Source organism: Malus sylvestris, chromosome 3, assembly GCF_916048215.2.
Source record: "Malus sylvestris chromosome 3, drMalSylv7.2, whole genome shotgun sequence".
NCBI classification, from domain to species: Eukaryota; Viridiplantae; Streptophyta; class Magnoliopsida; order Rosales; family Rosaceae; genus Malus; species Malus sylvestris.
Window position 1 is genome coordinate 21537318 of NC_062262.1, and position 72089 is coordinate 21609406.

A 72089-nucleotide genomic window follows, 5' to 3' on the forward strand; every position below is an offset into this window, starting at 1 on the left:
CAAAGCGTGACACGGTCAATTTTGAAGTATAGACTTGAAATTGGACTTAATGATATAGCAAGGCTATCTCAAGGATGTTATATGGGGAAATTAAATCTCAAATATTGAAGATTTGAGAAAGTATTTTCTTATATGATAGAAAATCACTTTTGTGACCCTTATAATGAATATGTCACAAAATCACAAAAGGGACACATGTATGGACTTGTGAGATGATATCCAAAGGTGAAAAACCATTGGGGTTGTCACTTTAAGATATTACTATAGCCCAGGATCAGAACCATAGCAATTGATAGAGTATTATTGCCTTTAAGAAAGGAACATCAGAGTCGGACTATGGAAGCGTGCATTCACTTAGGTTATAAACCAAAGTGAAAATAACCCATTTTAACAAATGGAACTTCATAATGGATGAAGTACTAATCATATGAATGTATTGTTAGTATAGTACTACAATGGTCTCAAGGTTGGAGCAAATTATGTATAAAGTATACAAACGAAATATATGTCGATATATAGTTTTAGAAACTGCTTCAAAAGGTGTTTTGAATAGAAAGGGGTTCTTATAGAACCAATGATTGAATCCAAACCATAAGGTCATTAGTAGGACACTACGACGTAATGGGGCGATAGCTCAAGCCATGGAATCAAGGTCGCATCAAAGTATTTGAACACAAAGAAGAGACAACATTAAATGTTTTGGAAACATTTAATAAATAAATCCTTTTAAGTTAAAAGGATTAATGCATAACTTAGTTAACCTACGAGCTCAAGTTCACTTGACTAGCATCTATAAGATGCAAAACTGATTGACTTTAGTGCAAGTGGGAGATTGTTGGAGATATGCCCTGAAAATCAATCTTTGGAAGAAACCTTTCAAGACAATGTCTATATGTATGAAAAAACTCTAATACATCAAAAGGGCAAAGTCACTATTAAGACTATCTCAATAAACGATATACGTCCTAAAGAGTGAATCCATGGACAATGGATCGATGGAAGAAGTAATCTAATGATGTTAGACTGCAGAGACCTTCTTCACATAACCATGATGTCCAAAAAGGTTCCTGGTCATAGGATTGTCGGAGGGACACTGACAATACATAGACCAGTACATACTATGTTCCCTTCTAATAGGAAGGATGGAAAGTCTCATGCCATTCGTGTAGTAACACTAAGACAAGTATGTAGGTGCTCATTATGGGAATGAGTTCACTGAACACAATCAAACGAGAGTACTTGCATGGAGGTCTACTCACATGTCAAGCAAGTGACTCTACTGGTTGGAAAAATGTAAGTAATCCTTTGACCTGAGACATCATAGTTGTCTTGGGGATACGTTGCTGATCATTTTGATAATGAGATGTGACCACACCTCATCTTGGGTGTGTTTTATGCATTGTTAGGGTCAGTGATTTATTCTCAGAGGCATGTGAATAATCAACAAGGGATCTCTAATCCTCGTTATGAGAGGATGAATACTCTAAGGTATGATTCGGGAATCTTCGGCCGAAGTATTGAGCGTAATAAAGGAAAGCGTTCCTATACGACTCAATTGAATCATATAACATGGAATAATCACATTAGGGGTTTGACATAATATATCCATACCCTAGTAATATGATTGTGAGTATTGTTTTAGAGAATGATCGAATTACATTGTAATTCCAACTGAATAGGTTCTCCGAACAAATTCTACATTAGCTTGGGTAGCCATGATATATGGTTAGATGTCACTCATGGCTTGTGAGTTCTTCTAGATGATTAAATAAGTAGTCGTCAAAGAAGAAGGAGAATTAAAAGTAAGTTTTAATTCACTAAGTGATTGGATTAAATATAATCAATTGGATTGGTGCCAATCACCTCACTGCCTTCCTAATTAGAACCTAAAATGATTGTACATCGATACACTCTTGTAGTGAGACAACTAAAGGATGATGGAATAAATTAATTGGATTAATTAAGTGTTATGATTAATTAGAAAGTCTAAAGAAATCATAGAAGCGATGAAAGATCATTTTTGGACTTCAAGAAAAGTTCAGGTTAATATGGGCCCATTAAGCCCAAACCCATTGGGCTTTTATTTAAGCATAGGATGACTTGAAATGATAAAAGCCCAAAGCCCAAACAACACAAAAGGGGTCGGCCATTGAAGAGAGAGAGAGAGAGAGAGTCAAGTTGTTGATTCATTTCTTAGACATTTATAAAGGACTTTTAGTGAAAAGTTTCATTAGGGTTTTGTGTGTTCCTTTTACAAAAGAAGAAAAATATCTCTCTCTCTACACACACACAAAAAGCCGGCCACTAAAGGGAGTTTCATCTTCTCTCCCTTTGGTCATTCCATTATCCATCTCACTACACTAGTGGGTGTGGATCTTTAGAGGTCTTCAACCTTGGAGACTAAAGAAGAACCAAGGAGCACTCATTCTAGCAAGGTGGAGGAAGCAAGGAGGGAGGCTAGGCTCAAGGAGTTCCAAGAACAAAGAGCTTGGAGGTGGTCAATCCTTGGTCTCAAGTCTAGATCAAGAGGTATAAAACTATACCTTCACTTTGTTCTTCAATAATTTCTTAGATGCATCAAATATGGACCTATGCTTCTTGAAGGGGATTTGCATGACTATAACTTTGATATTATGTGATAACATGCTTCCGTTGCTTATGTATATGAATTTTGAATTGTATATGCATGCTAGTCACTAGAAATCCCACATAAATCTCATTATTTCCCTTCAGATATGGTGGAAAAATTAAAATAATTTGGCACGATTACACAATACATCATATAACAAATCTTACATAATAACAGCTTGAGTTTACTACATATAATTTATTGAGTACGCAGCAGAAATAAAATATTAGTATACAAAATTAATTCATAACAAAAGTACCAACTAAATTGAAATGAGTGGCCCTTGCAAATACATAAAATCTATGCATTGAGATGCATGAATGTACTCACTCCATTCTAATCCCATCAACACATACCTAAGGCACCCAAGCCTGCACGTCCCATACCATGCTTGTACCACTTGACTCCGAATACCTTAGAATATGGGTTAACTCCCGTTCATCCCTTAACCCCAATTTTTGGAATTAAATTCTCAATTTCCACTTTATAATACAACCACTTCCCTTGACATCCAATTGTATATTCATGCCCTTCCCCCGACGCTTGACATATGCAAGATTTCATTATTTTTATAATCAACCAATTTGTATACTTAAGCACTGCACCCTACGCCTGACATATACAAGGTTCATTATTTTATATTCAAGGAAAACTTCAGCCCTTGAATATCATCACAACTTAAACACTTTACACAAGTGAGCACTTGACATAGCACAACTATTTTTCTTTTTTTGCATGAATGTTTATGTATATGTCATGTTCATATAGATATCAATACTCACATGTTATCTAACAAACCTGCAAGCTTCAACATAAATCAAATTGATTAGTAACAAGAGTAATATAATCATAATATTAACAAAATAATAATCTTTAATGTAAATGATAAGCAATATGTTACCATTTCCTCAGTTTTTTTTATTGTTTCAATTTCATTTCCTCCCTCTTGTTTTCTTTCTTCCTTCACCACTTCCCCTTTCTCTTCTTTAATATAGCTAAAATTCTACATATGTAATAGGAGTCGAATTGCAGAAAAAACTTCCATGAAGGTGAGCGAAAGAAACTAGAGATGTTCACCAGGCAAAGTGGTTGGAAGAGAAGGCTAGCTCAACCGAACCACAGCTGTTGAACTGGGGTACAAATCAGCACATAGATGGGATTGTCATGTTTTTTTTGATATGTTATAGAGGAGATGATAAGGAACAACTTTTGTGAAGGAAGTGTTTCGATCGGAGCTACGAAAAATGGGGTTTTGGTACTCATAACCTGGCTGTCCAGTTTTCTGCGGGATTAGAGACTGAGTTGGTATTTCAAACATATTGGACGATCGCACCGTTGGATTTTCCTGAAATTTGGATATACCATATATGTAAAATAGTTTCAATGTAAAATCCTTTTTGCTACAAATTATTTCAAAAACTAGCTAGTATTTATTTCATGTTCATATGTAATTAGAGATATTTTTAGTTTAAGTTAGAGAAGAGGATTATGATGACTTTGGCTGTACTTTTCTCACAAAGGCCAAGTGGCGTTTGACAACCATTAGAGAATAAGGAGGAGGAGTTAGTCACTACTCTAGATAGGTTGAGGTGGAAGTTGGTAATTAATAGGATCTAATAATTAGGGTGAAGAGGTGGAGTCTATACCATGTGTATGTTAGTCTATTTGCATGTAGGTGTCAACATTTTGAGGAATTAGAAGTGCTTACCCATCAATCTATAGGAATCTTAATCATTAGGATGATATTCACCGCTCTAACTAGAGAAAGATGACAACTTATTGTGGTTAGGACACTTCACGTCGCCTTTGATGCAAGGAAGATCTTGCATGGTATTCATTAGTTCATGATTAGGTTAACATTTGGTGTGCTTCTATTGGAACACATAATAGGGCTAGTGATTAGCTTAGCATTTGTTGTTTTTCTATTGGACCACATTTCATTCTTAATGAGTAGGACAACACTTGTTGCCTTGGTATTGGAACACATTTTATGTCTAATGATTGGCACCACACTTGGTTTCTTTCTATTGGCACACTTGGGAGATATTTTGGAGATGAAGATGTCATGCAATCTTTATAAAGGAAGGATCAAATAACCAACGGAGGACATGGAGAAAAAGAGAGAGGAAGAAGAAGAAAAAAAGAAGAAAGAATTACTCCAACAAGAAAGCAATTCTCCCTTTTATATTACCTTCTTATATTTCTTTAAAATGTTCTTAGGGCTTTAAGCCATCTTTCATTGTATTTGTAAGTCCCTCATATATATAGTGAAATACAATGAAAGAAAACCCCAGTGGATGTAGTCGATTTGGCGAACCACTTAAATCTTGTGTTGTTTATGCATTTACATTTGGAGATCATTGCCATGAGAAGAACTTCCACAAAACCATTGAAAATCTCCATTTATATCCCTTGAGAATGATGTAAAAAAAGTGAGACAAATCCCAGAAAAATACATGAGACCTTACCCAACAAATCTCCACCAAACTCACCGTCATTTTCATCTATCAAAGGAAAGATATAAAAAAACTAGAAATTCGTCCAGCCTATTTAACGGACAAAAACACCATCATTACGTAAAAATAATTACCCACACACACACACACATATATAACCATTTTTTTAATACGGAGTATTACATAAACTTCCAAACACGAGGCTGGATTGTCAAGGAGGATGAGAGGTGTAGACCATTAGAGTGATTCATCCTAAAGTGCTTCCAGTACTATCTCGATTTCACAGAGTATATTCTTTTATCCTCTGGCCATACTAGTCGGTCATTCCTCGATGGGTCTCCAATGCCAATATCCAAGATTGCTTTGAAATCAACACCAGAGATAAAAGGTTTAAGGAAATCAATATCCAACTGACCACTTTCCTCACAAATCAGCGACCCCACCCTTGTGTTCCTGCTAACCATGGCAAGGCTTTATGAGGTAGGATGTCCAAAAGGGAGAGATGGGATCCACCGATCAAGCCAAAGCCTTACATTGTTCCTGTTCATAATTTGCCAGTGAGCCCAAACCAAATAGTCTCCACCTATGGGCACAATAGTAAACTGTGATCTACATATTGCTCTTGGACACTATAAATAGGGTAGATTGGTGAGGGTGGGGACTTTTTCTTGTATAGCTCATCCAAAGCAACAAACTTTTGGAAAAATCTCCATTTTCCTAATAAATTTCCAAACATGAGGCAGGATTGTTAAGGAGGATGAGGGCCGTAGATTACTAAAGTGATTCATCCTAAAGTGCTTCCAGTGGTATCCTGATTTCACAAAATATATTCCTCTATGATCCTCTGGCCATACTAGTCGGTCATTCCTTGATGGGTCTCTAATGCCAATATCCAAGATTGCATTGAAATCAACATCAGAGATAAAAGGTTTAAGGAAATCAATATCTTACTTACCACTTTCCTCATAAATTAGTGACCCCACCCTTGTGTTCCTGCTAACAATGGCAAGGCTTTACGAAGTAGGATGTCTGGAAGGGAGAGATGGGATCCACCGATCAAGCCATAGCCTTACATCATTCTCATTCATAATTTGACAGTCATCATGCTTTCGCAACACCATAGTGACAAATTAGGTTTCGACCTGATTCATCATTTTTATGTAATTGATAAATTGTTTTGGTATTTAGGGTCTAATTCTTCAATATGGGACCATGATTTTTCAGGGTCCGAATAAGTCTAATCTGAATACTGTTACCTAAAAAGTTCAGTCATGGATTCACCACCTCCAAGCCAAGCTATATTAGACGAAGCAGGGTGCTACCATCACTCTACTTTGAGGTACAAAGTGAAGTTCTAGCGACTCTGCTGGATGACCATACTTGTTCCACAAGACACGCGATCTGATACGGATATGGACACAATCAGATCCTATAAGTCTTAGAGTCCCCACAATCTAGGGATAAACGTGCGCCATAAGTAATCACAACTCCTAAGAGGATGCAATATCTACTTACTAGGTATCCTCTAGGATTCTCTCGGCTTAAAACGAGGATTTGATCCTAAATATTTCTCTTCCACGGTATAAATATACCCACCTAGGGTTCATCTATGGTAACGCAATCTATACATTTCAATTCTCTTGCCCACTACTTGAGTCTCAGATCATTCACTAACTTAACCGTCGGAGAGCCTTTGGCTAGCACCCCCCCTCCAAGTTTCAAGGCTTGCTCACGATTGTTTTACAGTTTTGCATGTTACTCAAGTTTACTCGAATTTGTGATCAAGCCTCACTCACGGAGGTGTGCGAATTTGGTTCCAACAATTAGTGTTTTCATTTAAAGAGAACCCATATTCCTTTCAACCAAGGCACTTTACCCCATCAAAGAAATGCCTAGAACATCACTTTGTGGTCAACCCACGAACCCAAATAGAGAAGAAGCCTCCTTCATTGATCAAGTCTAGGACGACATACTGAAGATACGCACATCGGTAATTCTCTTCCCAGTGATATATAGGCAATCCTCTCCGGACAAGTCCATGAAGAACTCATCTCCCAACGCCCTACCATAGAATTATCGTCAAAAGTGATCCTAATGTACTTTTTGCATCATATCATCTTTTTCTTAGAACTACACTAGTGATTTGATTCTCCACTTCAAAGATATGTACACAATCCTTTTCGGATTCAATCATGCTTCATTGTTAATCAATTTTATTTTAATCATGAATAAAGAGCATTTATTTATACTAAATATATGTTCTTTCTTTAATTTTTTAGTGATGCAGGGGGTACCTACTCATTCAAAACAGGGCCCAAACTTTGAAAACTTCGCACAAACACAAGTCTAAAAATGTTCAAAGTTACACTGCTAGAGGAGCCTCCTTTAGCCCAATCCGTCTGGAACGGTTAACAGTTTGGGAGACTTGAACCGTAATAAGCGTAGTAACGATTGGCGAGCTACGAATAGAGGCACATGGTACCTTGACCTAGAAGTTTAATGCATCATCTGGTTTAGAAAGTTTATACAATCAGCAAGGTTGTGGGTTATGACATTCAATCTCGGGCTGTACGCCATTCAAGTGAATAGTCAAAAAGGCGATCTGGAACTCATCTAAGGGTGGTTCTAAAATTCAACCCCGAGTACAACTACTTTTACCCTGAACCAGCACGCTAAGTTAACTGTGTTATGCGACATCTTATGTTGGCAAGTTCGAATAAGGGTATCCAGACTAGGTATACCCCAAAATGAATTTTATTTCAACGAAGCTCTGATACTCAAAAATGACTTGGCCAAGCCAGCTAGAGTAGTTCTATTAAAAACGCTTAGGTCCAATGTATAGAGTCTAACAAAAGGACTCAAAAAGTGTTTCTGACCCATATGCTAACAACCATGTTTCCAAAGAACTTTTGCTTACGATTCATTGGAAATGAACATGCAATTCGGACAAAGGGAAACTCCTCTTGGCACTATGTTGTACTTATTGAAATCATTACCCCAATAACCGAGGCAAGGCGCAAAGAAATCAACCTCCGCTTGTACGATGTTATCAGGTATGATTTTGAACTCTTATATCCGATGAAAGTATTTCAATAAGTGCATGAGCAAAAGTTTTCACATGCATTTAATGTCTAATTCCTTGTACCAAAGTAAGGTGGTATTCCCGGTATCAGGATAAGAATACTTTATGAATACTAAGTTTAGGAGGCAACGTTTTTCCCGAATCAATGTTGCTAAGTGAAGCTGATGAGCTTTGTCTCTAGCCTACAAACTTACTTGTATTCCACTCCACCACTTATTTCTTAGATAAAGTTCATCTACTTTAGAGAAATTTATCGAGATTAAAACTATCCCCCACTAAGCAAAGAAAAGAATGAAGGAAAAAGCCTAGTATTACAACAAAAGGTTTGGGAAAGGGATAAGCTCCCTACCTAGCCAAGAGCAAGTGCAAATTAATCCTCTTCAGGGCATCTTTTCCCTTGAATGAATCAAAGGATTCATAAGGGGCATCAGGTGCTAGAATGCCTTCAAGATTGTGTTCCTCTTACTTCGCTTCCAAGTTCGAAATCTCATCCAACAAATGATGCATCGAAGGAACTCCATATGTTTGATCTCCTCATAAATTCTAAAAACACTCTAACCCCTAGGGTAGTCTCACGGGGTGTAACCAATGAGGAATCCGATGTCGAACTCCTCATCGAGTAGCTTCTCGTGGTTTTCCCGAAGTGTAGATATCTCAAAGTAATGCCTATCAATAAGCTTCTGAAGGTCCGCGATACGCTTATTATCTTTATGATCGACAGTTGAGGTTGGGGAGTCTCATTCTCTTCTTTGAGGCCTTCAGAATGGATATCCTTAATCAACAGTTGAGGCTGAGGAATCGCAACAAATGAATGCGAAGAAGCACTGTCAGGATGTTTCTCTTTCTTTCGAATAGGTGACAAGGTCATTATTGATTTGAAAGAACGAGTCATTCTATGGGCATTATGAGCGTTAACCCACTCCGGCTCCTTTATAGAGAATCTTGAATAGTGGAAAGTGTCTATGTCTTTCCCATAGTGGTTGAAGCGCTCAGTGGAAAATAGCCATTTCCAATTGCGATAAACGGCCGAAATCTACATTGCCCGTCAAATCAAGTCTGTACAACATACACCAATGTCACACATATCATCTTTGAAATCCAGATCAGTTAGAGGATGAGACCGGATTCAGAGTCTGCTTATGTCTCCCTTCTAGGCTTCGTCAACAACTAGTATTTCTTTTTACCAATCCTTGTCATGGTAGAGGAAGTCCTGAATGTATGTCTCCTAAGCGAGACTAGCTCTGGCCAAAAAATAATAATGGCCATCCAAACTCTATCTGATCATGTGCAACACTATAAACTCAGGTATATCTAACTCAACCCAGAACCATTGATTTAGCAACTCGAAACAAGTAAGAAGCTTGAAGACACAGGAGAAAGTTGCTGATAGCTATGTCATAGCACAACAAAATGCCTTTCATAAAAGTAGAAATAGGAAAACAAAGACCCAGGTCCAAGACAAAAAGTAGATTATAGTACAAAAACGATAGGGGTCAGACAACGACAGTAGATTGGCATAGATATCGTGACCAAGTTCCTACCAAACGTTGCAATCATTTAAAAATATCACGATGCTCTTCAACAAAAGATTCACCTTCTTTTAGACTACGAACTCTCATCAGAGGAAGATTATAGGGGAGATCTTAATCGATTTGGACTTCTTGCTTGAAGACGCCATGAGGAAAGATTCAAAAGGAAGAAAAGATATTGAAATAGGTACGGATACAAAAATTGGAGCCTTTTTTCGACAATGAACAACTTTGAAGTTTGTGGTAGAAGTGAAAAAGTGAGATCTGAGGATATATAGGAGTCATTTTATGGAACCATGTAACTGTTGAATTCAGATCGACTTGTCTTAGAATCAATAGATATGATGCCTCATCATTACAAACTTTATGGCATGATACACGAAGGTACACTTTTGAATATGAAAATGCCACATCAGTATTAGAGGTCACCTCCCATTCATGAAGATTAAACGGTATGTATTCCAGCTTAATCTGAAAAGCATGGTCTTTGGATAACAATCCATCCCCAACGGGGAACGGGTTGCCTCTCAAACGGATAGTTAGGGGTAATTTTGGGACCATGATTTTTCAAACCTGGATTAAGTCTAATCCGAATATTATTACCTCAGAAGTCCAGGATGAGTTGTGCGAGACGGAGCAGGGTGCCACCATCACTCTACTTTGGGGCACTAGGCAGAGTCCTAGCGATTCCGTTGGATGACCATGTGTGTTCCGCAAGACACGAGATCTGATCCAGATATGGACACAGTCAGATCCTATAAGTCTTGGAGTCCCTACAATCTAGGGATAGGCATGTACTGCAAGTAATCACAACTCCCAAGAGGATACAATAATTACATCCTCTAGGATTCTCCAAACTTAGAACGAGGATTTTATCCTAAAAATGTCTCTCTCCCACAGTATAAATACACACACCTAGGGTTCATCTATGACAATGCAATCTATACACTTCAATTCTCTTGCCCCACTGCTCGAGTCTAAGATCGTTCACTAACTTGACCGTCGAAAAGCCTTTGGCCAGCACACCCCCTCCTCCCGAGTCGAAAGCTTGCTCACGGTTATTTTACTGTATTGCAGGTTGCTCAGATTTACTCAGATATGGACTCAACCCCACTCACAGAGGGGCCCGAATTTGGTTCCAACAATTGGTGTTTTCATTGAAAGAGAACTCATATTCCTCTCGACCAAGTCACTATACCTCATGGAAGCAATGCCCATAAGATCACTCTGTGTTTAAGCCACGGACCCAAGTGTAAACAACTTGAAATAATTTTTTATTTTAGTTTTCCTTTTGTGTATTGGACCAAAAAAAAAAAAAATTCTTTTATGTATATCATTGCGTTATTCATTTGGTTTACTTCTCTCTCACATCCTTCTTCCACTCATCTTCATTTATTTTTTCTACCATATACTTTCTCCTTACCTCAAACATAAATAACTAAAAACCAAAAAACAAATGGTTGTCAAACAAGACATAATGTTATGAAACATCAACGTGAAGCAATTATTTATACGTCTCACATGAAAAAGCCGTAATTAACCTAACAAGAAAATAAAGTCTCACATGAAAAATGTTTTCGAGCTAAAAAAATATACCGATTAACAATAACGTGGAGGCACAATACACATACCATTCTACATTATTTGTTTTTGGATCACTACCTTCAGATTTCGTTTGCTAGAGAGAAATTGATTTATATATGATTATTCACTATATTGAAGACAATCTGGAAAAAGAAACGGATGACAATTGTGAATAATCTTAGCGAATAAAAATAAAAAATAAAATGAACAACAAACTTCTCTTATAAAGATAATTCGAAAACCTGACAAGGTGTACAAAAGTAAATTAAATCCTTAAATCCCTCGTTTAATACAATCCCAACTCATCTGCCCTTCATTGCTCTCATACCAAACCTACAAAGTCCAAAATGTATAGGGTGAGCAAAACCACAGCTCAGTAGGGATATAAGTCTTATCAAGGATAATTATCAAGGCTAAACCGAGTGTCATTCCACACGTAATCAATTATAACATGTTATCATTAATCACCATTTAACTAATAAATCATGAATGTAGTTTAGCTTCAATTACCCAACTCGTTAATCTATATAATAAAACAAGCGAACTTGCTTGTTCTATACCATGCATTTTACCACTACAGTAGTGGTCCGAAAGCTCTATTATATAAACCCACACACGTAACTCAATCATCCCAAGTAGTCGTTTTGTTAATCATCTTGTTCTTCTCGGTCGCCAGAGTGCCCACTACTTCGTACCATTCCTATAATTTCACTTTTGCCACCCTTGCTAGTTCCTATGAGAGTCGTCCTCAACCACACACAAAATATTTCCATTTCCATAGCAATCTCTACATATTCCAATAAAGATCATCCACTACAATATGCAATGACATATGCATATAATCAGCATTATCACCATACCCACATTATCAAAAATAACAATAATATATCAAAGTTCCAATATTAATACTTATATATCAGTTATAAACATACCATGTATTACACATTTCACAAAAAGCTTAAACAAGACAAGTACACTACTTGTGATAAGTTCCAATAAATCTCCTATCTCAATTCCAAAACTAATAGCTAAACTCCACGTGTACTTGAACAAGCTCCTCATCAATCCAAACGCCATATGTTTCTTCCACTCCCTTTTCCTTTCTACTCTCTTTCTCTCTCATACCCTAGGAGAACCAGATTGCATGCACTGCATGCTGTCTATTCTTTTGCATGATGTAAAATCACGAATTGAAACTTCTATTTATAGTGGAATACTTGCGGCTACATCTTTACTCTAATTGGAGGATTTGGGCGGCAAATAGATGAGCTCAAGTGGCTGGAAGATAACTATGTTGGAAATTTGAAATAAAATTTAATATTAAATTTCTTTATTTTTTGTCAGAGCCCAATATGATATTTTCAATATATTATTTATTTAAATATTTCTTAGGAATTTGATTTGGGGTCAGATTCAAAGGGACGTACATTCCCTTCCAAGGAATGTCTCCTTTCAAAGTTCAAATAGATGAGTTATCAATTGCATCATTTTATCCAAAGTGATACATTGGTTGACTCTTCAAATTGGGACACACTCTTTTGGAAGAGATTCATTTGCATCTATAAATATAGGAACACTCATAAGGTTTATTAGTTCAATTTTCATTCCATTCACTGCATATTGATACCAATAGAAAGACATTAGGATTTCATCATCCCATTTTTTTAGAGGGCTCCTGCATAATCTGGTTCAAGAATCCTTGAGAATTGAAGTGCTGCTTTCACAAGTAAGTGGAGTCGTTGTATCTTGGGAGGTGAGAGCTAGTAATCATTAGCACCTGTGGGGCATAATTTGTCTTAAGGTTAGAGCGTTCTATGCTTGCCTCAACTCAATTAAGGTTCTTCTAATACTCATTTAATTTTGTATGCTAGTTCTACTTTGATTACTGTCACATCCCGACCTAGGCCCCCACCACATCCCGAGCTCGACTCCACCGTAGCACGATATTATCCACTTTGAGCCCCGACCACTCCCTCACAGTTTTGTTTCTGGGAACTCACACGACCTCGTCGGCCAACGTATAGTGAGATGTACGAAATATTCCTTTAGCGTATTCCTGAAGTACTCGACAATACAGGCGCATAAGCGTAAGCAGAAGCAGAAGCAGAATCGGATTTAGAGTAATGATATTGCCATTTATTATTTTATATACTTTCATAAGTACTATTATATTATTTTAAGATTATCTTTGGTAAGAAATGAGAGAAGGAGAAGAAGAAATGGAGGGAGAAGGGAGAAAGAAGAAAGGGTATTGGTTGTCCAATCATAGAAGAGAGGGACGAACCAGTAGGAAAGAAAGGGAGAGAGATGGACCAATGGGAGGAGAAACAAGGAAGGAAAAGAGAAAAGGGGGAGAGCAGCCTACCAGGGCTGAATCCCCTCGATCCAACCTTCGACCCGACTTAGACCCGGACAACCCAAGTAGTTTTCCGGTGACATTGCACCGTTTTTCCCGCGAATCAGAACTTCCCATCACCTGCAAACACCCTTGCACCCTTACTCCTTCATTGATCACCAACGATTCAAGCAAATAAGGTCTTGTTTCACGACGAATTTCAGCGTGGGTGTCCCGAAGCCACGGCGGCGGCGATCCACCGATTCTAAAACCATCATTGTCGACCACCACCCTCGTTCACCTTCCCTGGAGGTTAGGAACAAGACCCAAACAAGTTTGGGGACAACGGAGTTGAAAATTCATCGAATTAAACTGCACCCAATTTCTAGGGTTTCTGACAGATTCGAGGTGAATTGGAGCACTTCCCGGCCAAATTGGACTTGGCCACAGGTATAAAACTTGCTCTACTCTTTAAGCTCTTCATTTCTGTAAAATTTGAGAATTTTTGGAGATAGTTGAATTTTCCGGCGAATCAAGGCGGCCGACCGCCGTGTGCGGCAGCGCCTAGCAGTGGCGCGCAAGCCGAGTTATCCCCTGATATTTCTAAGCTAATTTTGACACCCCAATTCCATATGTGAAGTCCGATTGATGAAATCTCCTCGTTTGAACATAATTTTGATAAAGACCGCTACTTGAACATTATGTGAATTGACGATCCGACCGTTGGATCGTCACCAAACTTTAATACAATATAGTATGTAATATTTGAGAATATTAGAAACTTACGGATTGAAAATATGATGTACAGATCTTCCCAAATTAGATTTGTAAGTTCGCAAAATAAAACGTTGATTGCCACTTGAATTGGCAATTGGCGGAGATTCAACCGTTGGATTGTAATGAAACTTTAGTATGATGTTTTAGAAGCACAATTTGGATCTCTAGAAGTTACAGAACGGAAATCCGAGGTGCAGTTCTTCCGGATTGAGTTACATAGTGTTGTGGACCCTACCGTTGATCTTTGACCGACGGTTGACTTTTGATCAAGGGGTCTCAAATCATTCTAGAACGTCCTTGGGATATGTTTTATGTAAGTTACATGTTCTATTGATAAGAGTTCTGAGATGTGACTGAATAATTGTTCTAGGTGAGGATCGTTCGTGATGTCTTGATATTCGTGCTAGGGAGTCGTAACGCGGACCTCAGGTGAGTGGGTCTTTTCCTTTTTATCGTATATATATGATTGATAATTCCACAAACGCTTTCAAATTGATTTATGCATTTTATGCCATGTCATATATATATATATATATATATATTTATGTAATCTAAAATACTATGATATGGTTGAGTTTTAGATTGCATTATGGCATATCCATATGCATATTACCAACATATAATTGTTGTGAATGCTTTAAAGTGCTAAGGTGAACGCGGGACGCGCAGGTAAGTTCAGGTAAGTTTATGGTGTTATTTGAAATGATTGATTGATGGCATGACTATATTTATGTTTGCAACTCCGACATTGTCGTACAAGTTGCAATAGGCAACTTCGACATTGTCGTACAAGTTGCAATAATACGCAACTCCGACATTGTCATACAAGTTTCAATAATAGGTAACTCTAACATTGTTGTACAGGTTGCAATAGTAGGCAACTCCGACATTGTTGTACAGGTTGCAATAGGCAACTCCGACACTGTCGTTTGCAATGATAGGTAAGTCCGCCATTGTCGTACAGGTCATAATAGGTAACTCCGACACTGTCGTACAGGTTGCCTATGAGTCGTATAGTTTGTATTAGGCAACTCCGACTCGTGTGTTATCATAGATTGATTTATGAGTTGTATAGGTTGCGTTAGGCAACTCCGACTCGTGGGTTATCATAGATTGATAAGTACCTGATTTTATTATGTTGTTGCTGAGATGTAGTTATTTTGGATTATTTTTGGATTTAATGTTGATTTGCATTTGACTTCATACTTATATGTAGTATGATTTCCTTGAAATTATACAGGTAGTGCAGCAAGGGGTTATATCATTTAGAAGGTCTGTATTAAAGCTTTATACTCAGGCCCGCTCACTCTTGTTTCTTTTTATCCCTCCAAGTTCCAGTAGCAAAGTTTTGGTATCGACGATAATTCGTGGCAAGTCTTGGTATTAGAGATTACCTTCGATTGTATGATTTTCAATCCACTCTACTATACTTTACTTATGCTATGATATCACGTGTGAAATGGGTTCATTCCTGCTCACAGCACACTCTATATTTAGGCACATTTAGTTTTTTAAACTTATTCAAATATTCCACATCACCACACTTTATGTCTTCGTCACCTTCCAGGTGTCAGCCAGCATAACTTGATTCGGAGTCCTAGTGGACAATCCTGGTCGGGATGTGTCAATAACTGTTTAATAGCAATTTAGCACTATATTTACCAACATTCTTAAGAGGAATTATGCCTCCACACAGGTGCTAATGGTTATTTGCGCTCGTCTCCCATAATATAACGACTCGTGTCTGAAGTTAATTTGGTGAGCAAAACTAAAGAATGGTGGGTGGATAATGGTGCTACACTCACTTTTGTTCTGATAGAAACATGTTCTCTACCTATGAAAATAATGATGATAAAGAGCATCTGTTTATGGGAAATTCTTCCACCTTCAAAGTTGAGGGCCAAGGGAACATGGTTCTGAAAATGGCATCTGGGAAGGAGATCACTCTCAATAAAGTGCTTCATGTTCCTGACATTCGGAAGAACCTGGTTTCTGGATCATTGCCTAGCAAGAATGGGTTCAAAATGGTTTTTGATTCTCATAAGTTTGTTCTCACCAAGAATGGAATGTTAAGTGGGAAAACGGTACCTTAGCGGCGGTATGTTCAAAATGAACGTGATGACTGTTTTTCCTAAGGAACAAGTAATGGTGGTCGTGCTCAAAGCTAATATGTAATGGTTGTTGTAATCAAGGTTAATATTGAATAAATAAAGTTTCTAGTACCAATATTTATTTAACTCGTTGTGTTGATCTTATTGTGTTGAGAAACTTGAATGAATGATCAAAGTTTGTTTATGTCCAGTTAGAGACACATCAGTATGGAACTCATGTTAGACGTCTGGGTTAGGGAAGCGGTGCAAATCATTTTTGTTGGATGATTTGTTTAAACTCATTTGTTCTGTTTTAAATATTTAATTTTTATGCATCTCTGGAACTAAGAATGTATATATATAATTTTTAATTTGGTCAATCACTGACAGTAAGTGATATGCATGATGTCTGTAAGTTTGTAAAATTAAGAATATATATATATATATATATATATATATATATATATGTTAATTTGAAAGGAAAACTAATGAAAAAGGGCTTGAAAACTTTGAGTTTTAATGATAAAGACAAAATAAAGGGTAAAGTGAATAGTACAACGATTGACTTTTTAGTGTAAAAATGTGGTTTTTCGTTAAAGTGAACAGTACCGGGTACTTTTCATTAAAGTTCCCTAATTTGAATTGGTATTCTCACAAGCGATGTGTCGTTTGCATTCTAAGAGTAGACACCTTCTTGCGAAAGAGCAAACTTTGTATGGATCATTTGGTTCTTGATGAGTCCATATTGTACCATATATTTTACCCTTATCTTAGTATTAATAAATTAGTTATTTTGTTAGAATTTTGATACTTTGTTATATATTTCCAATGTAGGACATTCGACTTCCTCTAGAGCAAAACATGATCAAATGGATGAATTTTGGAGTGATTTCAATTGGAGGTTATTCGTGAGTCTTTCAAGATGATTGTATCAAAATTTCAGATTTTTCTACTGAGCTATTTGACCGTGGCAATGAAATAAAGGCTCAACACGCAGCTTTCCCAAATTTACGTTTTTGGACATTTTGGGTATTTTGAAAGTCAATATGGTATTTTAAAATGAGACCTTTTAGGACCAAATCAGTGATTTGGTTGGTCAAAAGTCTGATTTTCTGAGAAGTTCGAATTTTAGTTTAAATAGGAAACTTTTTATTTCCTATTTTATTATTTTATTATGTTTCTTAGTTTTATTGTAAGACTTTTTAGGGTTTTATTTTGTAGTAGTATAAATAAGACTTTTTAGCTATTAGGGTGAGAGGGGGAAGAGAACGCATGCAACATTGAGAGACGAGAAGAGAACATGTGCACTACTTTAGAGAGCTTTGGAAGTTTATTTTCAAAGTGTTTTCTTTCCATGTTCTTAATAATATTTTGTTTTATGATTGTTCGTAACTTGTTCTTTACTAGGACGAAGCCATGAGCCTTAGCATGAATATGTGATTTTATTAATTTGCTTATGAATGGATGCATGCTTGCTTGCTTTGAATTATTAATCACCATGATTAAACTATCTAATTGTCTTAGTGATTCACGACCATTAGGGTTTTTAGACAAGTAATTTGATGCAATTTTTGACACACCCCGATCCTAGAATCAAGGCGTACTCGTGACGGCCAGCACGCCTTAATTCTAGGATCGGGGTGTGTCAATTTCTGTTGGAACATCACCTTGAAATTGAGGAGGGCTTCTTGTGATTAGTAATTGTAAGTTCACTTAAGGCGAACATCACACTCTTAAGGGTTGTATGGTTTTTCAAAGGGTTTTAACAAAGATTAATGAGTCTTGCATGTTTATATTTGATATGAACATCACAGACAGGTTGCATGTTTGATATACGTTTTCGCTTGAACATTACGAGGAAAATATATATTAGGAAAACCTAACCTTCAAGGCATATATGTAGAAATTCATAAGTAATTGGTAAAACTGCATAGGATTGTTAAGGGGACGGCGGAACACTAGGCTTTTACAATTTGGTTTTCAAAACGTTTTCTTTTGTTTTGTTTACTTTGCCAATTTCTTTAACCTTTTTAATTAAATTCATTTTTATTATTTTTAAATTCAAAATCAACTTTTTCCAATCTTTGTTTTCAAATAATTAATTAAGAATTAGTTTAAATACAAATTATTCATTCAATCTTTGTGGAAAACGACCTTGCTTGAGCCGTTTATACTACAACAACCTTGTACTCTTGCAAGTTTTTTTTAATTGTTTTTATCCTTATTTTTATAGGTGGTAAAAATCCTATTAGTTCTTCTCCAAAAGAATGAGCGGGTTTTAGTTGTGTCTCTCTTCCGTTAGATATGTGTACCCGCAGTATCAACTACTTGGAGACGCCACCAAACTGGTAATCTATACCCTTGGTGGGTCTATCAAAGTGAATTTGATATACGCGTGGTTTTCATGATGATCAGCTAAGTTTCATGAAAAATTGCCAATTGTAAAATGAATCTTGTGATTCTCACATGATCAATCCAATGTAACGATACAAGGAGATGTGTTATTATGAGACACAATCTCTGTGGTATGAAAATACATAATTATATGAACATGCACGCTGATCAAGTTTTATCTTTTGAAAAATTATAAAGGATTAGCTAATTAACATTAAGGAAGGTACTACTTTGACAACTACAATAAAGAAAGTCATAATTTCACCCCACATGTTAGTCGAATGCCTGCAAGAAAGGGTTAAGCATTTCAAAATGAGAGTTTAGCCATGGAAAACTCTCAAAGATCAAAGGGTAAAGGTAGAAGTGCCAATACGTGCTTATCCCAAGAGACCTGGTTTCTCTGTCCTCCCACTTATCATATACTCTCATCCTCTCCTATTTATGCGGTCACGGTTAAACCACGTCAATATTTTAATTACTATTGTTTTTTGTCTTATTATCTCTATAAAAAAAATCAATATAAAATGTTGACATAGCTTAACCGTGACCGCACAAAATATGAGGGAATAAGAGTGTATGGGAAGTGGGAGGGCAGAGAAGCCGGATCCTATCCCAAGAAGACTAATGAGGTCTCAAAGCCTGGAAGTATAGATAGACAGAGAACCTATCTTTCACATGTTTTTCTTAAAGTATGAAATTAAATTATTGATAGCATTATAAGGCAGCTACAATGTGAGGGAATGAATAGTGGTGGTATGTCTTGTCCTTGAGACTAAGTATCTAAGTAAGAAGAAACGAAAAGTAATTTGTTTTGTAATTCATAGTGATTAATTAACTGGACTTCGTAAATTAAATGTTATTATTAGTAATTTTTTAAGGTATATGGAAAAACTGGAGTTTTTTTTTTTCTACAAATACCGGGGGAGTATACCCAAATGTTAGTCAAGTAAACTACTTAGTAAATCCGGACATATGTTTTCAAGGAGCATATGTATAGAGGACTTAATATGGAAAAACAACTATACTCTCAAATGAAATATAATTTCATAAGATGGAAGTACGCACCAAAAGGAATAGTCAACCTAATGGATCCAATTTTAAAAAGATTGACTAGAGTGTAAGTTGTGTCATCGAATGGAATGGGTTAAAAACCGTAATTAGAGTAGTGTCTACATATTCATTTGCATATCATTGAGTCAATTTCCACTCATGTGGAAGATTGTTAGAAAGTTGATATAAAAATTGATATTAAATTTCTTCAATGAATGAAAATTATTAAAGAGTGTGTTGGATTAATTACATAGCTCAATAAAAGCCCATTGAATTATTACAAATTAGCCCAATAATATAATATTTCTAATCTATTTTTTATTTAAATATTGGGTAAACTGCCAATTTAGTCCTTGAATTATCACCTTAGTGAAAATTAGATCCCTAAACTATTTTTTTCAGAAAAATTAGTCCTTAAATTATAAAAATCTGTTAATTACATCCCTAATGTTATATTCAAAGCTACTATATTCAATTTTCCGTAAATTTAAGTCACGTTACTTGCATGTGATACACATTGGAGGGCATATTAGTACTTTTTCATAAAGAAATAATGAATGGAGTTAACTTTGGATGATAAGTTGGTACTTATTCATAAAGAAATAGTGTAAGTTAACTTTTGAGGGTAAATTAGACATTAAATTCACAATCTATATAAAATTTAATATTAAATTTCTTTATTTTTGGTCAGAGCCCAATATGATATTTTCAATATATTATTTATTTAAATATTTCTTAGGAATTTGATTTGGGGTCAAATTCAAAGGGACATACATTCCCTTCCAAGGAATGTCTTCTTTCAAAGTTCAAACTGATGAGTGATGAGTTGCATCCTTCAATCCAATACGATGCATTGGTTGACTCTTCAAATTGGGACAAACTCTTTTGGAAGAGACTCATCTGCATCTATAAATATAAGAACACTCATCAGGCTTATTAATTCAATTTCATTCCATTCAATGCATATTGACTACAAAATAAAAAGCCATTAGGATTTCATCATCCCATTTTGTGAGAGAGTTCCTGCATAATTTGATTCAAGAATCCTTGTAAATTGAAGCAAGGAAGTGGAGTCGTTGTATCTTGGGAGACGAGTGCTAGTAACCATTAGCACCTGTGTAGGGTGTAATTCGTCTTAAGATTAAAGCGTCTAACGCTTGCCTCGACTCAATTAAGGTTATTCTAAAACTCATTTAATTTTGTATGCCAATTCTAGTTTGATTGCTGTTTAATAGCAATTTAGCACTATATTTACCAACAAACTATGGCTAGGAAGAGATGATCGTTGAATCTAATACGTAGTGGCCAAATAAATGCATTCAAATGGTACCATGCAATAGTATGACCACTTGCCACCTCCATTAACAGATAGTGCTTACAAGCACCTCCTCATAGTGAATACAAAAGATGTCTTATGAGTTAAGTCATGACACGTACCTATGAGTTAAGTCATGACACGTACCAATTCTCTCCATGCTAACCCATAAACTTTACTATATAAATAAATACAAAGTAACAAATATACATATATATGAAAAGTAATAAATATAGAAATCTAATAAACGCACACTCATGACACATACCAATTCTCCCCATGCTAACCCATAAACTTTACTATATAAATAAATACAGAGTAACAAATATACATATGTATGAAAAGTAATAAATATAGAAATCTAATAAACACACACACACACATATATATGATATCTAAAAAAGCTCTATTTTAAAGAATAATAGTAAACATATATTTTAAAAATACGGAGTCTCACACAACCTTATACTAGAACATGATCGGTTGTAGCTTTGTATCCTTTTTCTGTAAGGAGAAAGGAACCAAAGTAAACGACTTCAGACTCTCCAAGTTAAATTTGGATGGATTCATTGGTGGCCCCTTCTGGAAGATATTTGTCTGAATAATTGAATCTCTCCTAAGCATGGCATGAATGCAACTGTGCATACCTCAAATATATTTTAGGGATACTTTGGATGTGCTCCTTAGTCTCTAATATTCTCTGATTCAAACCTTAATGATATTCAAAGTTTGATCAAAATCTTTTGACTTTGTACACCTCATTATATTACTATTAATATTTTTATTTTTCATAGTTTTGACATTAATTGTTTGATATTTTATGAGATTTATAATCCTATAAATTTAAAATCTCTCATTATAATACTATTAGAAATGGCTACAATAAAAAAATTCAAACATTTTAATTGAATAAATGGATAAAAACTATGTAACAATAAGAAATAATAAATGGCAAAAGAATGTATCCGTTGTGTTAAAAAAAATTGGTACATTTCACATATAACAAAGTGGTACATTAATAACGAATAATAGATACGTTATAAATAAATTAGGGTACAAATAAAAGATTAAAAAAATTATGAGTACAAATGAAATTTTAAAAAATATGGGTGCAAAAAGAAATTAATACATGGGTACAAATTCAAAATAAAAATAAAATACTACAAATTTAAAAAAAAAGGTTGCAAATTAAAAGTGGGTACAAACTAAAAATATAAATATATGATACAAAGTTTAGCCATAAAACATAAATATACCATATGTAATTTTTCTATCATTGATTAATTATAAAATATCACGTGATGGTAAACACATGGGCACAAATACAAATAAAACTTTAAAAAATATGGGCACAAAAAGAAATTAATATATTAGTACAAATTAAAACTGAAAAGAAAATTGGTACATATTAAAAATGAAAAGAAAATTGGTACAAATTAAAAAAGGTTTGAAAATTAAAAATGGGTACAAACTAAAAATAAAAATATATGATAAAAAATTTAGTCATAAATATAAATATACTAATTGTAACATTTTTAACACTAAATGAATATTTTTAGGTAAAAATATTTTATTATTGAAATAATTAATGACGTTATTAATACCCAAGAATCTTGATCAAAATTTGAAAAAGAATAATGTTTTAATCAATGAAGTAGTAAAAGGAGAGATGGGAACCTAATTTCTCCTATATTGGGATTTTTTGTACATCATGCAGGCTATGCAGCTGATCTGCTTTCACTACTACAAAATAGAGCTTTTATGACACTTATTAAAATTTTTAATGACATTTTTTTATTAAAAACGTTATTAAAATAAATCGATGACGCAACTAAAAAAACCAACGGGAAAGATTTATAAACGCAACTAAAATAAAAGACTGGTATGCGAATTCATCAAAACTTCCCAACCCTCACGACTCATTTGCTCCACTACCCAACCCACTCCCAGTCTCCCAGTCCCAGGCCAACTCCCAGATAGAGAATGAAATATCAACCCTCACGACTCATGGCGGAAGACTCCCTGTCTTTCTATCTCTCCCTGTCTTTCTCTCTCTGGGACGCCCAGAGTCTTCATCACAGAGTCTTCATCACGAACACTCACTGTCTTTCTATCTCTCCCTCTCTTTCTCTCTCTCTCTGGGACGCCCAGCCTTCATCAACCAGATTGATTGTCTTCCCCAAATTTCACTCAAAACCTAATTGTGTAAGGTAAGTTTGTTGGAATGGTTATGGGTTTTCTAGAAAATAATTTATATATTAATCTCTTTTGTGAAGTTGTATGGATTATTTGGAGCTATGTGGCTGGACAGATTTTAGTTTAGCCTTGTCATTTGCTAAAGTAGTTGTTGTACAAATTGTAGTTGAGATTGATTATTTGATTTGATTTGGTTAGTCATTGCCATGATCGTTGTTTTTTTTTTTTTTTTTTTTTTTAATAACTTTGTCATCCCCTTAATACCAATTCTGAATTAGATTAACTATTACTTTTATCTTCTTGTTTTTTTTTTAATCTTTAGATTGTGTGTTCTTGTGGGAGTTGGTGCTTATAGCACACCACATGTTTGATAAAACTCCTCATAAGCTCTGTTTATGGTCTTATGTGACATATGAACTGGACATAATAACTCGTGTTGGCTAATAGCAGTATGGTGTCTATCAATGCATTCAATTGTTTGTAGGTAGACAGACACACATATCTAACCCACAAGTGCACATTGGATAAATGAGCTTTATGTTCAGTTTGTCTTGAATTCACTCTCGTCTATTTATACGCTGCTATACACACACACATATGTACATGCAAATCTATGTGCACACACACAATACGTGACCTTTGGCTTGCATTTACTATAGCTGTAAATAATTCAAGAAGTAATAAATTCTTTTTTATCTTTAGCCTGCATTTACACACACATACGTACTTGACCTTTGGCTTGCATTTACAATCTGTTTTAGATGGATAAATCTTGGATGTCTATGGATAGAAGATCACAAATGTATTCTGAAGGGGTTGAAAACTTTTTGAATTATGCGATGCTTCACGCTACTGATATTAACTACATACGTTGTCCGTGCCTAAAATGTGGTAACATTAAATCAAGGACGGTTAAAGAGATAAGAGAGGATCTCTTTTTCAATGGTATAGATCAAAGTTATTGTACATGGTATTGGCATGGAGAAGCTGTTCCAGATAGTAAGAATGAGAAAATGAGTAATCGGGAAGAAATAGTTGAAGATAACATTATCGGGATGGTGGAAGCAGCTTATGATCATTTTGCGTCAAATCCTAAACAATTTGAGAAGTTGTTAGAGGATGCAGAGAAACCTGTATACCCTGGTTCAAACTTCACAAAGTTATCAACCTTGGTCAGATTGTACAATATAAAAGCAAAGAATGGGTGTAGTGATAAACTATTTGCAGATTTACTAGAATTTTTAGGAGTTTTGCTCCCACAGAAGAATGAAATACCCCCCTCTGTGTATGAAGCAAAAAAAACATTGTTTTCTCTCGGAATTGAGTACGAAAAAATACATGCATGCCCCAATGATTGCATCCTATACAGGAAAGAGCATTTAGATGCAATTGCATGTCCTACATGTGGTTTTTCTAGATGGAAGGTTAACAAAAGTTCTAGGGAGCCTAGTAAGGGGGTACCTGCAAAGGTACTATGGTATTTTCCCCCTATTCCAAGATTTCAAAGAATGTTTTATAATAGCAAGACAGCAAAGAATTTGATATGGCATGCCCAAGATAGAGAAGTTGATGGTAAGTTGCGTCATCCGGCTGACTCTCCCTCATGGAAGCTTGTTGACCACATGTGGCCAGAATTTGGTGATGACCCAAGAAATCTCCGACTAGCAATTTCAACAGATGGGATTAATCCCCATAGTGCTTTAAGCAGTAGATATAGTTGTTGGCCAGTGATTATGGTCACTTACAACCTTCCACCATGGTTATGCATGAAGCGAAAATTTATGATGTTAACACTGTTAATATCCGGCCCTAAGCAACCAGGTAATGATATTGACGTTTATATGGCACCACTTATTGATGACTTAAAAACTCTATGGGAGATTGGTGTTGAAACTTATGATGCATACAATAAGGAGAACTTTATGGTAAGGGCTGTGTTATTATGGACCATCAATGACTTTCTTGCTTATGGAAACTTATGTGGGTGTAGTGTGAAAGGATACTCTGGATGCCCTATATGTGGTGATAGAACATCTTCTAAATGGCTAAAGTTAGGGAGAAAGGTAATCTTTACTGGTCATAGAAGATTCCTACCACAAAATCATCATTACCGACAACAAAAAAAACCATTTGATGGTACTCAAGAGTTTGGGTTAGCTCCATCTCCGTTGAGCGGGGAAGAAATATTGCATGAAGTTGAAGGAATCAAAATATCATGGGGTAAGAAGAATGTAAATCTCCTTGGAAAAAGGAAGGTGAGGAGTGGAACAAAGGCAAAAGTAATTGATAAAAAGGCTGATGCTCAAACTCGTTGGAAAAAGAAGTCAATCTTCTTTGATTTACCATATTGGAAGTCACTCCATGTTCGACATTGTTTAGATGTTATGCACATTGAGAAAAATGTTTGTGAGAGTATCTATGGTACATTACTTAACATTCCTGGAAAAACAAAGGATGGCGTCGCAGCCCGGAATGATCTAATTGCTTTGGGTCTACGTACGGATTTGGCACCAAAACATGGAAATAACAAAACATTTCTTCCCCCAGCACCTTATACATTATCTAAGGCTGAGAAGATTTCAGTTTGCAAAGCATTGTCCGAACTCAAGGTCCCATCAGGATATTCTTCAAATTTCAGAAACCTTGTGTCAATGGAGGAGCTGAAACTGTTTAATCTTAAATCTCATGATTGTCATATACTTATGCAGCAACTACTTCCTGTGGCACTTCGTGCAGTACTGCCAAAGCATGTAAGATATGCTATCACCAGATTTTGTCTATTCTTTAGTCACTTATGCAGCAAAACAGTTGATGTTTTAAGGTTAGATGAAATACAAAGTGAGTTGGTGATTACTTTGTGCTTGCTTGAAAAGATTTTTCCACCTTCGTTTTTTGATATAATGGTCCATCTCACAGTGCACTTGGTTAGGGAAGTTCGCTTATGTGGCCCGGTTTATTTTCGTTGGATGTACCCTTTTGAAAGGTACATGAAAATATTAAAGGGTTATGTGAGAAATAAATATCGTCCAGAGGGTTGTATGGTTGAATGTTATATTGCAGAAGAAGCTATAGAGGTTTGTAGCGAGTATTTATCAGGGGTAGACCCAATTGGAATTCCGTTGAAGATTCGTTCACATCATAAAGATGTTGGCCATCCATTATCGGCTGGAAAATTTTTGAAGGCGGATAAAAAGTATTGGCAGCAAGCACATCACTATGTTTTGGATAACACACTTGAAGTGGAACCTTATATCAAGTAAGTTCAACCACTCATACTCATTTATATAGTTTAACTTAGCATTATTTTTTCATTTACTTACAACATTTCCTATCCTTTTGACCAACTCAATGTTAATTATCAGGGAGCATAAGAAATCCTTGATTAAGGAGCACCCCAAAAAATCAAAAAATTTGAAGTGGCTTCAGGATGAACATAATCGAACTTTCATTTATTGGCTGCAAAAAAAGGTATTAAACTCGCATTGTACTTATGTACTAACAGTTTTGTTTATGAACTCAAACTAATTATGCAAACATATGCAGGTTGAGGATGAGCTTAATGTCCCTAATAATCACATATCCGAAACCTTGAGATGGATAGCACATGGCCCTCGAGATGAAGTAACAAAATATTCTGGATATTCCGTTAATGGTTGTAATTTTCACACTAAGTCTCGTGATGATTCACAAGTTACTCAAAATAGTGGAGTAAGCTTAGTGGCCAATACGATGCAAATTTCAAGCGCTAAGGATAAGAATCCTATTATCGCAGATATGACTTTTTATGGGGTGATTCAAGAGATATGGGAACTTAATTATAACGCATTCACGCGTGTAGTATTTAAGTGTGATTGGGTTGAAAATAAAAGTGGCATCAGATTAGAAGAGTTTGGGATCAAATTAATTGACCTCAACAAAATTGGACATAAGTCAGATAGTTTTGTTTTAGCTACTCAAGTGAAGCAGATATTTTACATTGCAGATCCAGAGGATTCAAGGTGGTCGGTTGTACTGCCAGGGCCTCAGTATGATTGGCTACATGATGATGAGCTAGGAGATACTATAATTGAATGTGAATGTCTTACTACTAAATTGCCACCCGTTGAGTCATTTGATGTACTAACTGAGGAGTCTGATGATATCTACATGCGGGATGACTGCGAAGGCATTTGGGTTGAAAATACATAGTATATCACTCAGAGGAATATCTACTCTATTTCATATGTTATTGAATGCTATGTTGAATGCATATTTTAAAATTACATTAGGACTTTATATTTTCTCCATACTTTTGGATTTATCTTGTTTAGTTGTTACTTATTGGTAAGGCTTAATTTTTTAGAGATTATTAGGCTGAGATGAAGTATGATGAAAATGTTTGTGGAAATGGGAGTTGAATTAATGTTGTTATGTTTTTTCGAGTATTGACAATTGTCACTTAGGGAGTATTTGTTTATTGAAATGAACATTGGAATTGAATTGAATGAAGGTTGGTTTTATGATTTTGGAGAATGGTCAATTGCCCTATTTCTTTATTTTTCTTTCTTCCTCAACCAAATATTGGCATGAGCCTATCCGTTTAAGGTTCATTGAAGGAACCAAACATTACCTTTAAGGTTCTTTATATTTCTTTCTTCCTCATCTTACTAATTTGATCATTGTCTTGATTTTAAATGAATCTTGCAGAATATCTTGATGAAATGACAGATTCAGAAGAAGATGAACAAGATTTTGTAACAAGGAAACCAAGAGGTGCAACTCAATTGCAAGAGTTGGTGCAAGGTAGAAGTGATGGGGATCGGTTGGAGGTTGGATATAACAGTAAAGGACAACCGTGTGGACTTGCAGGAGCAAAACTAGCTAGTTTTATTGGTGTTATGGCGCGTACCACAGTTCCAATTACAATTCCAACTTGGAAAGAAGTAGAGTCATCTTATAAAAAAAAGATTTGGGACATGGTCCAGGTATGTCTCCAAAAAATTAAACAAAAAAAAAAAAAAGCTTTTACATCTGTACGACTTTGTGAAAGTAATGATTAATTTCTATTATGCATTTGTAGAAAGCCTTTATAGTACATTCAAACAGCAGAGCGGATGTTTTGAAGAGTGCTGCAAAGACATGGCGAACGTTCAAGAGTAGTCTAACATGTGAGTACATATTAAAGTTCAAAGATCAACCTGAAGTCTTAAAGAAACCACCAGAAATCTATGATTTCATTCGTCAGCCGGTATGGGATGAATTTGTGAGGTCGAGATTGACAGAGAAGCATATGGTACGTATATATGATTTCAAAATTAAGTAAGAAGCATTTGGTAAATATTGTGTTTTGCTATTATTAAAGACTAATTATTGAATTGCATTTGATAGAAAATCCATGAAGAACAATCGAGGAGGCGAGCTAAGCATAAGTACCCTCATCGACTTTCTAGAAAAGGCTATGCAAGATTGGAAGAACAAATAGTAATGTCCTGTTTCTTTTGTATTCATTTAATTATCATACAAATAAAAACTATCTGATCTAATTTTGATATGTTCATCCAAATAGAAATCAGCTTATGGAATCACTGCTGACATTGACCGATCAGTGCTTTGGAAGCTTGGGCGTGTTGATAAAAAGGGAAACTATACGAATGAGATGGTGAAAGTACGCGATGATAAAATAGTAAGTTTTATGTGTAAGGTTGGGAAAGATACTTAATTGATGTATTTCATACTAATGCCAATTGTTATAGGATGAAGTAACTAAGGCCGTTGAAGATGGGACTTTGCGAACGTCTGGTAGTAATGACATATTGACAATTGCTTTGGAAACACCTGAATATTCGGGTCGTGTAAGAGGTGTTGGAACTGGCATCAGTCATAAATTGTACTTCAAGACTCCAAGATGCAAAACTCAATCGAGTCAACAACAAATGATGCAAACACATTTGGAGCAGCAAAGTTTACACATTGAGGAGTTAAATAAGAAGTTCAATTTGATTGCTTCTTTGTTAACTCCAGATCAGTTGAGCAAGATGCAAGAGTTAGTCCAATCTAATGTGGTACAGTCCAATCATATTTCTGAGAAAGCTAGTTGCACAGCAAAGAAAGAAAAAAATGAAACATCTACTGAGAAAGTGAAACAGGGTGATCTGGTGGAAATCATGTCTAAGAAGAGAGCGAAACATGACGATGTGCCGGAAATCATGTCTAAGAAGAGAGTGAAACAAAAGGTTAGCAAGAATACTAAAACCATGGATAAGATTGAAGCTATGAAGGTATGTACTAGTCATGCAAGTTTCGTTCTTCTTAACTATAATAGTAGCATGTTAATCTAAGTTTACTTTTCTTAGGTCAAGCAAAAGGATATGCAGGAAATATCTGATTTGAACATCATGGAAAAGACGAACAAAATTGCAAATTCAAACGAAAAAGAAAGTGATATCAAGAAGTATTTCAAGGTACATAGTCATTGCAGTATTTGTTCTTCTTGGCTATTTGAAGTAGCGATTATTAATTAAATTTAATTTTTCAAGGTAAAGCAAAGTGACCAACAGAACATATATGATGTGAACATCAATAATGAGACAAACAAAATTGCAAATTCCATGGAAAAAATATCTGATATCAAGAAGGTACATGCCTTTTATGTCTTCCCTATTTATGCTATAATCCCAACAGTAGTTGATTATTAATGAAATATTTTTTTAAGGTACAACAGTGCAAGCTCGCTATAGACACTGCTAGTAACATTGTTGCATATGGATCAGTCATTCCATTAGACGGGCCAATACATGGAGTTCCACTTGGGCCTATGAATCTACGTGTTTCTATTGATGTAGCAATTAAAGAAGATGCTCTTCTTCCAATACCTAGTTGTGAAGCTGTGAATATCAAACAAGCAATTGGGAGTCACGTAGCTTGGCCACGGCATCTTGTTGTGACAAATGATGAGGTACTCCTACGTGATTTTCTTATGAATATGTGGAAAAAATTATAGTACTAATATGTCTCATTTCACTATATTAATCTATCTATGCAAAGTCGAGAACGAATCCTCCCCTCAGACAAAGATCCCAAAAACAACCTTTGGCTTTACGTTCACTTATGCTCATAGCTCAAAACATGCATAAGGATGTTACAGTGCCTATCATCATGGAATCTGATCTATTTGGAAATGAGCACACAACATTTATTGGTGGAGATGACATCATTCAATTTTGTTCTATGGCTGAAATATCGACTGTTTGCATTTCAATTTACATCAGGTTTGACATAATCTTAAATTTATATACAATACAATCTATTGCATGCAATCCACATTGGGTAATGATAAGATACTAATTGCCTCATTTTTTTGTAGGCAACTTTGGTCAACGTTGAAGAAGAACAATCTTGATGGATTGTTTGGATTTGTAGATCCTAGCAGAATCTCTCAAAAGGCTGGCAGAAAGGAACAAAGATCAAATGCACTGGCTCTTAGATTACAGAACTGCAAAAAAGGACAATTAATTTTTGCTCCGTATAACAAAGGGTTATTAGTACTATGTGTTTTGAATTTTTTGTTCCTAACAGATCAGTAGTTGACCATTGTGTAATAAAGAATGCAATTATCTATGTTTTGTAGGTTTCATTGGTTGTTGGCTATTATTGACCCCTATGAGGAATTAGTGTATTATATGGACTCGCTTAATTGGATACAGATAGATCCTGGAATGAAGGACATTGTTGAACTGTAAGTATTTGGATATATGTTTGTCTTTATTTCATGCATTTCAAGATTTGTATATATTCATGTGTTCTTATCCTCTATGTGCAGAGCACTGAAGATGTTTAAAGCTCAAAAGGGAATAAAGGGTCGAAAAAACATCAATTGGAAAGTAGTAAAGGTAAGGAACATTGTGTTTTGACTTTAAATTAATCTGACTAACTTACATTTTATTCTTTTTTATTTGTATATGCAGTGCCCTTTGCAAGAAGGAACTGTAGAATGTGGATATTATGTGATGAAATACATGAAGGAAATCATTAATGATCCAAACTGCTCAATTATTACCAAGGTTAGTACTACTATTACAAAGAGCACTTAAGCGGGTGTATTCGCTACTATCTTATTAGTATTAGTTCTTTGTAGGTAATTTATAGTTCAGGCAAATTAATTTACAGCTAACCATGGTTTTTACTCAAATCATTGGCAACCCATGAAGGAAATCGGCATAACTGAACTAAATTACTTGAATGTTCACACTATTGATGATGAGATGGATTGTTGTTAGCGTGATTTGTAGTGTTTAATTAAAGTTAATTACAATAGAAATTGGAACTTTTGAATCTTCCAAAAGATGCCCAATTGGATTTTAGCTCTTCAAAACCATCCTAGGTATTCGTGTATTGAGTTGATTCAAGTCATCAATGAGTTTGTTTTTTTTTTCTTGTCTGGATTCAGATTCTAATTCTTGATTTTTTTTTTTTTGTCTTCAATAAAATTGTAATGCTAGTCTATCTTTTGTTTACGTTTGAATGTGATAAATAAATAGGTTCAGAGCTGATTTTGTTAAGCCATGTTGTGTTTGAGCTTGGTGTTATTTACCATCAAGATGAGGCCTTTAAAGTTTAAATCTTTTGCTAGACCGCTTGACGTTTTATTAGCTCTATACCAAGTGGAAAAAAAAAAAAACACATTAGCGAAAAATACGACTAGAGAACCCTTGTTCTTTCTGGGCTAGTTGATGCTAATTGACCACCTCCTTATTAGTTAAATGATTGAAATTAGTTTTTGTCCTGACATGTTCTCTTTGGTTGTGATTTGTTGCAGTTCAAAGAAAAAGCTACATACACTCAACATGAAATTGATGCGTTAAGAATAGAGTGGGCTGAGTATGTTGATGACTTCATCCCAATAGATGAAACACTAGATTAGCTGGTTTGTGAAATTTTAAATTAAGTGAACTTATAGTTTTATTTTAGTAGGAAACTCTACACATTATATTGTCTTTTGTAATACTTTGGTAGTGGATGAATTACAAATTTATGAAGCAATACTGTTTAATTTGAGGTAAATATCTTGCTTCTTGGATGAATTATGTAAGTCTTCTTATATGTCATCATACATATTTTAGGACATGTATTGAATCGTTTATGACACGCTTTGTGTGTCGTTGGTAATATTCAATGACACTGCAGTGCTATGGTAAATGACGCTATACAGATGTCATGTTTACTATACCATGACGCTCATTCCTCTGTTTATGACACATATTCTGCATCTCAAATTGAAATAGATGACACGCGTTTTTAATTCAATGACGCTTGTTAGGTGTCTCTAAAAGCTATACATGACACTGTGTGTATGTCATGATTAGTATATCATGACGCTTATTCCTATGTTTATGACACTTATTTCATGTCTTAAATGGTAATAGATGACACAAGTTCTTAATTCAATGACGCTTGTTAGGCGTCCTTAAAAGTAATACATGACATTCTTTCAACGTCATTAAAAATATCTTTAATGACACCCACAAAGATGACGCTAAACCCTTGTGTCATTAAACTTTTAACATGACCCATAAAATGCGTCATGTATGTAAAAATTTGTAGTAGTGTTTTGATCAGGAGCTCCATTCTGCGGGACTCTATCATAACAACCACACAGAGCATTTTGTTGGTTATTAAATTCTAAACTGTTATGTTTAGCTTTAATTAACAACTTGTTGATGTGGCAATAGTTATAAAGAGTACTTGCAAATTTCTTGATAGAGATTTTTACCACCTGGATAAAAATACATAAATATACTTGTAAGAATACAAGGTTATCGTAGTATAGCAGCTTAAGTAAAGTCGTTCTCCACAAGAATTGAATGAATAATTTATGTAAATACCAAATCTTAATTAATTATTTGAAAACAAAGTTGGGAAGAGATTGATTTTATGAGCTAAAATATTAAAAACGAATTTAATTAAAAACAATTAAAAAAATTGGGAAAGTAAAGAAAACAAAATAAAATAGTTTAAAAAAAAAAATTAAGCACTAAGGTTCCGCCTTCACCTTAACAGTCTTACGTCTTTCTTCCAATTACTTATAACTTGCACATACAATTTGAAGGTTAGGTTTTCCTAAAGTATATCTCACTTGGAACCTTCAACATAAAATGTATATCTAACATGCAACCCGTCCGTGGCATCCAGATCGAATGTGAACATGCAAGACTCATTAAGTTTTGTGAAATCCTTTTAAAAACCCATATAACCCTTAAGACGCGTCGTCCATCCTAATAAGTTACATATATTAACCACAAGAAGCTAGAGCCAATTTCAGGGACAGCCCTCTGCCAAAATTGCATCAAATTACATTTCTAAATATCCTAATGGTGGTCAATCATCAAAACAATTGGATAGTTTAGACCGGTGATTAATAATTCAAAACTTGCATGTATAATATCATAAGCAAATTAAAAAGAAACTACCTATTTTTGCTAAGGCTCGTGGCCTCGTCCTAGCAAACGAAACTAGTTACGAACAGTCATAAAATAAAATATTATTATTAACATGGATAAAAAACATCTTGAAAATAAACTTGAAAAGCTCTCTGAGTGGTGCTTGTGTTCTCCTCCCTTCCTCTTTTCCTAATGGCTTAATAACCTTATTTATACTAAATACAAAATAAAACCCTAAAAGATCTTAGAATAAAATTAGGAAACATAATAAAATAATAAAACAGAAAATAAAATATTTTCAATTTAAACTAAAATTCGAACTTATCAGAAAATCCATCTTTTGATTGACCAAATCAATTCTGATTTGGTCCCAAAAGGTCTCATTTTAAAGATTGAGACGTCCCTAACAAATCCTCAGAAAGAATCTTCCTCAAAATATGTCATCGTGACCTCCAAAATACCTAAAACGTGCAAAAACGTCAATCTGGAAATGATGTGCGCTGAGCTTTTATTTCATCGCCACGGTCAAATGGCTTGGTAGAAAAATCTGAAATTTTGACACAATCATCTTGAAAGACTCACGAACATCTCCAATTAGAATCACTCTAAAATTCATCCATTTGATCACTTTTTGCCCCAAAGAAAGTCTAATGTCCTACATTGAAAATATATAACAAAGTATCAAAATTCTACCAAAATAACAAATAAACTATAACTAAGATAAGGGTAAAATATATGGTATAATAGGGACTTATCATACATCATGCAGGCTATACAGCTGATCTGCTTTTGATCAGTAACTCCTTTCTGCGGGACTCTATCATAACAACCGTTGGTTAATAAATTCTAAACCGTTGGTTCATGTGGCAATAGTTATCAAGGGCTGAGATTGTATCTTTAGTCTTAGGCTCAGATGTTAAGCAAGTGACAAGGTCTTATAAGGCTTTGTAAATGCATGGTAGGATGAACTCATAGGCTTTCCTATATTCTCTCTAGCCTAACGGCTAGATTTGTACTCTTGTGATGGAATGAAATACACACACAGATAGCATGTTTCATGCTCCTTGAGATTGGGATCCAAGTTTTTGTTTCACCATTTTTCTTCGTTTTACGTTCTTCTTCCTTCATCATGGTTATTTCCCAGAAATTCATTTGAATACAAAGAGAGATTGTAACATGGTATCTAGAGCTCAAGTTCGATTCTGAACTGGGTATTGTTGGAAGTTTGAGTAGAAATTTCTTTGTCCCACATTGACCATTTCCAAAAGATTTTATCACTTTATAAGGCTTTGTTCTTTATAGAAAGTGATTGGAGTCATAGGCCTGGAGACTAAAATTGGGCTAACCCTTGGGGTTGGGCTTTGGGGTGTACTAGTTAATTGGTAATTAATATATAATTAATTATATTTAATATATAATTAATATATATTTAATTGTCAAAAGATGGGCCTTGGGCTCTAATAATTAAATTAATTATTTATTTTCGGAATTAATTAATTATTTTTTAATTTCGAATTTAAATTAATTAATTAATTATTTTTACCAACAGACTCATCTTTTCAGATGAAGTCTGAAGTGTGAAAACGCAGAAACAAAAACACCATTTTCAGCAGATGTCTCCCAACAGATGCATCCCTTCCTCATACCTGTTGCGAACAGGTATAATCACATTATATATACATCCATCTGCATGGCATTTAAGATACAGAAAAATCATAAATCTTCTCCTGCAATCATAAACATCCTTTCTGAGAGAACCACATTAATATTCGCCAGAAGTCAATTTTCCGGTGCTGAAATTTCTGACTTAGATCGTTGAATCCTGGTGAAGCAGACGTCCGTAGAACTACAAGCACTGAGTAGGGGCGAAATTTCTGTTTCAAGGACATTGCGGTACGCAAGCCTCGATCTTCAAGTTGTCTGTTTTTATAAATCGTATTCTAGTTTATATTCTGTTAATTCCTATTGCATTCATTATTTATTAGCATATATCTCGATCTTCAAGTTGTCTGTTTTTATAAATCGTATTCTAGTTTATATTCTGTTAATTCCTATTGCATTTATTATTTATTAGCATATATCAATTATCACAGATTGTTGACTTATATCCAACAAGTATTTGTTCTATGAAATTTTTGTGAGAAAATCCAATGAGAAATCTCTCAACTTCATTCTGATTCGAGCTAAATGGCTGGACCTAGAAGCAGTGAGCTACAAGCTTCCTTTTTTTATGGAACGGAATTTGAATTCTAGAAAGTCAAGATGATTACTATCTTCAAATCGTACAAGATTTGGAAGTGGCAGACAAAGAGATTGTAATCTCATAATCAAAGAAGAAGAAGGAGAAAGCTAAATCGAAGATGAAGGAGGATGGATCTTCATCCGTTTGTTGAATTGTAAGTCTCTAGCTGGTTAGGAAATAAGATGTGTATTACATTTGTGTATTCACTTAAGTCTAAATACCAAGTGTGCAGCTCTAATATAGTAAGGCAAATAATGCCAGATATAATGATCCTAGCAGCTAACTAAATGTAAGGCTGAGATTGTTATTGTGAAGAGAGATTCTAACGGTTATAAAAAGCACAGTTAAAGTGTGAATTGTAATCAAATGAATGAGAACATGCTGTGCTAGATTTTGCAAAGACAGAAACCTTCAAGAAAATTCCTCCATTGTTATCCTTCCTATTTTTTTGGTTCTTCATCTATTATTCATAACCAGTCTTCTGCAAATCATGATCACTCATATTTTTCATGCATTTATACCATCTATTTCTAAAGTCTTTGTGATGTTTTTGTGTTAAAATTGTGGCATTTTACCTTACCTTGTAATAATGTGCAGTTAAATTTGTTTTAGGATCAATTTCAAGCAAAATGGAGAAAAGGAATTAATAAAAACAAATAAAAGAAATGGAAGTGGAGCTTGTCTCCACGGGGTGATGTTTTGAAAAATCATTGCCTTATTGTTTAAGGCAACAGATGGCAAGAAAGAAAGATAAAGGATGAGAACACATGGAAGTGGAACAAAAAGATAGAAAGAAAAGAAATTAAAAAAAGAAAAGGAAACGGAGGTTGGGCAATAAGAAAGAAAAAAGAGAAGAAGAAAAGAGAGTAGGGCACGGCAAATATGATGGCACGGACAGAAAGAATAAAAGCAAAGAAGACAGAGAGGAGAAAGGCACGGACATGCAGGAATAGAAAAGAGAAAAGAAAGGGGAGACCGACAGAAATGATGGACTGACAGAAGGAAGAAAGAAAAGAAAAAATAAAAAAAAAGGGAAATAGAGAGGATGGCACACGAACAGAAAAGAATAAGAGAAGAAGGGAGAGCAATACAAGAAGCAGAGGGCAATGCACAGAGAGAGGAAGAGCAGAGGAAGTCAGGAGCACGGGAGAAAGGAAAAGAAGTCAGGAGCAACGGAGAGCTCGTCTTGCTAAATCGGGTGTTTTCTTTCTTTGTTATTTTGTTTTATGGATAATTTCTTATGTATTAATACAAGTATGTATAACTAATTTATTTTGCTAGAGTGAGGTCATGAGCCGCAACATGAATACGTAGATTTCTCTTTCAATTGCTTAAGTGTTGTTACATGCTTGCTTTGATATTTTCAATCACTGAATTAAACTATCTATGTACCTTGATGCTTGATCACCATTAGGATGCTTAGAAAAGTTATCGGATGCAATTTTGAACAAATGTCACGTTAAAATTGGTTGTGCTTCTTGTGATTGAGGATTGTACTCTCCTAAGGTAAATATCATGCTCTTAGGGATTACATGGTTTAACAAAAGGATTTTCACCAAGATTAATGAATCACTCATGTTTATATTTAATCCAAATGTCATGGATAAGTTGCATGTAGTGGTATGCGTTTTAGCTTGAATGTCACAAGTAAAACATACACAAGGAAAATCTAACTTTCAAAGCATATGTGTTTTCAATTATTTAAGCAATTGGAATAGCTACGTAGGAGTGTTGTTGGTAAAGGTTGAACTCTAGCATATTGTCAATCTATTTTTCTTCAATCATTTATTTTATCTTGAATTTCCTCGTTTACTTGTTTTGTTTAGTTGAATCATTATTCTTATAAACCAATTCCCATTTTAGATATTTGTGTAAGTCACATCCAGTAATATTTAGTTTCGTCAAATTAGTTTAGTTCTTAGAGTTAAATAAGTTAAATACACAAAAACTCGTAAATTGTTTATATCAGTCCCTGAGGAGATCGACCTTGCTTGAGCCATTCTATACTACAAACACTTGTTCTCTTACAAGAATTTTCTATGGTTTAACCATTTGTTTTACAAGTGGTAAAATCGCTATCAAGAAATTGGCGCCGTTGCCGGGGACTGTGCCAACAGTTCCCGAGATTTTGTGTTTATTTTTCTTATGCTTATGTTTAAGTCTTATTTTTATTAATCATTAAATTTAAAAAAAAAAAAGCAATTAATTTAGTTGAGTTTCGATCTTTGATTAAGTGCAGTGGATGTGTGGTGTGAGATTTTTGTCTTTGTTTAACTAACTAGTGGTTGCCAATTTGCATAAATTGTGTTTTTAATTCATCTAGGTTTACTTACTTTCTTTTCCTTTTTGTTGTTTAGTTACTTTCTGTTAAGTTTTATTTTATTTTACTTTTATTTTTATTTTTATTTTTTTATTTTTTTGGCTTAATATTTCTGTTGTTTGTTCAGGTGTAGTATATGGTGATTGGAACAAGGTCCAAGAAACAAGTGCTTATTCCTTACGACCCTGAACCAGAGAGAAGTGCAAGGAAGTTAGCTAGAGAAAAATATTTAGCACAGGATTCCAACCTTGGTGATACTTTTCTTAAGGATTTGTTCCGTGGTCTTGAGAGCAACACATCTATTTTCCAACCTTTGGCACCAGTTGCACACATGGCCCTAGCCTTACCTGCAGCAGGTCAACCTTTAAGGAATTCATTGGCAGTGAGAATCAATGCAGTGCCAAGGTGCATTATATATCCAGATGTGAAAGATGGGACAACCTTTGAAATCAAACCTCACATCTTCAACATATTGCCATCCTTTCATGGGTTGCCAAACAGTGATCCCAACATGCATATGGCTGATTTTATTGAGGCATGTGACAACACCATAATCAGAGGTTTCTCTTCTGAAGCTATCAAGTTACGCTTGTTCCCGTTCTCTTTGAAGGACAAAGCCAAGGCGTGGCTGCATTCTCTGCCTGCCAATAGCATTACAACATGGACGGAATTGCAAGAAAAATTTCTCAATAATTTTTTTCCTTCTTCCAAGACTCTTGCACTCAAGAAAGAGATATTGGCTTTCACTTAAAAACCAAACGAGTCTTTCCATGAAGCTTGGGAAAGGTATAATGAGATGTACACAAAATGTCCTCATGCTGGGTTTGATTCTAACCTTCAAATGAACATATTTTATGATGGTCTCAATGCCACCACCAAAAGTCAAGTGAATGCATCTGCTGGAGGGTCGTTAATGTCAAAATCTGCAAGGGAAGCATTTGAGTTGTTTGATATGATGGCTTCTGAATCCCAACAATGGATAGAAGAACAAACACAAAAGAGGGGAGTTTTTGAGATTTCTCAGGGTTCTCCTAATGTTTCTGCTCAAATTGCTAAAATGGAAAAGAATTTTAATGCCAAGTTTGCTGCCTTAATGCAGGTCTCTTCCATGCCCAATGCCCAGGAAGCTTGCATCATTTGTAGTGAGACAACTCATGACATCACTCAATGCCCCAACAAGGATAACTATCCTGAGCTTGTGCAAGAGCATGTGAATATGGTGAATAATTTCATTAGACCCAGAAGTGACCCTTATTCCAATACATATAATCCTGGGTGGAAGAACCACCCCAATCTCAGTTAGGGTGGCAACCAACAGCCACGTCAATACCAACAATCTTACCAATCAACTAGTGAGACTAAGAAACCATCTCTTGAAGACCAAATGTCACAGCTAGCTCAACATATGTCCGCTCTCTCTAATAGCACCAACAGTTTTGTCCAATCCACACAAACTAGCATTCAGAATCTCACGGCATCAGTGGGGAATTTGGAGACTCAAGTTGGACAGCTTGCTACCATGTTCAATGAAAGAGAGAAGGGAAAGTGCCCGAGCCAATCTGAGCAAAATCCAAGAGGGATGGAGCATTGCAAAGTAATACGGACATTGAGAAGTGGTAAGAGCTATGACAACAGAGAAGTGGTGCACCATGAAGCCGAAGTGGAAGAAGAAGAGCTTACTGAAAGTGCACCGTTAGCTGCAAAGTCTCGATCAGAGGTTATTTCTGTAGCAGGTATTCCAGATCCTAGTGCAAGTAATAAAGTGCAATCTCGACCCAACTTTGATGCAAACAAGGAAAAAGGCCTTGGTAGTTTATTTGCACCTTCTGACAAGCCACCATACAAGCCACCTTTGCCATTTCCACAAAGGCAGCAACAACGTTCCAAGGATCAACAATGCATTGAATTCATGAAGACGTTGGCTAAGGTTCAAATTAATTTGCCTCTATTAGATGCTATTAAACAAATCCCATCATATGCCAAATTTCTGAAGGAGCTATGTTCTAAAAAGAAAAAGTTCTTGGAATACGAGAAGGTGATTTTATTTGAGCAATGCAGTGATGTCCTCTTACATAAGCTACCACCCAAGAAGAAAGATCCGGGGAGTTTAACTATCTCTTGTACTATTGGTAGTCTTGATTTTCATAAAGTATTGATTGATTTAGGAGCAAGTGTTAACCTTATGCCTTATTCTGTTTTTCAAAAATTAGGTGAAGGAGAACTCAAGTCCACATCTGTGAGTCTTCAATTGGCAGATAGGTCCGTAACCTATCCTTTGGGTATTCTGGAAGATGTGATTATTAAAGTGGATAAATTCTATCTTCCAGCTGATTTCATTGTACTTGACATGGAGGAAGACAAGGAAGTGCCTCTCATTTTAGGCCGACCGTTCATGGCCACCGCCCGGACACTTATTGATGTGGAAGCAGGTACTTTAACCTTAAGAGTGCAAGGAGAGTCAATTGTATTCAAACTCTTTGAAGCTGTCAAGCGTCCTTTCGAACATGAAGAGTGTTTTCGTGTTGATGTTTTGGATGGGATTGTGCATGCAAACTTTGCCTCACGATCATCTAATGATGAGCTGTTAACTTGCCTCACCAACCATGATGCTACTTTATCTATGGAAGAAAATGTGGTGGACGTCATTGCTGCATTGGATAGTGCACCAATTCATAATCCAAGGTGGCGACATGTTTATGAAAGCCTTGGAGTACCTAAGAAGCCCCTTCTTCCTTCAAGTGAGCAAGCTTCGAAGTTAGAGCTCAAGCTACTGCCGAGCCACCTCAAGTATGCTCATCTCGGGGTGAATGAGACCTTACCTGTTATTATTGCTGCTGATCTTAATGACACGGAGGAAGACAAATTACTAAGAGTTCTTCGCAAGTATCAAGATGCTCTGGGGTGGACACTTGCTGACATAAAGGGCATTAGTCCAGCTTTGTGCATGCATAGAATTTTTATGGAAGCTGGAACTAAACCAATTGTTGAAGCTCAAAGACGTCTAAATCCGATCATGAAGGAAGTTGTAAGAGTTGAGGTGATGAAGTTGCTTGATGCAGGTATTATTTATCCAATCTCGGATAGTAAATGGGTGAGCCCAACTCAGGTGGTTCCAAAGAAAACTGGTATTACTATGGTGAAGAATGATAACAACGAGCTTGTGCCTACAAGGATGACCACTGGATGGCGAATGTGTGTTGACTATAGAAAGCCCAATAACAGCACTAGAAAGGATCATTTTCTGCTACCATTCATTGATCAGATGCTTGAGAGACTAGCTGGTCATTCTTTCTATTATTTCTTAGATGATTATTCAGGATACAACCAAATTCCAATTGCCCCTGAGGATCAAGAGAAGACAACGTTTACATGCCCTTTTCGTACATTTGCATACAGACGAATGCCATTTGGATTGTGCAATGCCCCTGCCACTTTCCAACGATGCATGATGAGTATTTTTTCTAGAATGGTTGAAAATATTGTTGAGGTTTTTATGGATGACTTTTCTGGTTTTGGTAATTCTTTCGATATATATTTGGATAACTTGTCTTTGGTTTTGGAAAGATGCAGGGAGACTAATCTTGTGTTAAATTGGGAGAAATGCCATTTTATGGTTAAGCATGGCATTGTGCTAGGACATCTAATTTCAAGCAAAGGAATAGAGGTCGACAAGGCAAAGATTGAGGTGATCGCCAAATTACCACCACCAACTTCTGTGAAGAATGTGAGATCTTTCTTGGGACATGCTGGTTTTTATCGAAGATTCATTAAGGATTTTTCCAAAATTAGTCGTCCTCTTTGTAATTTACTTGCTAAAGATGCTTGTTTTGATTTTAATGCAGATTGTCATGATGCTTTCAACAAATTGAAGGATCTTCTCACATCAGCCCCAATTATAACAGTTCCAGATTGGACCCTTCCTTTTGAGCTCATGTGCGATGCTTCCGATTACGTTGTGGGTGCTGTCCTTGGTCAGCGGCGTGACAAGCTCCCCCATGTTATATATTATGCCAGCTGCACTTTGAATGATGCTCAGCTGAATTATGCCACTACAGAAAAAGAATTACTTGCAGTGGTATTTGCTCTTGAAAAGTTTCGATCGTACTTAGTTGGTGCTAAAGTCATTGTGTATTCTGATCATTCTGCTCTCAAGTACTTATTGTCTAAAAAAGAGGCCAAACCACGATTGATTCGATGGGTCCTTCTCTTGTAAGAGTTTGATTTGGAGATCCTAGATAAAAAGGGACGTGAGAATGTTGTGGCGGATCATCTCTCAAGATTAGTAAATGCAAGCACTGATGAGGCAGATTCATTGCCCCTGCAAGAGAGCTTTCCAGACGAGCAACTTCTAGCGGTTACTCATCAAGTACCATGGTATGCTGACATCGCAAATTATTTGGCATCTGGAGAAATACCATCAGAGTTCAGCTACCAACAAAGGAAGAAGTTCCTCTCCACTGTAAAACACTACTTTTGGGATGAGCCATACCTTTTCAAGCATTGCCAAGATCAAATCATTCGTCAGTGTGTCCCCTTAGAATAACAAGAAAGCATTTTGAAGTTTGCTCACCACTATGCATGTGGTGGTCATTTTGGACCAAGAAGGACAGCGGCCAAGATCTTACAGAGTGGTTTCTTTTGGCCATCTTTATTCAAAGATGCATACCTATGCTGCCAAGCTTGTGATAAGTGTCAAAGAGTTGGAAATCTTTCTCAGAGAAATGAGATGCCTCAACAAAGTATTTTGGTGATTGAACTATTTGATGTTTGGGGTATAGACTTCATGGGACCTTTCCCTTCTTCACATGGCAATCTTTACATCTTGGTAGCAGTTGATTATGTCTCTAAGTGGGTGGAGGCAATAGTTTCTCCAACATGCAAAAGTTCTGTGGTGTTAGGTTTCTTGCAGAATATTATTTTTCCTCGATTTGGAGTACCTCGTGCTATCATCAGTGACGAAGGTACGCATTTCTTAAACTGCACCATGGCTGCCCTTTGTGCCGAGTATCATATTCACCATCGCATAGCCACCCCATACCATCCACAGACATCTGGACAAGTTGAAGTATCTAATCGTGAGCTCAAGAGGATTCTTGAGAAAACTATCAGTTCATCTCGAAAGGATTGGAGTTTAAAGCTTACTGATGCTTTGTGGGCATATAGGACAGCTTATAAGACACCAATTGGGATGTCTCCTTTTCGTTTGGTGTATGGAAAAGCTTGCCATCTACCTATGGAACTTGAGCACAAGGCATATTGGGCTATTAAGCACCTCAATTTTGACTACCAAGCAGCGGGAGAGAAGCGAAAGTTGCAGTTGAATGAACTGGAAGAAATAAGGAATGATGCTTATGAGAATGCAAAAATTTACAAGGATAAGACCAAGAAATTTCATGATGCTCACATCATTCGCAAAGAGTTTCAACCAGGTCAGAAGGTTTTGCTTTTTAATTCGAGATTGAAACTATTCCCAGGAAAGCTAAAATCACGTTGGAATGGTCCATATCGTGTTGTACAGGTCCATCTTCATGAGGCTGTGGATATCCAAGACATGCAAACTGGTTTTGTCTTCAAAGTTAATGGACATCGCTTGAAGTTATACAAGGAGTCTCCATATGATCTTGCCAAGGATTCCATCACTTTAAAGGAACCTGTTATTTGAATCAAACTGCCAACAGAATGTCTAGCTCTAGACAGTAACTAAAGCGCTTCTTGGGAGGCAACCCAAGCTTTCTATCTTTCATCTTTAGTTTGAATAATTTTAAATGTTTTTGTTCTATTTTTCTGTTGTTTTCTGGTTTGTGTGTTTAAGTCCTACTTTTTCTTCCTTATGCAGGTAATGATTTTGCAAATCTCTACCACAACTTCTTGCAAACTTTCTTAATCCCACGGGTTACTCACACATTTGTTATGCATAATGGGACGTGTTGAAACAAGTTTGGGGATGATTTGGAATTCTATCATGGAACAAAAATGCATTTTTACTGCTGCTCTCCTCACCTACACAAATTGGTGTGTTCTTTCCTTTTCTTTATGTGTATTGATTTCATTTTGTATTTTTTTCCTTCCATTTTTTTTGTTTATTGTTCAAAATTCCTTTCATTATCATTGGGAACAATGCTATAATTAAGTTTGGGGGTGGAAATAATATTTTGTTAGTTTACTTCTTCGTAAAAATAAACTAAAAAAAATAAAAAATCATTTTTTTTTCCACTAACTTGCTGATTTTGATGATTCAGGCACCCACACTAGAATTTACACCATTGCCCGATCACTTCAAGTATCACCTTCCATTCGAAGATCACCTCCACACCTTGGGTCCTATTCAAGCTTAGCTGGAGGTATCGTCCGGCTGCAAGACGTTAAAGCAAGCGCTTCTTGGGAGGCAACCCATGTATTCAAATAAGGAAGATTTTTGAATTGCTCAACAATCAGTTTTGCGTTTCTAAAAACCTTCCCTTTTCTGTAGTTTTATTTTTCCATGATTGATATTTTTATTTGTTGCTTGTTTAATTGTTTTTGGTGTGGGTTAATTTTTGAAACACTGACAGTTATGCAATGTATTTTTACATTCATAAAAAAGGAAGGAACATTAAGCAGATAAATACAAGAGGGAGCCTTCACAAAAGCTGCTTAGGAGAAGTCTCAGTAGTCAGCGGAGCCTCAGCAGTCGGCGGGGCCACAGAAGGAGGAGGTATCGGAGGTTGATCATTTGGAGCTTCACTACGTGGTACAGCCCCAGAAGACGAAGGCAAATGCTGTTGGAACAAACCCACAAACCTCCGATGATCAAGTAAAATCTGACCATCAGATTCCTGCATCTGGTCAATTTTCCTCTTCATGTTTGTGGCATAGTTGTGTGCGAGCTTGTGCAACTGTTTATTCTCATGCTTGAGCCCTCTAATCTCCTATTTGAGACTCATCACTTCAGCCGCCAACGATTCAACTTGACGGGTTCGAGCAAATAGGCGTTAGGCCATGTTGGACACAGAACCTACACACTGCACACTAAGAGCCAGAGACTCCTTAACAGCCAATTCATCAGACCGTTTTGAAAGCAGTCTGTTATTTCTAGGAGTGACAAGGTTCCGGGCCACCACCGCAGTTGTCATATCATTCTTCATCACTGAATCCCCAATGGTAAGAGGGCCAATAAGGGATATGAAGGATGGGCGCCATATGTTGTCTGGAGAAGGCGGGACTGCCTCTTCACCAAGGTTCAAGTCAAAACGACGGTCGGAAGGGCCAGACATTTTCAAAGGTGTTGAAGAAAGAAGAGATCAGACAAGTCAAGATATTAGAAGTGCAAGAAGGGAGTTTATACAAGCGCAAATTCAAGTGTACTTTGAAATGAACTGCGTGCCTCTATAAAAATCAACACTCGATGGGATTTCAGATATCGAAGAGGTGAGCTCAGAATTCAAAGAGGCCAATTCAAAAATCGAAGAGGCGCTAGCTTTCTCAAAAGTTGGGCTTGCTCAGAAACCACGGGCCATCCTTTGTTCCAGATTTGTCCGTACTCGTCACATGCAACCTCTGCACTCGACGGAGCTCAGATTTCGAAGAGGCAGGCTCAGAAATCGGAGAGGCATCTGCTTTTCCAGACGTGTCAGCATCTCTCACATGCACGTTCAGCTTTGCGAAAATCACAGGCAGTTTGTCGAAGCACCGATTCCAGATATCGAAGAGGCATCTGCTTTATCCAGACGTGTCAGCATCTGTCACATGCACACTCAGCTTACGGAAATCACGGGCAATCTGTTGACATTTCTGGTAAAGTAGAAAGCACGTGAAGTTTACTGTTCAATCATCCAACGGTTGCCGACAAGAGTGAAAGAACAGTACCGGTTATTATTTCCTATAAATGTCAACCTTCACCCTCCATGGCAAGGCAGACATACATAACCTTCCATCACCTCCGAGAATGCCTTTCCAACAAACCCTCTCGAGTCACTCAGTGTTCCTTATTCCTTGGGGTACCTCTGCAAACAACCCATCCAAAGCAAAAGTATTTCATATCATGAAGGTTGAAAGCAAGAGTATCTTATATCATGCTTTCTCCTTGTCTTTCTCCTTGTCGTTGTTTTAGAACAAGGAGAAAGAGAGCAATCAGCCAGCACTTGGTATCAATCTTCCGATCTGGAACCGACTGCCTGGAACCTCTTCCTGATTGCTTACCTAGCCTTGCTCTCGAGTACTCATCTTCATCATTTTATGCTTCCTCTTCGTCTACCACATCTGCCTGGGGAACAGATAAGGGAAGTGAAAATGATACCTCGAAACATGTGGAGACAATTTGCCAATTCATCCTCAGCTAGGGACAAGGAGAAAGAAAGAAAGAGGTGGGCACTTAGAAAGATTGAAGAAAGAAACAGACCAACACCTCTACCTCGTGCCTGCCCGCCGTGCAGAAGAAACAAGCAGAAAAGAATGCAGACTGCACAATCAAATCAACCCAGCAGAAGGAGTCTGATTTGAAACCAAGGAACTTTCATATTCCTCGCTCAGAATTCCAAACCAGTTCGAGATCAAAGCTGTGGAAAGATAACAAGATCATCTATCTCCAAAACCAGTTTGCGTTCTTAAACTCTACTCTGTCTAATTTTTACTTTGCCATACTTGTCATGTTTATTCGTTGTTTGTTTGTGTGAGTTTATGTTTGAAACATTGAGGACAATGTTTGATTTAAATGTGGGGGGGTAACCATTGTTTTGCATGAAATTCGTAGGAGTTTATCACCCATTACTTCTAGTGTTGTTCCTTGCTGTTTTAAGTGTTTTTAAGCTGTTTTGGAGTGTTTCAGTGTGTTTTGACATAAAAATTCGAAATATTATAAAAATTTGAATAATTGTTTTTGTATGTTTATTTGTGTCTTAGGGTACCTTCCAACACAATGATGAGGATTTGGTTATTAATTACATGACTGTTAAAGAGAGTTAAAAACATGGATGAAAATTTGATTTACTCTTTGGTGTATGCTTGGTTGTGGTTATAATTTATGAATTCACATGCAATCATAAAAGGAAAAATCAGTTTTTGTAACATGCTTGAAAGAAGGAACTCAAATGAACGCTACAACCTTGTGAGACTTGAGCCAAAACGTTTATTTGGAGAGTTAATAATCTGTCTATCCTTGTTTTCTAAGTCGTTGCATGATCTCATTATTCTTTGCTTGGTTGCTACTTAGAAGGCGTTTCACCATTTAGTTCCAAATGCTAGAACTCATGCCTATTTCATTCAAAGCATGTTATTGATTTGCATAACACATATTCAAGATGAAGTTGTTTAGTGAGCCAAGAGCCAAAAAGCCTATCCTGTTCATTATGTGTTTAAGTTTAACCCCGTTGAGCCTTGTGTAGCCTATGTTCTTTGTTACCCACACTATCCTCACCTAGCCTAGATTAGGACCATCCATACCCTTGTTCTTGAAGCATAGTAAAGCATAATTTAGAAGGAATTCCTTTTGTTGAACTCTTGCAGAAAAACAAGTGTGGGGGAAGTGATTCTTGTGTGTGTGTGTATGCCAAAATCATTCATAAGGCACGGGTAGAAAAGAAAAATTCGTGAAAAATAGAATGAAAAGAAGAAAAGTTGTGAAAAGAGTGAAAAAGAGTTGAAAAATACGTGAGAAAGAGGTCTAAAGTGTTGTTTGTTGAAGAAAGGGTCCAAAGCATTGAATTCGACCCTAAGTGTTGCATCAATCTTCCCTTTGTAATTAAAAGTTGATTATGCATTCTAAAGTGATTTCCAAGTGTCTATTTCATTGCTTTGCTTGCTATCGCTTTAAGAACATTTGTTATCCCTATCCTTTCTTTGTTAGCCATTACCCTTAAACCTCATTACAACCCTTAACTTCATCTTGAGTGTCTTGCGTTTCAATATGTGGAGTTTGAAATTTGTATGAGCATATGGTGTCACTGGTTCTTGCATCTAAGTAGTAGCATTCCATTCATGAGATCATATCTAAAACATGCTTAATAACTCCAAAAAATCGCTTTCTTTGTTATACATATATGTGAGTGTTCGTTTTCATGTTTACGTCAATCTTCTCACATATAACTAGTGTAGGGTGTGTAGTCAGAAAATGTGTGAAAATAGAGAGTATCTTGTAAGGAATTGAGCAAATTCTCTAAGGCATGTTACTACATTCAAAACATTATTTTAATTGGTTAAATGTGAACTAGTAAGTGGTGACTGTGATTAAGTATGTGCTCAAGTGTGAAGATAACAAAAATCTATGGGAATAATGATTTTTAACATGTCATGTGCGTTGGAAATCCCTGAGGCAAACTTTGGAAGGTTTAGGTTGTGTTTTGTTTTCTTTATTTTGCTCGAGGACTAGCAAAAATGCAAGTTTGGGGTATTTGATCACTCATATTTTTCATGCATTTATACCATCTATTTCTAAAGTCTTTGTGATGTTTTTGTGTTAAAATTGTGGCATTTTACCTTACCTTGTAATAATGTGCAGTTAAATTTGTTTTAGGATCAACTTCAAGCAAAATGGAGAAAAGGAATTAATAAAAACAAATAAAAGAAATGGAAGTGGAGCTTGTCTACACGGGGTGATGTTTTGAAAAATCATTGCCTTATTGTTTAAGGCAACAAATGGCAAGAAAGAAAGATAAAGGATGAGAACACATGGAAGTGGAACAAAAAGATAGAAAGAAAAGAAATTAAAAAAAGAAAAGGAAACGGAGGTTGGGCAATAAGAAAGAAAAAAGAGAAGAAGAAAAGAGAGTAGGGCATGGCAAATATGATGGCACCGACAGAAAGAATAAAAGCAAAGAAGACAGAGAGGAGAAAGGCATGGACATGCAGGAATAGAAAAGAGAAAAGAAACGGGAGACCGACAGAAAGGATGGACTGACAGAAGGAAGAAAGAAAAGAAAAAATAAAAAAAAGGGAAATAGAGAGGATGGCACACGGACAGAAAAGAATAAGAGAAGAAGGGAGAGCAATACAAGAAGCAGAGGGCAATGCGCAGAGAGAGGAAGAGCAGAGGAAGTCAGGAGCACGGGAGAAAGGAAAAGAAGTCAGGAGCAACGGAGAGCTCGTCTTTCTAAATCGGGGGTTTTCTTTCTTTGTTATTTTGTTTTATGGATAATTTCTTATGTATTAATACAAGTATGTGTAACTAATTTATTTTGCTAGAGTGAGGCCATGAGCCGCAACATGAATACGTAGATTTCTCTTTCAATTGCTTAGGTGTTGTTACATGCTTGCTTTGATATTTTCAATCACTGAATTAAACTATCTATGTACCTTGATGCTTGATCACCATTAGGATGCTTAGAAAAGTTATCGGATGCAATTTTGAACGAATGTCACGTTAAAATTGGTTGTACTTCTTGTGATTGAGGATTGTACTCTCCTAAGGTAAATATCATGCTCTTAGGGATTACATGGGTTAACAAAAGGATTTTCACCAAGATTTATGAATCACTCATGTTTATATTTAATCCAAATGTCATGGATAAGTTGCATGTAGTGGTATGCGTTTTAGCTTGAATGTCACAAGTAAAACATACACAAGGAAAATCCAACTTTCAAAGCATATGTGTTTTCAATTATTTAAGCAATTGGAATAGCTACGTAGGAGTGTTGTTGGTAAAGGTTGAACTCTAGCATATTGTCAATCTATTTTTCTTCAATCATTTATTTTATCTTGAATTTCCTCGTTTACTTGTTTTGTGTAGTTGAATCATTATTCCTATAAACCAATTCCCATTTTAGATATTTGTTTAAGTCACATGCAGTAATATTTAGTTTCGTCAAATTAGTTTAGTTCTTAGAGTTAAATAAGTTAAATACACAAAAACTCGTAAATTGTTTATATCAGTCCCTGAGGAGATCGACCTTGCTTGAGCCATTCTATACTACAAACACTTGTTCTCTTGCAAGAATTTTCTATGGTTTAACCCTTTGTTTTACAAGTGGTAAAATCGCTATCAAATCACAACATGGCCTCATAGCCAGTTTCAATTATTTGAATTTGGGCATGAAACTGTGAATCTATGAGCTAAATCATAGCTAGCTCGAAGCTCTATAAAGATTGTCGAAGCTCTGATACCATATGAAACCTTTATTTAACTAATTCAGATCAACAATGTCTGGATATGGCGGCTCGGAAGTGAGAACTCGAATTTTCTCCAGTGAGAACTACGAGTTCTAGAGAATTAAGATGGTGATGATTTTCAAATCACATGGGTTGTAGAGTCTGGTTGAAAATTGAGTTATAACTTCCTATTTGAAGAAGAAAAAGAAGGTTGAAGGATCATCGGAGGATGAAATCGATGAAGAAATGGCTACTGTGTTGATGAAGAACGCAAGGGCCCTGGGAATTATCCAAAATGCAGTATTTGATCAAATTTTCCCTCGAATCGCCAACGCTGAAACGACAAAGATGGCATGGGATCTATTGTATGGAGAGTACCATGGTGGTGATCAGGTTAGATCAGTAAAACTTCAAAACCTTAGGTGTGAGTTTGAATATGCTAGAATGTGTGATAATGAGCCTTTATCTGGGTATCTTACAAGACTAAATGAGTTCATTAATCAAATGAAAACATTTGGTGAAATTCTCCCTAATGAGAGATTTGTGCAGAAGGTTTTGATTAGTCTTAGTAAACCATATGATCATATATGTTTGGTTATTGAGAATACAAAATGCTTAGAGACTGTAGAATTGCAGGAGGTTGTTGCAATCTTAAAGAGCCAAGAACAACAGTTCGATTTGCACACTGTTGATACAATTGAGAGAGTTTTTGCCTCACTCTCTAAGAATTCAAAAGAGCAAAACAAAAGCAGTGCTCATTCTGGTCCATCCATAGTTCAGAAAAATTGGAATCCCAAGGGTAAGAAGTGGGAATCAAAATCCAAGTTTCAACAGAAACCTTTTGAGAATATTTATCAGAATGTGAATTCAACTCAACCAATGAGTCAAGAGGTTACCAAACCTCAATGCAAGGTGTGCTCTAAGTACCACTTTGGTGACTGTAGGCACAAGGGGAAACCTAAATGCTTCATTTCTGATAAGTTTGGGCATTCGGCTAGACAGTGTATTGCTGGAAAGATGGTACAAAAGACAAACAATGCAAACTAGGTGGAAGTGATTGGAAATCTGTTATATGCCAACAAAGCAATTACTGAGACAAAACTAATGAAGAATGGTACATTGACAGTGGTTGCAACAATTATATGACATGGAATATAAAGCTGCTTGTTGATATGAAAACCAATGTTGCAGGAAAAGTTCAAATGCCAATTGGAGATCTTGCTAATGTTGCTGGAATAGGTTCTTTGGTCATTGACACAAGCAAGGGGAGAAAGTATGTTAGAGAAATGATGAACCTCCTTGGTTTAAAAGAAAATTTGCTCAGTGTTGGTTAAATGGATCAACATGGATACTTTTTATTATTTGGTGAAGGAATGTGCAATGTGTTTGATTGTCCATCATTGGATTGTTTAGTTATTAAAGTGAAGAAGAAAGTGAATAGATGTGATCCATTAACCTTTCTACCTGAAAATCAAATTGCAATGAAAGCTTGTGTCACTTATTCTACTCAGATTTGGCACAAGAGACTTAGACACCTGCACTTTGGTTGTCTCAGGCAATTGAGAGACAAAAATATGGTTCATGGCTTGCCTCAACTTGAAATAATGTCTGTGAAGATTCCAATATGGGAAGCAACACAGAGATGAATTCCCAAGGAATCAAGTGTAAAGAGCCAATGCTCCACTTGAACTTATTCATGTTGATTTATGTGGGCCTATGAAAAATGACTCAATTGCTGGAAATAAGTACTTCATGCTTTGATGTGAAATAAAACAACACTCAAATTAAACCCTCTTATTGACAATTGTAGTAAAGATATAAGTAGGGATCGTTCTAGACTGAGGATTAGGAGGATTGCTAATCTACTTAAAACTGACTTAAAAACATAAACTAGGCTTGAAAACACTTAACTAGACTCAGAGAACTCAAAACAAACTAAAAAGGCTCAAAACAGCACAAAACAATCAAATAGGCTCAAACTAGACACTAGGAGGTGATTTGGACGAAAATTGATTTTAACTTGACTCAGAACACTTTAAAATACTTAAAACACAAGTTTGGACAGATTCTAACTAATTTGACACAATAAAGTAAAGGGGATTGGGTTTTTGACGAATTTAAAGTAAAACAAGTAAACTAAAGACTTAAACAGATTTTGGCACGAAATTGGGGTAAATGGATGGGTGATAAGCTAGCTAGAGGGTTCTTCTCCACATATGACATACTTGCATACAAAACGATTTCCAGTTGCTTTTCCAATAAACCATGAACCTCAACGCCCCAGATTAACCATGAATAGCACTAATTAACCCTCAGATTTTCCTTAAGTCATTGAATTGGATGGATAACGCATCGACAACCAAATTATTCTTCAATAGTTCCCTACATGAACATCATAATAGAAATACAATCAAAGATCATTAAGCTTTGTGAAAATCATAAGTATTGACAAGGAATTCATAACTATGAACAACATGATACTCCTGCCAGGAATTCACTTAACACGATTGTGACTAGCAACCTTCACTACTTATGAATATAAGTTCATAACGATTAGGTGAAATTCCCTTATATTCTAGCATCAAACCCCTGCATGCAAACTAAGTATGCATCCTTAATTAACATACAAGAATAAGTTATCAATCAAACAGTTAAGTAAATTGAATTCACGATTTATAGAATCACAACTGGAAGTAATCAATTCATATTGCGAATATGTTCATGGCTTTGAATTTCCCGTAGCTAAAACGAGTTTAGCTCCTCATGTTCGTAAAACAAAGATAAATAAACTTAGAAATTGAAAACAAAAGATTGAAAACGCCTAAAAATGTTCCAGCAACCCAACTTGAAAGGCAAGCACATCCAAGGGTCCTCCTTCTTCTTTGTTGTGGCACAAGGTATGGGTGAAGGTTTTTGTGATGAATTATATGGGAGAATGGCTGAAAGTATGAATGGTAGTGAATAGATGTGTTGATGGATCATGGAAAGCTGCGGCACAAGCTTAATTATATAGCAAAATATGTCAAAACCCTAAGGAATTAAGGCTAGGGTGCGGCAGAATCAAAGGGAAAGAGAAAAGAAAGTTTTAATTATTTTAGAAGGATTTTAACTCTAAATCCACAAGGAAAAAGGTTAAGTCAAATTAGAATCCAAGGGAAAAGGGAAAGAAAAGGGTATGTGCAACAAGGAAAAGGAAAGGAAAGTGGATGCCTTGCACGACAAGGGAAAGGGAAAGGGAAAGGGAAAGGTGGTGCGGCATCCCTTTGTGGCTGGGATTAGGTCCTCTAGAACCTTAAATTAAGTGTCCTAATATCTTTGGGAACCCTCCTTGTGGCTGGAACTTAGTTGGATTAGGATTAGGAAAGGTTAAATCAAAATAAGGTAACTTGATTAATGTTTCCTCTTTTCTTGCTGAGTTTCCTTGTCTTCTTTTGTCTTGAATTTATTTCCTTCATCTCTTTGCTCATTCCTAACCTCCTTTGGTCTTCAATTTCGTCCATCCACCTTGCTCCATGCATGTGCTATCCATTCCAAGCCCAAAAATGCTCCAAAATGCACTTTTTTGCTACTTTAGCTTTTTGAACCTACAAACACACAAAAATAGCTTAAAATACTAAAATAACTATGAACTAACAACATAAATGCAAGAAAACAAGCCAACTAAGTCACATAAATATGCTCTTATCATGCTTTTGATAGATGATCTTGCCAGAATGACTTGGCTATATTTTTTTAGATACAAATCTAAGCATTCAATTGTTTTAGAAAGTTCAAAGCTATGACAGAATTGCAAAAGTGGATTCAAGATTAAATGCTTGAGAAGTGATAAAGAATGAGAGTTCAAGTCATCTAAATTTGATTTGTTCAGTAAAAAAGAAGTGATACAAATACAATTCACTCTAGCATACACTCCACAGCAAAATGGAGTAGTGGAGAGGAAGAATAAAACAGTGGTTGAGATGGCAAAATCCATGTTACATGATAAGGGAATGCCATATTATTTTTGGGCTGAAGTTGTTCATACATTGATAGGATTAAAAGCACACCACAGAGTAGCACACAAATGTCCTATTGATTTTCCTTATTAACACTAATATTTGTCAATTGTAGCATATGAAAATAAGGGTCTTTCCCGCAGAAGATTGTTTTATCTAACTACCTAAAATGTCACAAAAACTGGGTTGCTGTCCCTACTGACCAGCCACCGAAAAATAATTATTAGACTGACTTATACATATCTAAAGTCTACGAAATTTTATATGTAGATACTAGACACACAAAGCTACACTCACACAAATGTTTGGGATTTTTGGAGTTGATTTTCTATTTAAATTAAATCGAACAAAAACAGGATAGAAACAAATTTTAAGTAGTTCACAAATTAAGAAAAACGAGTTAGGGGTATTGCTATCCACCACCAAATAATCATGCAAACATGTTATGTTTCATTCAAATTTCTTTTATTTCCTGATGAAGATGCTCAAGTTGGCTCAATGTTACAACTCAACCTATTACTCTTTCTTACGTAGTATGTTAAGAGAATGGTGTTTTCAACTTAACTTAGTCCCTAGCATGCAATCTAGAATGGCGTGTTCATAGATTTAACAAGTAGAAATCATTAAGAATGAAAAGAGTTTGAGTCATCATAAGGCATCGTAAGTACTGGCGTTGTCTTATTTATCCTAGAAATTGGTTCACATGTTAATTGCAATTAACAAGTACTACTTTAGAACATATGTAGGTCCTCATTCGACAAGGGCAGGCACACACATACTCATAGCATTAGGATCCTATATATGCTTACTACGTATGCATCCATAGAAAACAAATAAAGAATTCATCAATGAGACAAGTAGTGAACCAAGTTTCATCCATTCATAAAAATAATTTAACGAAATGTCATAACAAAATTGCAATCATATTCGGGGCTTCAAAACAGCCCCTAACCTCTAAAAAATTAGTTACACATAGTTCTCAAAATAAACCAAAAGAAAGACATGAGTTTGAGAAGATAAAACCGAGAGAAGAGAATGCCAAGATTTCCTCCTTCCTTTCCTTCCTTTCTCAACGCAGCAGCCTTGCTTTTTTTTCCTTCCTTTCCTTCCTTTTTTTTCTATCTTTTTTTCTCTAAAGAACTCCCCTTTGCTGCTGCAACCTGCAGCCTTTATGCCCATGCTTGCTGCCCCATTTCTGCTCCATAACTCACCCCACTAACTGCCATTTAGTGATGACAATAAGTGAGAGGAAATTGTAAAACAATTGTAACTCTTTGGGCAACCTTTATGCCAATTACTCCCACTTAATCCTCATCTTTAATTCCATTTCATCTGATATTTGAGGAGATGTCAGCTGGCTTGTTCTTGGCTGCAAGTTTTATTGGATTTATTGCCTTCAATGCAGTTACAAACTGCACAGCGTCTTGGAAACCTTTAAGTGTTAAAACGGCCATAACTTCTTCTACAAAAATGCTATTAAAAATCCGCGAAATGCTCCAGCAAATAGACATCCGTAGCTTTCTAAGCATATAAGGCTCATTCTCTAATTCATTCTGAGCTGTTCGAAACTTGCTTCCAAAGTCAGCTGACCTGCACAGGCAGTTTTGACGAATTTGTCACTTAATAACCAATTTGTGCTATTTTTCTTTTCTTTGCTTGACAAATCCTACTAAACACAAAAACAAAGTAAATAGCTCAAAAATATAAGGAACTAACTAAGAAAAGACAAGTGAATTTGATGTAAAATATATATAAATATGAGCTTATCAAATACCCCCACACTTAGCTTTTGCTAGTCCTCGAGCAAAATGAAGAAAATATGAAAAAGTAGCAACATGAAAAACAATAGCTTCCCCCTATGTGACCCTCATAAAATTTCATTCAAGAAAACAAATCATCAAGAACCTTAGCTAGCACCAAACAAGCTAATCCAAGCTCATATTCCTTATTCAAATGTTAGCAGTAACCTTTTAATCATCCATGAAGTGTAGTGTGTGTAATAGCCATGCTAATGCAATTTCAAGTTTTTTTTAAAACACCACCTGCTAACTAGTGATCTTCTCACGGGACATACACTCAATCATACATATGTTTAGTTTAACGTGTTTCGCTCAAAGAATCAAATGTGAAAGATCTACCATAAGCTTGCATAAAGATCTCATCTCCACAATCATAATTGCAAAACTTAAATCAAGAGGACTTTTATTGGTTATAATGAGGCTTAGGGAGAGGGTTATAGAAATGAAGGGATAGGTAAACACAAGTTCCAAGCTACATTGCAAGCAATTCTCTTGTTGAGATTTATAAGAACTCAAGCTCTCCAACCATTCTACTAATACCTCCAACCACACCTCTAAACTGAAACTTAAAATAAAAAACTTTTATTTGCTTTGTATACAATTTTTCTTTTCTTTTTCTTCTTTTTTTTTTTTTTTTTTTTTTTTTTTGATCCAATTTTCGTACATAACTAAATACAAACATGAAATACCCCCACACTTATTCTTTTGCCAGACTCTTTCGAAGTACTTCACAAATATTTCTCATAAGACAATCTCACATTGCTCACTAGCTAGCTTGGAAAGGGTAAGGAAAAATGTTTAAGGTATAAGGGGAGACATATCTGGTGATAAGAAATAAAAGGCTCAACATATACGGCTCAAATTGGCAATCTAATGATATCATTTTTCTTTAGGAAACATGCTTATTTGGGCCATGGTGATAAACCTAATGCCTCTATCATTTTCAAGTTCATGCAATCAATGACAAACATTTCAAAAGATCGTTAAGCAAGTTCTAGAGATGTAATTCACATAAGTTCATCACACATGAAAGAATATGAGTGTATGAAAAATGCACACACTTTCAATAGGCTCAAAAACTCACATAGGTTGTATATGGTCACTATATTCACATGCGAAGTTTTAAGTCATACTTTAGTTTAACATCAACAAAGCTATGTGCATTTGGTTTTTCAAAGATGATTAAACATGTACAAGGCTAACAAGAGAATAACACATGCTTACTAAGTTCTTGATCACCGTGGTTCAAATTCAATCATATTATATCATTGGGTCGGGAAACTAACAAAAATCTACTTCAAAACGATAAAGAAAATAAGACAATATTTTTGGATTTTCAAATTTTCTGAATGTTTTTTTTTTTTTAAAGTAAACAAAACTAATTAAAAAAACAAAAAGAAACAACGCGGAAACAAATCAAACCAGTTCTTAGTCAAAGGTACGAAATTTTTCAATTTGGTCATTTTTTCAATCCTTACCCCCAAACCTAAACTGGACATTGTCCCCAATGTCAATAAAAACACATTAATGCATAAAATAAAAATAAAATAAAAATAAAATAAAATAAAAAGAAACAAAATAAAGCATTTGGACTGAAAACTTCCCCAATTTGTAGTAAAATCAAGTGATGACCCCCAAACTGCAATTCTGCAATAAATTCCAAAGGTGGACATAACCATATGTTCCTACAAAAAAAAAATAATAATAATAATTCAGTTCAACATGCAAGAAAATTAAGAAAAGAAAATGAAAAATGGAAAATGACAGAAAAAGACAATGGAAAGAAATATTGGGTTGCCTCCCAATAAGCGCTTGCTTTTACGACCGTAGCCGGACGGTACCAAGAGTAATCATCCAAGGGGAGATGGTTCTTGGAGGGGTACAACCTCCACATCATGCTCCGCAAAAGACTCATAATATGGCTTGAGTCTATGCCCATTCACTTTGAACATGTTTCCGGTCTTTGCACTTTGGATTTCCACTGCACCATGAGGAAAAATATTAGTTATAACAAATGGACCAACCCATCGAGAACGAAGTTTACCTGGAAATAACCGAAGGTGAGAATTAAATAGAAGAACTTTTTGTCCAATGGAAAAGCTCTTCCTTGATATCATCTTGTCATGAAATGCCTTTGATTTCTCCTTGTATATTCGACTAAACTCGTATGCATCATTCCAGATTTCGTCTAACTCATTCAATTGAAGCTTCCTCTGTTGTCCAGCAACACTCATGTCCATGTTGTAGGCTTTGATCGCCCAATAAGCTTTGTGCTCTAACTCTACTGGAAGATGACATGGTTTCCCATAAACTAACCGAAATGGGGACATTCCAATAGGAGTCTTATAAGCAGTGCTATAAGCCCACAATGCATCATTCAAGCGCATGCTCCAATCTTTCCTACTAAGACTCACAGTTTTCTCCAAAACTTGTTTCACCTCACGGTTTGATATTTCTGCTTGACCACTAGTTTGTGGATGATAAGGTGTAGACACCTTATGTGTGACATTGTACTTCCTAAGCAACGCTTCAAATGTTCGATTGCAAAAATGACTCCCTCCATCGCTAATGATTGTTCTAGGTATCCCAAATCTTGCAAAGATGTTACTCTTAATAAAATCCGTTCGTTGACAACGATCACATGTTGCACAAAACTCGTACGCATCCTTAAACAAACTAGGCCAATAAAAACCACTCTCTAACACCTTCAGGGCTGTCCTCTTTGCTCCAAAATGGCCACCACATGCATAAGAATGACAAAAAGTTAGAATAGATTTAAACTCAGATTCGGGGACACACCTTCTAATCAATTGATCAGTGCAATATTTCCACAAATAAGGATCATCCCACTCGTAGTATTTGGCGGTTTTGACAAGCTTATCTTTTTGAGCACGTGTAAAATCATTCGGAATCTTTTTGATGACCTTATAATTGATAATATCTGCATACCAAGGGTCAGTAATCTTTAATGAAAACAGTTGCTCATCCGAAAAACTTTCACGTAAAGGGATGAGATCTTCCTCTGTGTTTGAATGCACAAGTCGGCTAAGATGATCTACTACAACATTCTCACACCCTTTCTTATCCTTGATCTCCAAGTCAAACTCTTGAAGCAGAAGTATCCATCGAATGAGTCGTGGTTTTGCATCTTTTTTTTTGAGTAGATACTTCAAAGCTGCATGGTCAGAAAACACAATAACTTTAGTCCCAATCAGATAAGATCTAAATTTTTCTAAAGCAAATACAACAGCTAGAAGCTCATTCTCTGTTGTTGAATAATTCAACTGTGCATCATTGAGTGTTCGAGATGCATAATAGATGACATGTGGCACTTTGTTGACACGCTGCCCTAGAACTGCACCAACAGCATAGTCTGAAGCATCGCACATCAACTCAAAAGGTAAACTCCAATCTGGTGGCATGATCACAGAAGCTGTGGATAACAACTCCTTAAGCTTGTTGAATGCTACCACACACTCTTCATTCATATCAAATGTTACATCCTTTTGAAGTAAACGGCACAAAGGTCTAGAAATCATTGAGAAGTCCTTCATAAACCTACGGTAGAAACCTGCATGTCCAAGAAAAGAACGAACTTCCCTGACAGTAGTAGGGATGGGTAAAGAACTAACAAGTTCTACTTTAGATTTATCAACTTCAATTCCCTTTTCAGATATGATATGCCCTAGAACTTATCCATGCGAAACCATGAAATGGCATTTTTCCCAATTTAACACTAGATTAGTTTCTTGACAACGTTTTAAAACTAGGGACAGATTATGTAGACATGTATCAAAAGAATCACCATAAACTGAAAAATCATCCACGAACACTTCAATTATTTTCTCAATCATATTAGAAAAGATACTTACCATACACCTTTGAAATGTGGCGGGGGCGTTGCAAAGTCCAAACGGCATCCTTCGATATGCAAATGTGCCAAATGGACATGTGAAAGTCGTCTTTTCTTGATCCTCTGGAGCAACTGCAATTTGATTATATCCAGAATAGCCATCAAGAAAGCAATAATGAGAATGACCAACTAACCTTTCTAACATTTGATCAATAAACGGAACTGGAAAGTGATCCTTGCGTGTGGTGCTATTTATCTTCCGATAGTCTGTACAGAATCTCCAACTATTTTGCACACATGTAGGCACTAGCTCACTAGCTTCATTCTTAACAACTGTGACTCCGGATCGCTTCGGAACTACTTGAACAGGGCTCACCCACTTGCTGTCCGAGATAGGATATATGATGCCAACATCAAGAAGTTTGATAACCTCTTTCTTAACGACCTCCATCATGAGTGGGTTCAAACGGCGTTGAGCTTCCCTAGTTGGTTTTGCACCTTCTTCTAGTAGAATCCTATGCATACATGTAGCTGGATTTATACCTTTGATATCTGCAATGCTCCAAGCTATGGCAGTTTTGTGATCCTTCAGTACCTGGATCAGTTTCTCCCCCTCTTCTGCTGTGAGTTGTGACGATATGATGACGGGTAATGTTTCATCCTTTCCCAAAAATGCATACTTCAGATGTTCAGGGATCGGTTTAAGCTCCAATTTAGGTGCCTGAATCACAGAAGGAAGAGTTTTTTCGTTAGAAGTAGGAAGATAAATAAAATAGGAAGAACACTTACCACGAATTGGCGAAAGAGACTCAAGAGAGGCCACTGTTTGGATTAATTCTTCTTCAATGTGCTCTGAATAATTAAAATTTCCATGTGTAATGCTATGCACTAACGCCTTTTCTAAATTATCTTGTCCCACACCTTCATTAAAACAATCCTGCACAAAATAGTCAAACGCATCAATAGACAAACAAGATTCTAAATCACTAGGGTACCTCATAACATTGAAGATTTTGAACTTGACATTTTCCCCATCAATTTCCATGGTTAAGGTACCATCGTAGACATCAATCTTCGTACGCACCGTTCTAAGGAATGGTCTTCCCAATATAAGAGGAAGTGCAGTAGGCATAGGGTCATGCTCCATCTCAAGAACAAAAAAGTCAGCGGGAAAAATAAGCTCATTCACTTGCACAAGTACGTCCTCCAATAGGCCTTTGGGATATCTATTTGAACGATCTGCCAACTGGATTACTACCTTTGTTTCCTTCAAGTCTCCAAGGTTCAATGACTCATACACTGAATATGGCATCAAATTAATGGATGCCCCCAAATCACACAATGCTCTCCCAAACTCTTTCCCTCCGATTACACATGGAATGGTAAAGCTACTGGCATCCTTCAACTTCGGTGGCAGCTTTCTCTGCAAAACAGCTGATACTTCATCGCTTAATGCCACAGTTTCTTGATCATTGAATCTCCTCTTGTTCGTACAAAGCTCTTTAAGGAACTTTGCATACTTGGGCACTTGTTTTATGGCATCTAAAAGAGGTAAGTTCACTTGGACTTTCCGGAAAGTATCCAAGATTTCCTTATCAGTTTGCTCTTTCTTAGACTTCATAAACCTACGAGGAAAAGGAATAGGGACACATGAGTTAAATGAATTTTGAACTTCTTTACTTACCTTATCAGAATCTTTTTTGTTCAATTCTGTATCTTTAGGAGACTTTTCAGTTTCTGTTGAAGCTTCATCTTGCTCAAGATTCTTGGTTTGTAGCTCCCCTTATTCAATTGTGTCTTTTCTAGTCCTCTTTTGCATCCTCGGCTGCTCAAAAACTTCTTTTCCACTCCTTAAAGTCACAACATTCATCTGCTCCGCATTTGGATTCACCACGGTTTGGCTAGGCAACCTTCCTGGTTGGTGTTGTTACCCCATCAAACTTGTTAACTAACTCATTTGGCGCTCAAGGTTTTCAATTGCTTTGTCTGTTTTCTGTTGATGAGATTGAGTAGAGTTAGCTAAAGAAGCAATTAAATCCTCAAGAGACTTACTTGGAGCTTGTTGTTGTTGAGGCTGAAATGGTGCATGCGGTCTTGCTTGAAAGAAGCCAGGCAGACGGTTATAGTTGTTGGGAACAGATTGTTGTCCGTTGTCTTGATTGTTCCACTTTAAGTGTGGATGATCGCGCCATCCTGCGTTATAGTTGTTGGAAAATGGATCATACTTTTGCCTTTGTTGCCCTTGAAATCCTCCTAACGCATTAGCTTGCTCAAGACCACCTTGATCCATCAACGAAGGGCACATGTCCGTGGCATGTCCCATCATTGAACATACACCACACACCTGTTTTGGAGCCACCATAACCTGTTGCACAAGATTAGTCAAGTTAGCTAATTGTAATTCAATACTAGAATTAGCACTTACCTCGTTAACTTTCTTAAGAGGTAGCTCATCTCTCCCTCCAAATTGTCGTGTATTGCCAGCAATGTTCTTTAATAATGCCTTAGCATTTATTGGTGTCTTGTCCATGAATGCTCCTCCACTTAATGCATCAAGCATTGCACGATCAGTACCACATAATCCTTCATAAAAATACTGTATTAAAAGATGCTCTGAAATTTGATGATTAGGACAAGATGCAACCAAATGTGTGAATCGCTCATAGTAATCTCCAAAGGGCTCTCCATGTTGTTGTCGGATTGCACATATGTCCTTCCTTATGCTTGCAGCTTTTGTGGTCGGAAAATATTGCTCCAAAAATGCTTGCTTCACCTGGTTCCATGTGTTCATTGATCCCGGAGGTAAATTGTAAAGCCACTCCTTTGCCTTGGCTTCTAATGTAAATGGGAATGCCCTCAACTTGACTTGCTCCTCATCCACATTTGCCGGTCTCATTCCCGAGCATACCACGTGAAACTCCATGAGATGCTTGCTGGCATCCTCTGTTGAGAAGCCATGGAACTTAGGCAAGTAGTGAATCATGCCGGACTTGAGCTCAAATCCTCCGTCTGCATTTGGATAGGTGATGCACAATGGTTGTTGATCCGTATTCGGCGTTGCCAACTCCCTCAAAGTACGGTTATCAGCCATGCCTTCTTGTGGTTCTTCCTCCTCTTCAGAACTAAAATGTAGTGGAGAAGATGGTGGTAAGGACACCGATGCACGCTTCGGCTTGATTTTTCCCTGAAGCTTTCGAAGTGTTCGTTCAAGCTCAGGATCATACGAAGCTAGATCAATACTCTTAGACCTTCGAGTATGCATATACTAAGAAGAGTACCTGAAATAAAAACAAAAACAAAAACACTAATAAGACAAGAAAAGAAAACAACAGAAAAATAAGTAATTAAAAGTAACAATCCCCGGCAACGGCGCCAAAAAATTTGATAGGATTAAAAGCACACCACAAAGTAGCACACAAATGTCCTATTGATTTTCCTTATTAACACTAAGATTTGTCAATTGTAGCATATGAAAATAAGGGTCTTTCCCGCAGAAGATTGTTTTATCTAACTACCTAAAATGTCACAAAAACTGGGTTGCTGTCCCTACTGACCAGCCACCAAAAAATAATTATTAGACTGACTTATACATATCTAAAGTCTACGAAATTTTATATGTAGATACTAGACACACAAATCTACACTCATACAAATGTTTGGGATTTTTGGAGTTGATTTGCTATTTAAATTAAATCGAACAAAAACAGGATAGAAACAAATTTTAAGTAGTTCACAAATTAAGAAAAACGAGTTAGGGGTATTGCTATCCACCACCAAATAATCATGCAAACATGTTATGTTTCATTCAAATTTCTTTTATTTCCAGATGAAGATGCTCAAGTTGGCTCAATGTTACAACTCAACCTATTACTCTTTCTTACGTAGTATGTTAAGAGAATGGCGTTTTCAACTTAACTTAGTCCCTAGCATGCAATCTATAATGGCATTTTCATAGATTTAACAAGTAGAAATCATTAAGAACGAAAAGAGTTTGAGTCATCACAAGGCATCGTAAGTACTAGCGTTGTCTTACTTATCCAAGAAATTGGTTCACATGTTAATCGCAATTAACAAGTACTACTTTAGAACATATGTAGGTCCTCATTCGACAAGGGCAGGCACACACATACTCATATCATTAGAATCCTATATATGCTTACTACGTATGCATCCATAGAAAACAAATAAAGAATTCATCAATGAGACAAGTAGTGAACCAAGTTTCATCCATTCATAAAAATAATTTAACGAAATGTCATAACAAAATTGCAATCATATTCGGGGCTTCAAAACAGCCCCTAACCTCTAAAAAATTAGTTACACATAGTTCTCAAAATAAACCAAAAGAAAGACATGAGTTTGAGAAGATAAAACCGAGAGAAGAGAATGCCAAGATTTCCTCCTTCCTTTCCTTCCTTTCTCAACGCAGCAGCCTTGCTTTTTTTTCCTTCATTTCCTTCCTTTTTTTTCTATCTTTTTTTCTCTAAAGAACTCCCCTTTGCTGCTGCAACCTGCAGCCTTTATGCCCATGCTTGCTGCCCCATTTCTGCTCCATAACTCACCCCACTAACTGCCATTTAGTGATGACAATAAGTGAGAGGAAATTGTAAAACAATTGTAACTCTTTGGGCAACCTTTATGCCAATTACTCCCACTTAATCCTCATCTTTAATTCCATTTCATCTTATATTTGAGGAGATGTCAGCTGGCTTGTTCTTGGCTGCAAGTTTTATTGGATTTATTGCCTTCAATGCAGTTACAAACTGCACAGCGTCTTGGAAACCTTTCAGTGTTAAAATGGCCATAACTTCTTCTACAAAAATGATATTAACAATCCGCGAAATGCTCCAGAAAATAGACATCCGTAGATTTCTAAGAATATAAGGCTCATTCTCTAATTCATTCTGAGCTGTTCGCAACTTGCTTCCAAAGTCAGCTGACCTGCACAGGCAGTTTTGACGAATTTGTCACTTAATATCCAATTTGTGCTATTTTTCTTTTCTTTGCTTGACAAATCCTACTAAACACAAAAACAAAGTAAATAGCTCAAAAATATAAGGAACTAACTAAGACAAGACAAGTGAATTTGATGTAAAATATATATAAATATGAGCTTATCATACATCATTGTATATACTAAGGGTGTGTTTGTTTCCCTTCACTAGCCCTCACTGGACTAGACTAGACTAACAGTTAGTCCAGTCCCGTGTTTGATAGCAACCAGGACTACGTTTAATGGAATTAACCGGGACTCGCGTTGACTAAAACCTTCGCTGGAATGTCTTGGCGAAGAACCCCCAGAACGAACGGACTGCTAGTCCCGCCCTCTCCCTTCTCCTTCGCACCTTTCGCCCTTTCGCCCTTTCATCTTCTTCCTCGTCGCACCATCGCCCTTTCATCTTCTTCCTCGTCGCACCATCGCCCTCTCTTCTTCTGCTCCATTGTCAGTTTCCAACTGCGTACTCTGCGTTCGCCACCAAAGGCCTCCTCGAGTGGGTGGATAAGCACTGCGTTCGCATCCAAAGGCCCCCCGCACCGACCGATTCTCCAACCCCAACAGCCTATTAATTAGGTTTGTGTTAATGGGGTTTGATGAATTTATGTTAATTTGGGTTAAATTTTGTTAATTTGGATAAATCTCGTTAATGGGTTTGATAAATTTATGTTAGTTTGGATAAATCTTATTGGATATTAAAATTCAATTATTGTTCTTTTTTTTTGTCTGCAGATTCTTGAAGCAGCAGAGAAAAAAATGGGAGTTTCAATTGTTTTGGAATCATTGGTTTTGGCATTGGAAGTCTGAAGGGATTCTTGGTGGGTTTCCATGTTTTCGTCAATTCAAAGCATGAGGAAGTGAATGTAAATTTTTATTATCTGAAGCTTTTGATTTCTAGGTTTTTGAGATGGTGCAAGAATCTTTCAGTGGAAATTATTATCCCTGTGTTTTTTGTTGTTATTCATAGTGTTTGCTCAATCGATTGGGTATTTTGTGTTTAGAGATTTTGGATTAAGCAAATTGGTTGAACTTGTCAGTCTTGCATGTATTTGATTGCATTTAGTATCACCTGCATCTCATGAATCACTGAATTTTGCAGGGACATTGTTCTATAGCTCTATGAGAGGTACAATTGCTCGTGTATGATTTCTTAGAATTGATTTAAATTCCAATGATGTAGTTAGATGTACGTAGTTGAAGGGCATTGAAGAATATGTGAAGGAACTCAAGTTTAAGCACAAGTAGTCGCAACTTGTAAATGTATTGATAGCTGATGGTGAAAAATATTTGTAGACTTTCATGTAAAGCAAAATCCTTTCCCCATTTTGTTTATGAGATGAATAATATTTTCAATAAAGCATCTTTTATATCTTAAAAAAAAAATTAGACAAGAAAGTGGAAGTTTTCATAATTAAATATAAAAAAATAAAAAATAAAAATTTAGTCCTAGCTAGTCCGGCACTGCACCAAACACTTCACAATTCTAGTACTGCTTAGTCCAGGCTAAGCCAATCCAGCTTAGTCCCTGAAGCTAGTCCAGTCTAAGACAGTCTGGTGCAACAAACGCACCCTAAATAGATATCCTACAAAGGCTTTGGATAACATTACACCTTTTGAAGCCCACTCTCGAAGAAAACCAAGTATTACTCACTTAAGAATATTTGGTGCACTATGCAATGTACATGTTCCAACTGAACTTAGACATAAACTTGAGCCTAAAAGTTTCAAAAGAGTATTTGTGGGATATGCAACTTGTGAAAAGGGGGTATAGAGTATTTGATCCAATATCGAAGAAACTTGTCTTGTCAAGAGACATTGTTTTTTATGAAGAAACTGGTTGGAATTCGAAAGAAAATGCAGAACAATCTTCCCTCACTGTTGGAAGATTTGTTTATAACAGTTCAAGCATTGAAAACAATGGAGGTGTAGTGTTATCACTTGCATCAACTACACTTGGAAGAAATCTCAATATTGATGACTCTGGTATTCAATCTAAAGTTCTCTCCTGAGGTGAATCCTTTAGTAAAACAAGTTAGAACGAGAGTCTCACCCAATCATTTGATAATACCTCATTGAAATGGAGGAAAGTAGATGAAGTACTAGCACAATGCAATCTTTGCATCATGGATCCAGAGAAATATGAAGATGCTATGCAAGATGAGTCTTGGATAAAGGCAATGAAGGATGAATTGTTTATGATTGAGAAAAATGGTACCTAGAAGCTAGTTGATAGGCCAACTGAAAAACATGTCATAGGGGTTAAATGGGTCTTCAAAACAAAGCTAAATCTTGATGGTTCAATTCTGAAAAATAAGGCAAGGTTGGTTACAAATGGCTATGCACAAAAGCCCAGATTGGATTACGACCTATGCTCTAGTTGCTAGGTTGGATACTATCAGGACTCTAATTGCCTTGGCTGCACAAAAGAGCTGGAAATTGTACCGGTTAGATGTAAAATCAACATTCTTGAATGAAGTGTTACAAGAAGAAGTCTATGTTGAGCAGCCTGAAGGTTTTGTCATGAAAGGGAAGGAAGACAAAGTCTACAAATTGGAAAGCTCTTTATGGTTTAAAATAGGCACGAAGAGCCTAGTATGGAGAAACAGACACTTATTTCTCACAATGTGGGTTTGAAAAGTGCTTGAGTGAACCAACATTGTACATAAAGACAAGGAGGACATGAAGAGTTTAAGGAGGACATGAAGAAGAAATATGAAATAACAAACTTGGGTCTCCTTCATTACTTTCTTAAGATGGGGGTAATTCAAACTAACTCAAGTATTTTCATCCATCGGAAAAAATATGCAAGTTTGGACTGAGTGAAGGAAACTTTGTAAACACTCCTCTTGTAGCAACTAAGAAGCTAACCAAAGATGATGGAAGTGGACTTGCAAGTGAAGAAATGTATAAAAGCATTGTATGAAGTCTATTATACCTCACTACCACAAGGCCTGAATATTATGTATGCATTAAGTCTATTAGATAGGTTTATGCACTGCCCTACTAATAGATAGGGCTGGAAAAATATCCCAAAAATCCCAAACCAAACCGAAAAATTTCCGAAACCAAACCGAAAAAATCCCAAACCGAAATTCCTGAAAATTTCGGTACCCAATACCGAACCGATCCCGAAATTTCGTACGGGAATCGGTCTCAAGTTTTTGGGATTTCGGTATTCCCAAACCGAACCGAAAAAAAAATATATATTATTTAATTTTTAAATATATATTTAGATCGATAGAGTCCATAGAAAATGAAGGCTTCAATAGTTGCACATATTTCTGTATGAATGATTTAAATCGACAGAGTCTTGCAATTGTAGCATCTACATTTGAATCCAGATTGGCAGAGTCTTGCAATTGTAGCATCTACATTTAAATTGACATAGTTTTGCAATTGGCACATATTGCAACGGGCTTCTTAGCAGATTGCAACCCAAAAGTGTTAAAAGGTTCAATTTTAGCCCAAAAACATAATATTTTAGTCCAAAAGCCCAAAAGCCCAAAATCATTTCGGGATTCCCGATTTGTCCCGAAATCCCAAAACTATTTCGGGATTCCCGAAAATTTGGTTTGGGATCGGTATTGAAATTGGGATTCCCGAAATTTTTGGTTTGGGAATCGGGACAAGGGTTTCGGTATGGGATCCCATACCGAACCACCCCTACTAATAGACACTATGGAACTTCAAAGAGGGTGCTTATATACATCAAGGGGACTCTAGATTATGGGTTGGAGTATGTGAAAGGAAAAAAAACTTGCTTAGTTGGCTATTGTGACAGTGATTGGGGTGGTTCTTTGGAGGACAACAAGAGTACATCAGAATATGCCTTCTCTATTGGTAGTGGAGTCTTCTCTTGGGCTTCAGTTAAGCAAAGTTGTGTTGTACTATTGACTGCAGAGGCAGAATACATGAGTGCATCTGAAGATACAGATCAGGCAATATGGTTGAGGTTTGTTCTAGAGGACTTTGATAAGTTACAGATTGATGCAACCTCTCTTCACTGTGATAACACATCTACCATTGCCATTACCAAGAACTTTGTAAGAACTTTGTGTTCCATCAAAAGACTAAACACATAGACATGAGATATCATTTTATCAAAAATGCATTGCAGGAAGGCATTATTGATTTAGTATATTGTCCCACAAACGAGCAATTGGCAGACATCTTCACAAAGTCTCTTGCAAAGGATCGATTTAGTTTCTCAAGAGTATGCTTGGAGTGAAGTCAACTTTAGACTTAAAAGGGAGTGTTGAATTGTAAGTTTATAGCTGGCTAGGAAATAAGATGTGTATTGAATTTGTGTATTCACTTTAGTCTAAATACCAAGCATGCAACTCTAATATATTAAGGCAAACAATTCCAGATGTAATGATCCTAGCTGCTAACTAAATGTAAGGCTGATATTGTTTTTGTGAAGAGAGAGAATCCACCTTGGATTCTATTGGCTATGAAAAGCACAAAGTGTGTGTGAATTGTAGTCAAATGAATGAGAATATGCTCTGCTAGATTTTGAAGAGAGAGAAACCTTCAAGAAAATTCCTCCATTGTTATACTTCCTATTTTTCATGTTCTTCAACTATTATTCATAACCAGTCTTTTGCAAATCACAACACCGTTGATGATGAAAACGATGGTGAGCTTGATACTTATTTGGAGAAGCAACTTATGAAGGATGTCAAAGCTTTAGGGATCATCCAGAGTGTAATGTCTAAGGACATATTTCCTCGGATCGTGAACAGGAAACATCAAAGGTGTCTGGGATATGCTGCATGAGGAATTCAGAGGTGATGATCAAGTAAGGTCTGTCAAACTTCGAAGCTTACGCCATGAGTTTGAATATATGCAATGAAAGATAATGAATCATTGTCTAATTATCTCTCTCAAAATGTTTGAATTTTTTTATAGGAAGTGTTATTGGCACTTCGAAAATCTCATTTTACACTCCTCACAAGTGTATTTTTCTTTCCTAATATAGAAAGTTTGGAGTGTAGAATGAGATTTTTGGAGTGCTAACAACAATTCCCTTTTTTATTATAACAGTTTCTAATAGTAATATAATCAGGGATTTTACATTTGAGATTTATGATATATAGACATACACACACACACACAAAATATGGGGTTATAAATCTCATAAATTGTCAAACAATTAATGTCAAATATATAGAAATATACATATTAATAGTACTATAATAAGGTGTACAAAATCAAGGGACTTTGACCAAAATTTGAATACCATTAAGGTTATATATATTAACATTATGTGACCTAAATAGTAATTTTATATAGGGCATAAAGTCATTTAGTATTAAATTTTTATGTGATATGTATTTAACAATGTATTAAGTGACAATAAAACAAACCTTAAAGGATTTATAGGCCAAAAAAAGACTTTAGGTTGCTTGGGGGCTCAAAGATCCAAACCCATACTCTTTGAAGTCCACATGGGTAAGTTTGAGAGAGCAAACCTAGTTTCTTCCTTTCGCTATCAAGCTAACCAACTTAGTTAGGAAGAAACCAAGCCCTGAGCCTTAGAGTCACTTGAAAGCCCAGCAAGACACTCATTGAATGAAGAGAGAAACTGACTTTCCTTTCCTAACTCACACAAAAGATCAACGTATGAAAGCAAGGAGACATGTTACCAGAAGTAACATGTGTGGAAGGTTGACCTGGGAAAGCAACACCTCAGAAAGAAAGTCCAGCGCATGCTTCACGAGGTAGCAGCAACTAGTTGCCTTGCACCAAAACGGAAATGTAGGGAGAAAGGGAGAAGACCAAGCCACAATTAGAGATTCCTTAGGAACCCTAGAAAAAGTCATTCACCTAAAAAATAGAGGTCTAAAGCTATTAAGTGGGGATCATAAGAACACAGAGGTTCAAGGGGAAGAACGTTAGGATGATTGTACTGCACTAAGCTAGGGAAATATCTCCATTAGTGCAAAAACCTTAAATCCCACAAAGCATCACTCTACAACTTTAGTATTTTCCATAACCTTCCTTTGAGTATTCCCGCCCTCAGAAACCTTGTTACCACCCTTAAGAAGCCCATATTATCCAACCTAGAACACCATGTAACCATGCAAGCACTCTCTATCTCTCATGCTAAACTAATAAACTTCTAGCTTCCACACCACCCCTCACTTGAGCAAGCTATTATTTGCTTAATCGTGCTATCTTCGAGTCATTGATATAATCGGAATATTTCTTAAGATGTGTTAATTATTTCGAGATATTCCTAAACTTTATACAAAAGCGAACCAAAAGAGACAAGAGAACATTCTCAAAGCCCAAGCCCACCTTGACTTAAAAGTCCACACCAAGTATTAACCCGTAATGATTAGTTATCTATAAGTTTAGGGGGACGACATGCTTTTCTTAGATGATTAATGTATAACCCACCCATAATGTGGTTCGACTAACTCATGATCCAAGCTAATCGAGAAGTTTTTCTTTCTCTATTATACTTAATGCTTAGGCCAAACATTTATGAACAATTGCACTCATATTTGACCAAAAGTTCCTAACAACTCTGTTTAAAATCTTGGGGTTAAAGAGACATGAACTCAAGCTTAAAAACCTATCCTTATCTTTTTAGGAGAGTTCAGGCTTCACCATAACAATATAAGGAGTAGTCTAATTCTCTATGAGCTCATACAAGGTTTGTTCTTCCACTAATACGGTATTCATTCTCAACAATATAAAATTGGTTCATGGTCACATTACATATCAATTCAATAATACATTATTATATGTTGAAAGACTTACACATCTTTTTTTTTCTTCTTTTTTTTTCAGAACAGAATGACACAACATTAAAGAACTCGTTACGTGTATGTCCTTATTTTACCACCAAAACTTTTAGCTTGTGTAGTGGATGACAAATGAAGCATTTTACAAAGCAAAAGCAGACTGGAAAATGGAAATAGCCAACCTAGCAAATGCTTTTTGAGCTACATACAATAACGGCA

General features: G+C 36.2%; 4 protein-coding genes, 1 long non-coding RNA gene and 1 pseudogene across 5 annotated transcripts; 5 read left to right on the forward strand and 1 right to left on the reverse strand.

Annotated features, from left to right (window-relative positions):
- The first annotated feature begins 16215 nt into the window (after nt 1-16215).
- On the forward strand, nt 16216-27625 carry LOC126617060 (uncharacterized). Its single transcript, XM_050285130.1, has 4 exons — nt 16216-16476; nt 24199-26693; nt 26800-26905; nt 26981-27625. The coding sequence occupies exons 1-4, from the start codon at nt 16216-16218 to the stop codon at nt 27623-27625; spliced, it is 3507 nt and encodes a 1168-aa protein (XP_050141087.1).
- On the forward strand, nt 22996-30999 carry LOC126617061 (uncharacterized). Its single transcript, XM_050285131.1, has 11 exons — nt 22996-23451; nt 28124-28401; nt 28497-28709; nt 28805-28897; nt 28983-29081; nt 29170-29649; nt 29770-29877; nt 29953-30051; nt 30129-30371; nt 30551-30684; nt 30780-30999. The coding sequence occupies exons 2-11, from the start codon at nt 28138-28140 to the stop codon at nt 30997-30999; spliced, it is 1953 nt and encodes a 650-aa protein (XP_050141088.1). The 5' UTR covers nt 22996-23451; nt 28124-28137.
- A 21-nt stretch (nt 31000-31020) lies between these two features.
- Nucleotides 31021-32534, forward strand: LOC126614745 (uncharacterized). Its single transcript, XM_050282400.1, has 4 exons — nt 31021-31151; nt 31236-31305; nt 31381-31476; nt 32232-32534. Exons 1-4 carry the CDS (start codon nt 31021-31023, stop codon nt 32334-32336), a joined length of 402 nt encoding a protein of 133 aa, XP_050138357.1. The 3' UTR covers nt 32337-32534.
- Nucleotides 32535-39132: 6598 nt separating this feature from the next.
- LOC126617527 (small nucleolar RNA R71) lies at nt 39133-39239 on the reverse strand (annotated as a pseudogene).
- Nucleotides 39240-50523: 11284 nt separating this feature from the next.
- On the forward strand, nt 50524-51806 carry LOC126617062 (uncharacterized). Its single transcript, XM_050285132.1, has 3 exons — nt 50524-50547; nt 50671-51492; nt 51633-51806. Exons 1-3 carry the CDS (start codon nt 50524-50526, stop codon nt 51804-51806), a joined length of 1020 nt encoding a protein of 339 aa, XP_050141089.1.
- Nucleotides 51807-65506: 13700 nt separating this feature from the next.
- LOC126614511 (uncharacterized) lies at nt 65507-66075 on the forward strand. Its single transcript, XR_007620407.1, has 2 exons — nt 65507-65691; nt 65848-66075. It is a non-coding gene; the product is annotated as an uncharacterized LOC126614511 (long non-coding RNA).
- Nucleotides 66076-72089: the final 6014 nt, after the last annotated feature.

Excerpts from the sequence above, each read along its gene's own strand:
- LOC126617060 (XM_050285130.1), top strand. The coding sequence starts at position 16,216 with ATGTTCTCTACCTATGAAAATAATGATGATAAAGAGCATCTGTTTATG. Across the intron at positions 26,694-26,799 it reads GAAGTGGAACCTTATATCAA|GGAGCATAAGAAATCCTTGA; the intron begins GTAAGTTCAACC and ends GTTAATTATCAG. Across the intron at positions 26,906-26,980 it reads TTTATTGGCTGCAAAAAAAG|GTTGAGGATGAGCTTAATGT; the intron begins GTATTAAACTCG and ends AAACATATGCAG.
- LOC126617061 (XM_050285131.1), top strand. The coding sequence starts at position 28,138 with ATGACAGATTCAGAAGAAGATGAACAAGATTTTGTAACAAGGAAACCA. Across the intron at positions 29,082-29,169 it reads ATACGAATGAGATGGTGAAA|GATGAAGTAACTAAGGCCGT; the intron begins GTACGCGATGAT and ends CAATTGTTATAG. Across the intron at positions 29,650-29,769 it reads AGAAGAGAGTGAAACAAAAG|GTCAAGCAAAAGGATATGCA; the intron begins GTTAGCAAGAAT and ends TACTTTTCTTAG.
- LOC126614745 (XM_050282400.1), top strand. The coding sequence starts at position 31,021 with ATGCAATTATCTATGTTTTGTAGGTTTCATTGGTTGTTGGCTATTATT. Across the intron at positions 31,306-31,380 it reads TCAATTGGAAAGTAGTAAAG|TGCCCTTTGCAAGAAGGAAC; the intron begins GTAAGGAACATT and ends TTGTATATGCAG. Across the intron at positions 31,477-32,231 it reads ACTGCTCAATTATTACCAAG|TTCAAAGAAAAAGCTACATA; the intron begins GTTAGTACTACT and ends GATTTGTTGCAG.
- LOC126617062 (XM_050285132.1), top strand. The coding sequence starts at position 50,524 with ATGTCTGGATATGGCGGCTCGGAA. Across the intron at positions 50,548-50,670 it reads CTGGATATGGCGGCTCGGAA|AAGAAAAAGAAGGTTGAAGG; the intron begins GTGAGAACTCGA and ends TCCTATTTGAAG. Across the intron at positions 51,493-51,632 it reads AGTGTATTGCTGGAAAGATG|CTGCTTGTTGATATGAAAAC; the intron begins GTACAAAAGACA and ends TGGAATATAAAG.